Genomic DNA, 72089 nt, shown 5'->3' on the forward strand with positions numbered 1-72089 from the left:
TTCTACTCATAGTCATAACATTTGAAGAAAATATCCTATGCTCAATTTAAGGGATTCTTCTTCTATAGCAATACTTTTGGGTTCATTTTGATAAAGTACCATAATGACCATTAGCTAGGGTATCATTTTCTTTTAGTCCTTTCGTTGACTAGTTGGCATGATTACTAATTTGTTATGTCTATAAAGTTAATACAAAAACAAGGAATTATGCGTATCACAATTAGATCCCCTACTTGGACATTATGAAGGATATGACCAATTTTAAGCCACTTAAAGAGTCACCAATGTACGTGGCCCATGGCAAAGCACATTGCATACCATTATCGATAAGTCTACTATCGTGCATCTTAAATCTCCTAATTATAAATTGTATGACCAATTTTTAGCCCTCTTATGGATATGTTATCGTTCCAATATATACACACACAGGTGGACTACATCTTGAGTAGAAAAAAGCTATCCATTTGAGTAGACATACATCTCCATAAAGCTATCCATTTGAGTAGACATACATCTCCATAAAGCTATCCATTTGAGTATACATCTCTTTCTCTTTCTCTCCCTCTCTCTCCCTCTCCCTCTCTTTCTCTCTCATTTCCTCTCCCTCTCACAATATATCCTAACACTCTCCAAAATCAAAAGGGAGAGAGAGAGAGAGAATGCACTCTCCCTCCCTCTCCCTCTCCCTCTCCCTCTCTTTCTCTCCCTCTCTCATTTCCTCCCCCTCCCTCTCGCTCTCTCTCTCTTTCTCTTTCTCTTTCTCCCTCTTTCTCTCTCTCTTTCTCTCCCTCCCTCTCCCTTTCTCTCTTTCTCTCTCATTTCCTCTCTCTCTCACAATATATCCTAACACTCTCCAAAAGAAAAAGGGAGAGGGAGAGAGAGAATGCACTCTCCCTCCCTCTCCCTTTCCCTTTCCCTCTCTTTCTCTTTCTCTCCCTATCTCATTTCCTCCCCCTCCCTCTCCTTCTTCCTCTCTTTCTCTTTCTCTTTCTCTTTCTCTTCCTCTCTCTCCCTCTCCCTCTCTTTCTCTCTCATTTCCTCTCCTAAAAAAGCAAAAGAGAAAGTGATTTAAACCTTAAACAAGCAAAAGAAGGAGAGAGGGAGACTCACCGATGAGACGTGGCAAGTGTGGGATGGCTCCTCTTTGTGATGAAGGCTCCTCCTCTCCTTCGCGAACACCGACGGCGGCGGCGGCGGCAAGTTTTCTTCATCTCCTTCTCTCACGACGGTCACTCTCTCCCTCGCTCTCACTCTCAAAACACAAAACCCGAAAATGCAAAATAAAGCCCATTTTTTTTCCATGTGGACCATCACTATTTGCGTCGGTATTTGCATCGCAATTAGGTTCCAAGATTGAGACTTAGACTCATAAACACAATCTTGTGTATGTGGACAATGACACTGACACTTTACTAAAAAGAAAAGAGTACTATCATTGCATTAAGAAAAGGAAGCAAGTACAATGCTTTATAGGAAAGTAGGAAACTGCAGTAGGCACCATAGCGACGCCGCTACCCACCGTCGCTATAAGCTCAACTCCTTGTAGTGATTTTTTTAAGATTACACATTGGTTGGTTTGTGGTTAATTTATTTGAGCAGTATGTGTCATTATACCTTGAATTTGTATTATTATACATGGTATCAGGAAAAAATGAAGTCTCTTGGATGCATTGGAATTGGTTGCTAAAACTATTGACCAATGATAAGAGTGTGAGGATCCCTCAACTGTAGGGTAGTACAAATTTCTTTGGGAACTCTTACGCGAGGAAATAAAATTATCTCTTGGAACGCTTTATCTAAAGAGTGGAAAATGTTATGATTATATTTTATATTTGAAATGACACATATTGGGCCCATTCCTCGGGGTGTAGGAGAGCTGTAGGAGCCATAGCGTTGGCTCGAGGGATGCTCTATCTATATATGCAATGAGGTGTTGATCACCTATATGTGAGGTACACTTCATCTATTGGAGTTGGGATGGGAAAAATCATTGGACTACAAATCAATACAAATGCATGATTTATTTAGACTAGTATATAGCCTATAGATGCTCCTGGCCACAAGATGTAAGGGTGGTTTGTTGAACATAGGAGGCCTGACTACAGCCTTAAAGCCAATATCAAACCCGTTTTAGGTTCTGACAGGTGGTGCATTTTTTGGGAGCTGTTGATGAGTGGTTGTTTCCAAATCTTGGTTAACTCAGACCAATTATTCAATGTGTGCCAAAGAGCATTATAATAGATATGTTATTTCCTAATAGACACTGTCAAGCTGAGATTCAATGACCAAGAAAAAGCTAAAAGGGCTAGGCAACAAGCTGAGATCATTGGGAGGCATTCTCCTAACACTACAAGGATATGAGGCTATAGCGACACGCATTAGTGACGACAAATAGCAGTGTCGCTATTTGCGTCGCTATTAGCATAGCGACGCAAATAGCATAGCGACGCAAATAGCGATGGTACCCAAAGAAAAAAAAAACGGGCTAAAACCCGAGCGCATCATTTTTTGTGCATTCACAAAAGAGAGAGTGAGAGGGAGAGCGACCATCTTGCTGAGAGGGAGAGAAAGAGAGAAATAAAGCTTCTCACCGCCAGTGCCGCCACTGTCGTCACCGCCGCCGTTTGCGAAGAAGAGGAGGAGGTGTACGAAGGGCGAAGAGGATCCGCCAAACCCTTCTTCAAGTCTTTATGGTGAGTGCATTTTTTATTATTGCTTTACTTTTGTGTTTTCTCTCTCCTTTTTACTTCTTTTTGGTATAATTCATGTGTATTGAGAGAGAGAGAGAGGAAATGAGAGAGAAAAAGAGGGAGAGGGAGAGGAAATGAGAGGAAATGAGAGAGGGAGAGGGAGAGGGAGGAAATGGGAGAGGGAGAAGGAGAGGGAGGAAATGGGAGAGGGAGAGAAAATGAGAGAGGGAGAGGGAGAGAGAGAGGGGAAGGGAGAGGCAAAGATAGAGGAAATGAGAGAGGGAGAGGGAGAGAGAGAAAATGAGAGAGGGACATGGAGTTTTCTCTCTCTCTTTTACTTGTTTTTGGTATAATCCGTGTGTATTGGGAGAGGGATAGGAAATGAGAGAGGTAGAGGGAGAGGGGAAGGGAGAGAAAATGAGAGAGGGAGAGGGAGTTTTCTCTCTTTTTTACTTGTTTTTGGCATAATTTGTGTGTATTGAGAGAGGGAGAGGAAATGAGAGAAAGAGAGGGAGAGGAGAGGGAGGAGAGGGAGGGAGAGAGAAAGAGAGGGAGAGGGGGAGGGAGAGGGAGAGAAAATGAGAGAGGGAGAGGAGTTTTCTCTCTCTCTTTTACTTGTTTTTTGTATAATTCTGTGTACTAAGAGAGAGAGAGGAAATGAGAGAGAAAGAAAGGGAGAGGGAGAGGGAGGGAGAAGAAATGAAAGAGGAAGGAAATGGGAAAGGAAGAGGGAGGAAGAGGGAGAGGGAGGGAGAGAGAAAGAGAGGTGGAGGGAGAGGGAGAGGGGGGAAGAGAGGGAGAGGGAGAGGGAGGGAGAGGGAGAGGGGGGCGAGAAGAAAGAAAGAGAGGGAGAGGGAGAGGGAGACATTAAACATAATAGGGAAACGAGAGAGGGAGAGGGAGAGGGAGAGGAAGAGGGAAACATTAAAAGAGAGAAAGAGAGGGAGAGGAAGAGGAAAAGAGAGAAAAAACATTAAACATAATAGGGAAAGAGAGAAAGAGAGGGAGAGGGTGAGGGAGGGAGAAGAAATGAGAGAGGGAGAGGAAGAGAGCAAAAGGAAATGAGTGAGGAAGAGGAGAGAGAAAATGTGTTATACATAATAGGGAAAGAGAGAGGGAGGGAGAGGGTGATGGTGAGGGAAGAAGAAGAAATGAGAGAGGGAGAGAAAGAGAGCAAAAGGAAATGAGAGAAGGAGAGGAGAGAGAAAAAAATGAGAGAAGGAGAGGAGAGAGAAAACTAGAGAAAATATGTTAAACATAATAGGGAAAGAGAGAAAGAGAGGATGAGGGTGAGGTTGAGCGAGGGAGAGGAAATGAGAGAGGGACATTAGAGAGTAAAAAATGAGAGAGAGAGAGGAGAGAGAAAAAGAGAGAAAAATCATTAAACCTAATAGGGAAAGAGAGAAAGAGAGGGCGAGGGTGAGGGAGGGAGAGGAAAGGAGAGAGGAAGAGAAAGAGAGAAAAGGAAATGAGAGAGGGAGAGGAGAGAGAAGGGAGAGAAAAGAAAAAACGAGAGAAAAATCATTAAACCTAATAGGGAAAGAGAGAAAGAGAGGTTCAGGGTCAGGGAGGGAGAGGAAATGAGAGAGGAGAGAAAGAGAGAAAAGTAAATAAGACCTTACAGTAAGCTCATCCCAGGCTCATAGGGGCTAGGCCAATCCTCAACAAATCTAAGGGATATATGGCTAGAGAACCCTAGCACACTTGCGCCTCCTAGCATAATATCCTTCCTACAAAGATACCTCTCATAGATGGGGTTGTCCTAGCCTCCACCACGCTCAAACTATCCCCTTGGTGAAGGGATCTAGCCACTAACCTTGGGGGAGGTTTAGTGTGTAACCAAATATCCACCTATGAGGGAACAAGAACTTTTGTAGAAGTATACAACGAAGGCAATCAGCCTATCAGTTAGAAAAACATTCATTTTTCATAACGTTAATCCAAAAATAACTTTGGATATTCCATAAAAATCAATCTCTTTTTAAAAAGACAAATACAAAAAGCTAAAACAACATCATTCATATGCTTCACAAAAGAAGATGTGATCCACAATAACTTACCCTTGTTATGTTAAGTACAATAATAACTAGTACTAAAGATAAACAATTCCATCCCAAGTATATCATTGTACTTTATTTATCTTACATTATTTAAAGTTACTAGTCTTAGCAGTACATAAGGTGATGAGTAGCCTAGGTAGTAAAGGTTCTTTTCTACATAACTTCTAGATTGTCCCTTATGTTCATCACCACAAGATCTCTTAGGAAAATCAACTTTAACTATCAATTTTAATTAAAATATACAATATAATATCAATTGCAAGGAAGGATACTCTTTTATCATTAACCCTCTTTCATCCTTAGAATAGTCCTAGGAACAAATTTCTGCTCTAACAAGCATATATTTGAGCATAATAACTATTTTAAGGTTTCTTCCATGAGCAATAGTAGTATATATGCAACCATCAAGCTAGAGATCATGCGTTGGTATCTGTGGAGATCCCAATCTCATGCCCTCAGAGAGATTGTAGTGTGCAATAGTGCGGAGAGAAGGTGGGTGAGTTGTAAATGGTAAAGGGGAATTCTATTGATGATGGAGAGAAGATGAGGTAAAAAAGACAATTCTATTCTTAGTGAGTGCAACCTACCCATAGTATGGCATCCATGACCAGGATTGAAATCAATAAGACTTTGAAATCCTACCTCGAGTATTATAACTATTGTTTTGTGGTGGATTTTCTTGCCATAAGTCAATGTCAATTTGTGCTTGTGTTCTCCACGGTGTGTTGGCTATGGGTGTCAAATGCTCTAGTCAGATCTCTCTCTCTTTCTTCTCTCTCTTCTCTTAACCCTTCTCTCTTCCTCAATCTTCCCTCTTTCTCTCTTCCTATACTCTCCCTAAATCCTTCTCTCTCCCCCTATCTCTTTTCTCTCTCTATCTCTCTTTCTATTTCTACCTCTCTCACTTCTCTTCTCTTCTTCTCTAACTTTACTCTCTCCCTAACTCTTGTCCCTCTCTTCCTCTCTATATAAGTAGTCATAGTCGTGGTCGTGGTCATGGTCGTGGTCGTGGTCGTGGTCGTAGTCGTAGTCATAGTTGTGGTCATGGTCATCATGGTCATGGTCGTGGTCATGGTAGTCGTAGTTGTGGTCGTGGTTGTGGTCGTGGTCGTGGTCCTGGTTGTGGTCCTCATAGTCGTAGTCGTGGTCGTGGTCGTGGTCATGGTCATGGTTGTGGTCGTGGTCCTCATAGTCGTAGTTGTAGTCATGGTCGTGGTTGTGGTTGTAGTCGTAGTCGTATTCGTAGTCATGGTCATGGTTGTCGTAGTCGTAGTCGTAGTTATGGTCATGGTCGTGGTCTTGGTCCTGGTCCTGGTCATGGTTGTGGTCGTAGTCGTAGTCGTGGTTGTGGACTTCATCATAGTCATAGCCGTAATCATTAAAGAAAATCAGAGAAGCAGAGGAAGAGAAAAAAGAAGAAGGAACGAGAGAGAGGGAATAAACATACAGCATAATAAAGAAAGAGAAAAAGAGAGAGAGATGGAAGGAGAGAATAACAATTTAAGAATGAAAAAAAGAATGATAACAAAAACAAATTGTTGGTCGTAACATAGACAAAATGGAAAATGATGAAGGTCTTGTTGTTCAAGATCGCGGATGTATCTTAATTAGCATGTCCCATGTCCTTGCTCTCAATGCAAGTTGGCAATTAGATGAAAATGTCAATTGTCTATAGAACACGTACGACGCTTTGGCAAGTTTCAATCTGAGATCATTGATCATGCAATTGCAGATTTTCAGCAAATGGTAAGAAAAGTTAATATCAATCATGCATTGTAATTACAAAGCTAATTGAACACCATATACAAGAAGATTGGGTGTGGCTGGCAAATTTTCTATCCAGGGAGGTGACATCTCATCCTAAGGAGGAGTGCACCCTTTGCGGCCAATTAAAAGAGTTTGTCGGCATGCGATGGATGGAGTGCATGAGCCAATCCACCACTTGGAAGGCACTACCCAATCTATGCCGTCAATACTAGAGGAGACAGGTAGCCTTTCAGACCTATCTACAATCTTGGAGCCTGAGATGGAGGCAATGATCGATGCATTGATTCCCATGGATGTCAAGACTTCTGATCCACTTAGAGAGGAAGCATCCATACCATTATATGATGGGTACCGAGTATCTTGCCTAAAGACACTGCTTGCACTCCTAACTGTGCAAGAAAAATGCGGGTGGAGCGATGTGAGTGTGACCGAGTTGTTCAGGTACCTTATACATACGCTTCGTTGATTTCTTTTTGGCATTATTATTAAAAAACATTTGTGCTTTTTCAAGGTGTTTTATGATTTTTTTCAAGCTATTGAAATATCATATATTACCACCTACAAATACCATGCCTGAGTCTCGTGATGATGGACGACATGTTTTACGAAAGCTTGGCATGGACTACAACAGTGTCCATGCATGTATCAACGATTGCATACTATTTCAAGGAGAATACGAGACTATGGAGACATGTCCAAAGCGTGGTGCTCACAGGTATCGACAGGACTTGCAAGGGCAAACCATCCCTCAAAAAGTTCTCAGACACTTTCTTCTTATCCCCCGCATAAATCACATATTTCGTACGTCTAGCATGGCGAGCTTGACAATGTGGCATGCACATAATAGGTCCACAGATGAAGTTCAACAAATATCAGCAGATTCACACGTATGGAGCCAGTACATTGACTCTACCTTTCCAGGCTTTGCCCGAGAGCCAAGGAATATTTAACTCGGTCTTGCAATGGATGGCATGAACCCATTCGCTCAACTTCTTATAACAGTGTGTGGCCTATAGTCCTTGTCAACTATAATATCCCTCCATGGCTTTCTACGAAGAAATGACATCTCATCCTTAGCTTACTCATCCCTGGCTACTACAAAGTCAAAAATATAGATGTGTATCTTCGTCCATTAGTCGATGAGCTTAAGATTTTGCAAGATATGAGCAAGCGCAATGGTGGACGGTCCACCAATATTCAAGTCTTTCTCATGTGGACGATACATGCCTTTCCGGGATTTGGAGAGTGCTCAGGTAAATAGGCTTCCGTTCTCGTTGGTAATATCTATATTTTATCTTGTTCAAGTTTGTATTCTTTGGATAGAGGTGTTGGAATAGGTTTGGTTACCTCAGGTTATCATGCATGTCCATTGTGCGGGCTATAGTTAGACTCCCGAAGGTCATGAACCATGAAGAAGATGGTATATCAAGGACATGCCGCTTTCTTGCCAGAGGGTCATGAACTCAGGGAAGGTTTTCTTGGACGATCTCCAACACGTATGAATGCTGCAAGCTGGTATGAGCTGAAAATGGTCCACACAGAGTCACATCCAAACGGAATGCGACGGTTCTCAATTTTCTATGAGTTGCCATATTGGACCCACTTATAGATCAACCACTTGTTGGATCCCATGCATATTTTCAAGAATGTGGGCAGCTTGCTATGGGACCACATCACACGAAAGAGAGACACTATAGGGACACAAATGGATTTGAAGAAGGTAGGCAAGATGGAGGCACACCAAAGATCCAGAACACCACAGAAGAAGGTGGTCTTGAAAGCAGCTCCACATTCCCAAAATGGGAGAGGTTAGAAAGAGAAAGGTGTTTCCAAGAACAAGAATTACTAAGAGAAGAGCGAGAAAGACTTAACGAGAGTATAAAACATGTGGATTCTTCTGTGGCCAAGGCTATACAGAAGAATTTGGAGCTTTGTGCAAATGCATTGGCTCAGATGTGGCAAGACAGATTGGAGTTGAAAAATGTGTTGCATGAAGCTTCTATGGAGTTGGGTGCATTGAAGGAATTAGACCAACTACGGGAAAAGAATGCAATGCTGGAGCATTCTCAGGTCAAAATGTGTTCAGAATTAGAAATTCTCAAGTTGGACATGGATAGAATGTCAAAACAGTTAGAAGCTCTATCACAAGGTAATAGGTTTGTCAGTGTAGCAGCATCCACAGAAGTTGAAGTTTGTGAGGAGAAGCTTGATTTCAAAGCTTCCTTACACAAGGTGTATCTTCTTGGTGGCCATAATGGTGAAATGTGGCTGGATCATGTGGATGTTTACTGTCGAACTACACACGAGAGCTAAATAGTGTCTCGCCAATGTTGAATCCTCGTAATCTTGGCTCCAAGAGGAATAATTTCATTACCTCTACCATTGAATGGTTTGGTCACTGAAGGATTTGATTCAATTTGACTACAAAATGTGCCATTGATTCTTTTGGTATTTGTTTGAGCTCATGTATTTGTTGGAGTGCTATTTTCATTATGTTCTTGTACAAAAAAGTCTGTATAAGTAATCATCTAGTTGGGTGCCAATTCTATTTAACTTTTTACCTTCTTATTGTAGGAGCCAAGTTGCCACAATTCCACCCAACAACTTTCTTACTTTAAGGGATTCTCTCTTACCTAATCATTAATGATAAGTAGACACATTTTCGAAGTGGTCAATCCATGTTAATATATCTCTAGTTGGGAGTGCAAATAATGATTCAAGTTTAATCTTGTTATTCATATCTCATTGCATGTGACCCTAGTTGGTCGTGAAATTAATGAGAGACCGACTTGTTCATTTATTTATATCATTAGATTCGATATTGATGTTAGTATTGAATCTACTGGATAATATTTTATCATGTATTTAGGATACATTTTTGCATTTGTGAATGTTGGGGATACTAGAGTTTTGTTGAGAGGAATTAGGCACAGTCATGGCTATTTAAAAGAGTGCATTCTCCACTGAATACATAGGGACCACATATGTAGGAAAATGCAAGAGCACTACCAAAGAGAAAGAGAGAGAGAGAGAGCAGTTTCCTTCTTGCTACAATAGATTGTGAGAAGTGCCTTTCTTTATCTTGCACTACAACAAAAAGGCCTCTTAGATGCAATTTTAGACCCAATTTTTAAATTGAGAGAAAATCTTATAAGCATGTCTATAAGCCTGTTTATTTGTGCATCTACCATTTAGCATCTATAGTTGCATGTATGAGGAAATCCACATGCACCAATAGACACGCTTTAGACGTGCATATTATACACGCATGAATACAAGTGCATACGAAAACCAAAATTGTTATTTATTTAATTTCTTTTGTGTGTCTACAATCGCATCTACATGGAAAATTAGACGGGCACATAGACACGTTCATAGACGCGCTTTTAGATGCGGCAGTAGACACGAACGCAAAACCAAAAATCTCATTTAATTCCTTTTTATTAATTTTAATTATATAGCGCATGTATGGGCATGTGTATTCTGCATTTTAGACGCGAGTATAGATACGTGTTTTCTGCAATTTAGACGCGCAAATAGATGCGAAGCACAGAATTGGAAAAAAAAAAAGTAACCACATGCTCTCTCATTTTTTTTTTCCCCTCCCATACATCAAATTGTGCATTTGGGAAAAACACAATGGATCTCAAGGCACGAGAATTGAAAACAAAAATCCATATATTCATTATATATAAAATGCATTTACATGGAGAGTTTAAGTGCTTGCGACGTAAAGTGTGGCCGCAAGCAGTATGCTCAAAGATTGATAATAGATATACAAGGAAATAAGGCCATAGATGAGGTATGGTGCTCCTTTAGGAATTTGAAGAAGAAACATCTTCGCTAACACCACCATCGCTACTAGTGTCGCTATGCTCCACATCGGGGTTCGCTTACACACACAAAAGATCAAGGTTGCTTACGTACAATTGCAAAGAAAAAGTTATAATTAGCTATACTTTTAATAGGAAAGTAAGAAAAACATACCTCCTCTAGTTGTTGAATCCTCATAGCCCGATTGTATTGCTCCTCAGTGATGAGACCCTCCTCATAGAAGTGAAGCCATGTGGCTACGCAGTTATGGCCTCGATGGTAATCTACCTCTCTAGGAGTAGGTATCCAACCAACGATAGTAGTCTGCAAAAAAATTATGATATATACAAACAATTATGAGACACAATGTATTAGAACAAATTATATAAAGAATTGAAAAAAATATAAATATTAAAAAATTAGAAATCAAAATATACTTACAAACTCTGCCTCTCATGACTCTTTGCCACCTCATCCATAATATGATGATCCCATGGTTTTCATTTGGATGTGTCACGCCTCTGCGTGATGGCAACTCTTCACTTTCTCTGCTGCTTTTTTCTTAGCTTTCTTCCACTCTATGCGGTGGCACATAGGTGGTTGGCTATAGGCTCCATGCCCCTCCTCCTGTCTTCGTAATGACTCCTTGGCATGTGTCATGAGGTGGGATCTTTTGTTGTGAAGAAAATCCCTCACTTTTGTGCATCCCCAATCATCCGAGAATCACTAACCCTCAGGATTTGGGTACCTCCTATGGACTGCCCTCAACACCTCCTACCACAAGTTGCTTTTCTGATTCTTGAAGTAAAAGAAACAATCTTTATACATTGCATGTACGATGTTCCTCATGTACGCCATTACATCCCTTCCTTTATCATCATGGAAAATGCCACCAATATCTGTAACTCTATAGTACTAGCGTACTGCCTCCTCTACGTGATCTTCCGGTGAGGGTGATTGCTCACCACCTCCTAGGAAACCCCCATACAAGCCTCTTTCTCCCCCTCGACTCTCCCTCCTCCCTCTCTATCTACTACCCTATGCCTCGCTGGATGCACGTGCTTCTGCAAATGCACATGCGTCGGCTGACGCTTGTGCTTTAGTCGATACATGTACAGGCGCTGCACGTGGAGTACCTGCAATTGGAGGTTGGACATTTGGTGTTTGGGAAGCAGTGCCAGGCAAAGACATCATAGGCGTTCCAGACATGACGCTAAACACCTCATTTGCTGTGGGAGTGTAACGTGTCCCCTAGTATCATCCAGGGCACGTCTTAGCAATCCATCGGAAAGGATGTCTAGAAAGCTCCACCTGACATTCCCATGGAATGTTATGGGTTTTGCGATCTAGTTCTTCCCGCGTCTGCCACGTAGCGGAAGTATCCTGGCCGTTCCCACTTAGGATTGACCGGAATTAGGGTTTTCCTAATGGGTCACTAGCTAACAGCAACTAGCGTCAGACCTGAGCGAACTACTTTACGCAGAAACGCCAGGTCCGAAGCAGATTCACGCTACACTTGGTTCAAGGAGAAGGGGAAACGAGAGGGATGCAAAGCTGAACCTCTCTGCCATAAGGCATAGTCCCATTCTGTTCCCCTAAAACAACGTAAATCGAGTAAGACGTAACTCTAGGTCATCGTTCTCGTTATTCTTTTTGATGATGATGATCATTCCGCTGTCTTTTGAGATTTATGAGAAAAGTTCCCGGCTAACCGGGACCACCCAACCGTAGGACGGCCCCATGGTCCATCCTCCACACTTTCCTTGGTTTGGTTTAGTTATGTAATTATCTAACACATTAATTTGACATATAACAATCAACTTCTTTAATTAATCTTGTTAAGCACTGGTTCCTTCACGTAATCTTATCACGTGACATATAAAAACAATATCAAGCAAGTTCTTTTAACATCTCATCATTTTATCTTTGAATTACAAGGAGTTCCGCCCGTAGGCTTGTCCATAGTCTGCCCGGAGGCTAACAAGTAATCTCCAGGGATTACTATTCCAAGCTTTCGCCCATCAACTAGTATGCGGGCCTCGGGATCTAGTCCTTAGTCACATTAGCCTCTTGTGCAGGACCCGGAAGGCGAGGAATTTACGGCCAGAGCCCCCCCGGCACCCAAGCGTCCTCTTGCTCCAAGTAGAACTCAACGGAGAGACCTCTCGCGGCGGGTTCGGTCCAGGTTCCCGGTGCGGTCAACAACCCCCTTGGTTAGGGTCAGGCAGGCAGTCAGGGGTAACTGAAGCTGCCTCTCCCTTCAGGCCTTTAACCTGAAGTAGTAGGTACTTGTTTAATTTATAATTCATAATTCAAACAGAGCCCTAAAATCTCTAGCAAGCACAAACATTTCCATTAATCAACCCAGTTGTATGGCAAACTGCTAAAGCAGTGTTCTTTCCTTTTTGAGTGTATCAGCAGTCGTTTTCAAGATGTCTTGTAACTTGGCAAGATCCCTTATATTCGGATGTAGGGTATACCTAGCTTGGTTAACCCTAAGGTACCTTAGATATGCTGGTTTCTATTTTTCAACTTTCCTTATTTTGAAGGATATCCAAAAACTATGTCTTTTTGCAAGATAACTTGCGTAAGGATCTTCCGTCTTTAAAAAGGGTTTTTTCCTTTTCTCTTTGTGAATTGATCACAAAATGATTTCATACATGTTGTGCAAGTCTGGTGACGGAATAATCTGTTTAGATTCCTTAAGCTGACGTATGTCAGGCCTAGGGTTTCTTCATTTAAGAACCTTAGGGACGAACCCTAATTTCTTATCTTTATGAATTTATTGTCCTTGCGGTAAGGTAAGTAGTCCAGTGTTTTTTTAGGGTATGAATGTTTCTATGTTTAGATTGGTCCGGTTAGCTTTTGGAAAGATTGGTTTGGTCAACTTTTGGGAGGTAATCTTAATCGTCTTGTCACGGTTTTACTATCTTTGATTAACTTTCTCAGTCAATACAATTTAATTTGGCATATAGCATAATGCCATAATGATACAAAGATACTCCTTGGGACAAGGCCTAGCTAATGAATTGGTGAATACACACTTTATTAGTTCCAAGTCCTCAATTTGCAGGGGAAAAGTGCTAATAGAGTGTCATCTAGCAATTCCCCACTACATTTTCTTTCCAAATGAGTTCGTATATCTAATTTTTATACTTGTTAATTCCTAACATCTAACTTCCGTTTTTTAAAGATGAACTCATGTCAAATAACAACAGTTGCTAAGATGTGCAATTAGCAAAGATAACTCCCTAGTAATTTGAGCATCGAAAGAAGCCTTTCATGAATTTAGCCATTTTACTATGATTCGTTGCGAAAGGAATAAGACTAATGGTGCAATATATAATTTCTTCATTTTAGGACTATATTACTATAGTAAATGGATAGTTTTTGCCTATTATTCTATAATGCTTGATGCAATTTGAAGAAAGCCAATTGTCATTTATAAGCTAACTACTTCGTTAAAAATAACTTGAACAAATAAATATATTTCCTTAACAATTATTCTTTGCATGATTGACTAAAAACCCGAATTAACAAGAAGAAGAAAACTTGGCTTTGAGGTGAGATATCCACATGGATACCGGGAGATGACCCTCCCACAGCTACACCTTGGACTTTCTTCGGCGGCATCGTAGTTCGAACGTGAGATAGCCTTTTTCTTTTTCTTCTTGGAATTCCACCGTCTTCTCCTTCCTTTTCTTTTTCCTTTTCCCCACTCTTCCTCCTTCACTCCCTCTACTTCCCTCCCTCACTTTTATCTCACGGCTAATTCTTCCTTACGGGATACCATACAAAGCCGTGATGATGACTTCGATTTTTAGGACATGGGAGTGTGTGGACACTGGCTTGTTTGATAAGACTAAGAATACAAAGCTTAACTATGAGAGAACTTGCACAAAAAGATTTGAAAGTGAGTGAAGGGATTAACGCAAGAGAATGGAAGTCTGCAAGGTAGCCTAAGGACAAAGAAGGCCTATGGTTGTGACCTGAAAAATCTAAAGAGCTATGAGGAGGGGAAAGAGCAAGGGCTTAAGGGGGAAATTTAAACCCGGGGTAGGACTTTTAGGGGATTAAAATCCGGAGGGGAAAAGAACAAGGCTTAGGAGGGGATTATACCAGGAGGAGGGAAACAAGGCCTTACGGGGGGATTTAGAATCCCGGGAGGGGGGGGGAATAAGGGCTTAGGGGGGGATTTAGAATCCTGGGAGGGGGGGGGGATAAGGGCTTAGGGGGGGATTTAGAATCCCAAGAGGGGGGGGGAATAAGGGCTTAGGGGGGGATTTAGAATCCCGGGAGGGGAGGGGGGGGGGCGGAATAAGGGGCTTAGGGAGCCCACCTTGGAACCTTCCAAGGTGCTTCTGGAAGGCCACGTGGGGGGGGGGGGGGGGGGGAAACAGCTAATTCGGGGTCAAACGACGGACTGGACTACTGCAGTCGTTGGTGGTGTGATGGAGGGCGGACGGTCGGCGTGGCAGTGGCGAATCGTTTCCTTCCTTTAGCTCGAAGCTATGGCGGTGTTCGGATCTTCTCACGGCCTCCCCCCCAGCATTCTCCATCCTGAGGCCCCTCCCCTCCCCTTGTTTAAATAGTGGAGGGAGGGAGAATCTTCTCCTCCTGCGTGTCGACACGCATGCCCTCCCTCCCTCCACAAGCTCCACCAAGGAGCTTCAGAACTCCTTCTATTCCCCTCCCCCTCTAGCTCGTCAGTCGGCTGGAGGGATAAGGGGGGAAATAAATAATTTATAAAAAAAAATTCAAAAATCCCGATCCATTAATTCCCATGCGGACTTTTACAGGGAGAGTGGCCACGGTGTCTAGTCATCTCTCCCATGAAGTCTTTCTTACTAGGAAAACCTCCAAAAAAAGCATTGACTCCTCTGTTAAATAAGCCCAATGTATCATTCATGTGGTCCAAATCTGGGTCATTGCTAGATGAACCAGGATGCGTCATCTGCAAACAAAACATAAGAATAAGAAAAATTTGCTAAACTACAATATTGTGTAAATTGTACTATTATGTAACATATTCGTACAATTCCAAAAATAATTTTTTTAAAAAAATAGAGCTGGCACGTATATAATCGCATCTAAGATGCAGAATAGACGCGCTCTCAAACACTTCCCTGAAGTCAAACCTTCTTGTCAGAGCGCGTGTATATTCACGTCTGAGATGCACAATAGACGTGCTCTCAGACACATCCCAGAAGTCAAAGCTTCTATGCGAGTGCGTGTATATTCGTGTGTGATATGTAGAATAGAAGCGCTCTCAGACGCGTCTCTGAAGTCAAAGCTTCTGGGTAGAGCGCATGTATTCTTGCGTCTGAGATGCAGAATACACGTGCTTGGAGACGCGACTGCAGATGTGGTGATAGCAAACATAGCTGTGTGTTTATGTCTACGTCTACACTAAAATCTATACGCGCTGTTAAACGTGCTAAGTTGACTGCTCTCAATTCGACAACCTCTATTCATGATTTATTTGTGATATAAGAACCTCAATCATAGATCCTAAGATAGAGAGAGAGAGAGAGAGAGAGAGAGGACTCACCTTGGGTCTTTGGTGTGGGCGGTGGTGGCCCTGCTTCCTTCCCCTTCTTTCTCTCCTTGGTGAGTTGTTCTCCCTTGATGTGCTTGGTGCTTGTTGTCTCCTCTCTTTGCTTCTTGTTCCTCTTGTTCTCCTCTCTTTTGTTCTCTCTTTCTTCTTCTCCTTGGCTTTCTTCTTTCCCCTCTTGTCTCTTTGAAGTGAACGAATAGGTGAGTCATGAGGAGGTGAGTCATCAAGAGACTAGTGGAGGTAGACTACATGTCGGCTGAACTCGAGCTTCAGAATGCGCAAAAAATGTAGAAAATGTGCAATTTGAAAAGAAATGAATCAAGTATCTTTTGAATTTTGGCCTTTACGTCTATTTTTGCATGTATATGCATGTCTAAGTTTACGTAAACACGCTTATAGACGCGGATTTAGACGCGCAGATAGACGCAGATCTAGACGCGTAGTTAGACGCAGTTATATACACGCATTTAGAACGCTTGCATTTTTATGATGAGTTTTTATATTTAAGATAAGTTTTGATAGTAATTTATTATCATAAGTTTTTATGTATTTATGATAAGTTTTGTGTATTTAAAATTGAGATCTTAGAATAATTAATATGCCTTGAAGTTTTTATGTAAACATATGAATAACAAATTTGATGTTGTCATGAATTAGGTTTAATCATGTTGTCGTCATTACCTAGTGCGGTGCATGCTGATGAGTCAATGAGCACATCCTCAAGTGAGGATGAAACATTACGTCTTCATAATCGAGATGCATGGCTACGACAAAAAATTAAATGCATGTGTGATCGTTGTCGAGGGTGTATTTTTCGAGCACGTTGAGTTGCAATGTCACACCTCAGCATGTATATAGAATGGGACCGAGAAAAATCACTGGTATTCATTGTTTTTTAACAACAAGATTGCTAGTCTATGTTACTCAATATATATCAATGTACATGTAACTCCCTTTTGTGGTTGAGTAGGATGCAGTGCCACATCCTCAGATGCTCCCTCCCAGGCATCGAGAGGCTAGAAAATGTCGACGCGAGGAGGCAAAGTCTTCAATAAGAGTGGAGACTAACGACCATGATAGTAGCCCTCAAAAAATTTCCCATCAAGTTGTAGAGGATGAGATTTTTGACAACATGGTACACGATCTATTTTCACAACCGGTTTAGGGAGAAGGTCACTCTACGAAGCCAGATGACCCACTATACGTAGCATCACCTACTCCATTGTATGAAAGTTGTACGTACTTCGTTCTTCGTGTGTCCCTCGAGATACTTAACTTGCAAACAATTTATGGATGGAGTAATGTCAGTTTGAATGCGTTATTGAAGTAGGTATCAATTCAATTTGGTTTATGAATCATAATATTAATTGTTCTATTTTGAAATCAGACACAAATATATATTGGTGGTTTTTTAACTCACTTTAAAAATATATGTAGGTTATTATCACAAATGCTTCCAAAAGGAAACAAATTGCCAACTAAGAGAGAGCAAGCAAGACATTACTTGACATCTCTAGGAGACCTCAATTATGTCAAGATCCATGCATGTGTCAATGATTGTGTCTTATTTCGTGGGATTCATGAGTTCACACGAGAGTGTCCTGTTTGTGGCGAATCAAGATACGAAGTGAAGATGAAATCAATGGATTTGTCTCGTAAGGTTTTGCGATATTTTTTTATTGTTCCATGTATTCAACTTATGTTCAAGTGTAAGTCTATTGGAAAGCTCATGTCATGGCATGCTAGTCATCGTTCAAGTGATGGAAAATGGAGGATCCCTACAGACACACCGACATGGCAACATATAGACAATTTGTGGCCCGTTTTCAAAGAAGAGCCAAGAAATTTGAGATTTGGTTTAGGTATGGATCGAATCAATCTATTTGGCATCAAAAGCACATCATACAGTGTATGGCCAGTGGTATTGGTGAACTATAATATTCCTCCATCCATGGCAATTAAAAAGGGACATGCAATGTCATCCCTTGTGATTCTTGGAAAGCATAAGGTAAAAAACATGGACATTTACTTAGAGCCTTTGATTGAAGAGTTAGAAATGTTATGGGAAGGTATTGAGGTGCAAGATACAAGCGTATTTGCATCCTCTAGAGATTTCACGTTGAAGGCCATGTTGTTGTGGACCATGCATGACTTTCCAGGATATGGAGAGTGTTCAGGTACGTGTACATAACTCTATATTTAAAATTCAAGACTTGAATCAATTCCATGTTATTAATTCACTTGTTTGTTCAGGTTTAACCACATTAGGATATCATGCATGTCCTATTTGCAGTCCCTCTCTAGTTTTCTCTAGGCCGGCACATTTAAAGAAGGTTATCTATGACAATCATCTCATCGATTTCTTCCTAGTGACCATCCCAAATATGTTCTCCCTACTAATGAAATGACTCCACAATCTCTAACCATTCGAGATTCGAAGAAGAGATGGATTAATGCTAACAGCCACCCTCCACTCGGCATGAGAAGGTAAGAAGTATATTTCTCTCGATTGACTTTAAAGTATTTAGCATGATGAATTGTTTACATAATATATTGCTTGTTTGTTAGGTTCTCTATATTTTTTCGTCTTTCATATTGGACTGAACTCAAGATCAATCACTTGTTGGACCCCATGCACATATTCAAAAATGTTGTATCTACATTATGCGATCACTTGATAGGGACTCGTGATTCAGTCAATGTAAGGGAGGATTTACGTAACATTGGTCGCATGAGACAAGCCTGGCCACGCATCGGACCTAGAGGAAAGATTGAGCTACCCTATGCACCTTGAATGTTGTCAAAGAACGAGGAAAAAATAGTGAAGGAACAAATATGTAGCTTTCGAACACCCACAAGATGTATGAGATGTCTCAAGGGAGCCTTCATAACGAAAAAGAAAAGAGGTGTGGAGAAACTATCTGGTTTGAAGTCCCACGATTGGCAAAAAATGATTCAAATAAGGGTATCTCTAACCATGAATATAGTAATAAGTGGAGTAACTACGTGGAGACTTTGGGGTATGATGACTTTTTCCTCAACTAATCATTTGATCTATGAATATTATTTACATTCAGTTGATACTTCCTACTAGCATATCCCATTGTGTATCCAAAGATGTACGTGATATCATTTACAAGATGGGAGAGCTTGTGAGGTGTGTATACATTGTATTTTTTCATTATATATTGCATACATCATGTAGTGAATCTCTTTAAATTTCTACACAAAAATAAACAATTGTCAAATACATCCTGACAAGTATGTGAGCTCAAAGGAAATTGATCCAAACACATTGCAAGATGCTCGAGTATTATCTGTTGAGGTGGTTTTTTTGGTGGAGGAAATTTTTCCTCGCTCCATTTTGACTACTCAATTACATTTACTCATACATTTGATTGATGAGATCGCACTTTGTGGGGTAGTTCATGCAAGGTGGATGTTTTTTCTTGAGTGCTTCATGAAAACCTTGAAAGATTTTGTGAGGCAAAAAGCACGGCTTGAGGGAAGCATGGCTAAGGGTTGGTTAGTGCAATCATCCCTTGTTTATATATCTGAATATCTTGTTGAAGTGGACCCCTCTCAACCATGACTATGGAAAGACGATGAAGACTTGAGGATGACCTCTATAATGCCTCAAGGAAAAGGAATGATTAAAGTGCTAACAAAAGAAGAACTTTGTAAGTTAAATAGTTTTTGTGTGCTCAATAGTGATGTAATGAGCAAATGGGTGACACTATATAATGAAGCAAGGGCAAGAAGAAAAAGTGAAAGACAAGCATTTTGCACCAGATATAGACGTAATGTCTCATTTCCAAATCATCTAAATGCGCTCCTACATCCTATTGATATAGATTGGTTACATGAGGAAATGGAGAGAATGGAAAAAGAGGAGGAAATTAATATATCTCAAGAAGAGTGGGAATACGCACGAGGTTGCTTATCAAAGGTGAGTCATACTATCGATTAATTTGTTTCTAGTTATATTTTATATAATAAATTGACATGTTTGATCTTAATCTTTTACTACTAGTGCACATTATTCAATGCTATTTGGTGTGAGGGTAAATATCTTCAAGCTCAATGTATAGATGAAAAGAGAAATATCCAAGATTGTGGTATCCTTGCTCACTTTGAGGATGCCAATGGTACCATGGAAGGTTATTGTGGCTTGATCCAAGATATTCTGAAGCTTGACTTTAGACGATTCTTTATATATGTACTAGATGTGAAGTGGTTTAAAGAAGTGGTAACAAATGGTGAGCATTGCACAATTAGACATCATCCAAGTGGTTTTGTAATCATTGACTCTACAAAATTTCACCAAAACAAGAATGACACATTAGTACTACCTCAACAATGCGAGCAGGTATATATGTAAAAGGTAATTTTACAATATGTATACATGTGATACATATACACAATATAATAAGTATTTAAGTTTCTTGCTTTTGTTTTTCAAATACAGGTTGTGTATCATCCAATGGTAAACAATAATCGATGGTGGTATGTCATCCCTATATCTAATCGTTCAAAACCAATATATGGTAATATTACTGACATAGAGATAGCAGAAGATAATACAATAATTAATGATGATGTACATGATGACACCATAATGGATTATATGCGTGATATAGTACAAGATGAACCTCACGAATATGTTCAAGGAAACGCAAAAGAGGACAATAATATGGTTGATGATGATGAAGTTATTGAGAAATATAGCAACACATCTGATAGTGGGATAGACTTATTTGTTTCGTTACCTCTTGATAACATAGACCTAGAAGTAGATAGTTTAGCAAGGGCTGATCTCATTGAAGATGAGATGGATCATTCACTGTAACATACTTAATTCGCTTAATGATTCAATGTGTATTCTTAATTCTATGAAAAATATCATACGCACATGTGCATACTCAAGAATCAATAGTCAAGTTTAAAGCTAAATTGAATTTTCCATAATAAAAAGGAAGTATTTTTTATCATCTTCAAGTAGAGAAATTACAAGATACATGCAATGCTTGCTACTAATTGTATAATAAGGTTTGTGTCGCTTGTTGCTAATTACTTATATCAAGCTTGTCAACTAGAGGAACTGCTATTCATTAGAGAGTAATGCAAAAATAATTAATAACTCTGGTTTTTTTATTATATTAAGTCCAATTTCAGGTGATTAAATAATTATGTGTTTGAAACGTGTCTATATTCGCGTCTATCTGCGCGGATATATAGACGCAAAATTCGTGTCTATTTACATGCGCATATAGATGCAATGATAGATGTGCCTAACTTTGCACGTCTAACATGCGCGTCTATGCCTCGTTTCTATTGTGGTGTTGATTGCTTACAAAATGGAGACTAGGGTTTCTTCCATAGAGATGATGATCTACAGGGAAGATTTCTTGGATGAGACATTGCTACTTTCTAGGAGTTAAAATGACTCGCTCTTCTCCTTATGAGTCCAAGATTGCTTGCTTCTTCTTGTCTTGTTTTGATTTTCTTTTGCACCCTTTTCCCTCCTTATTTACAGTCTTTGTGGCCTTCCAAGACGGATCACTCTAGAGCGTGTGGTTAAACGTTATTATGCTTGCTTATTGTCCCTAATTTCAAATGTGTTTCTTTATATGAATGATATTGGAGTCAACAGTAGTTAAAATATAGTCATGTAATTTTCCACCCCATATTAATTTAAAAAACTCTCTTTTAAATTTTATCAAAATAATGGCAATTTTATAGTATGCCTCACAAATACAAAAGAAAATGAAAATTTTTTATTTGAATTTATTGACTTGAGTTCAAAAGGGTTAACGTGGCTTGCATATAAAAGATGAAGTCATCCATACTCATAGAAGAATAGTTTTTGGAAAAAGACATTAATATGTTAGTAAAGAAAAAGGAGATAATGACAATATCAAATATACAATTGTTTGAACTCTTTAGCTTTAAACAGAGCTTTATTAAATGCACATAAAGGATTGTAAAATCTAATAATTATAACTCCTTAATTTGAAACATCAAACATGTCTTTAATTAGTAAAAAACGTTGTCCAAAAGATTACTCTATAATGGATGTCATGGAATCACCTAGAAATGGAAACCACCCATATATATGCTAACAAACATAGTCTCCTAGAAAGGATAAGTATCCCTATCAAGTTTTCACTCAAGGAAGAACCATTCATAAAGCTTTGAGAAAGAACCATTTAAGCCTATCATTTACTTGAGAACATACCCCAATATCAAGTCAGAATCATCTAAAATTATCCCCATGACAATGTATGCACGGAAGACCATGTCAGGTCATCATCTCCTTTTCGAGGTGCTTTCAAGGAATACTATACAATTGCTATTAGCTTGTATTGAAAAATGGATTGTAAAGATTATATTTATGTATTTTGTCTATTTACACCACTTTGGGAGCTAAGAATAGCCCCAATATTTTAATATACATATGAGATGTTATTGTTATTTTTTATATTTTTGTGGTGTAACTTGGGTTACCTTTTCTCTTTCTTGGGCAAGATCAATCATTCACATGACATGGAATATTTTGAATACATGATAATGGGTGATTCTAAGATTAGTTGTCTTGTTATTAGGGAAAGCTAATCCTTAAAGATTCCACTTGGTTTGGTTCATTCAAATCCTTATCCATTTTGTTTAAGAGATTTTCTTTGAATGACCTTATCATAGGTAGTTCATTTCGAATGGGGATTAATATTGGTGAAACACAATCAACTAAGCTAGCACCTACAAACATGTTTCTTAGGTACAAAGAGTGTCTCTTAAAACCAAATCACAAAGTAGTTTAATTAACTAGATAATCATTTGGTATAGTTGAAGAAACTTACATCTATTTTATAACTAACATATGTATAAGGGCAACCCTTGTTGCTCTCTAGAGAGGCTACACTTGAAGAAGAAGAAGAGTCCCTTCAGCTCTCCTTGCTCCATCCACATAAGCTTCAAGAAGGGATTGTGCACCTCTGACAATGTAAGTATATATTCAATTTAGTTCAATATGAGGGCTGGACTAGTTCTTGAATAAATTTACAAGATTACTCTTACAAAAGAGGGGTTGTTATTGCAATTTGAAATAGATATCACAAGTTTGTTTTAAAAAAGGGGTCATCTTACTATTTGATAACCTTTAGATAGAGGATTTTGTAAATATTCCTTGAATGCATGTGATATTTGGAGTTTCTTATAGGTGCATTCCCTCCCTGTCCTTTCCTTCATCAAAGTTGTCAACCCTAGCCATCTAACCACCTATGCAAATTATGCAATTGTTGATATACTCTAGTAGTCAAATATCTTGCCTACATGGAATTTGTAATGAAATGCTAAAGCTCACTACAATGAGAGGAATAACATATAAATATACTGCATAAAAGATTAACATTCTTACTACTAATCCACGAAAACACAAATGATACTTAGATATAGCATCATCGAGCTTAGACTTGAGCATTTAATAGAGCTTTGCATTTTCAACCCAGATGAATGCACAAAGATTGTTTTAGAAAACTTCAAAATTCTAAAATTCACCAAAAGCCATGGGAGGTTTTACAGCCTCAATAAAGTTTCAGTAACAATAATCACTTGTAGGATTTGTCACACTTGTGGGGATATCTACTCCAACGACTCCAACTTTTGCTCAACCATCCGAAGGTGGCACTCCTATGGGTTCCAGTCTGAGAGATACCACCCCCATGGGTACACCAAATGTAGAGGGGTCTCCTAGATATACCCAAGAGCATAGTCACAGGTGGAAGAGGACACATCTTAGACATACCCCAGAGGGGTATAGATACCTTGTAGATGATAGAACATGAGCCATGATCATGAATGATGAGAGGAGGAGGTTGATGGCTCATATGAGAGAGTTGTGCCAACAATTTTTTCCACACAAGGTCTTGGAACTTTGGAAGAATATATTTTAGGGAAGCAAGGACTACATAGTAGCATCCTTGCATGAGGAGTTTCAAGTACCCACCATGGGTGATCGATTTTCCACGAGCTGGATGATGGATTGTATGCGCGTATATATGTCACATAGATGATTGGATACATGCAAGGTACTTAAGAGTGGCACCTCAAAGCCTGAGTGGCTAGACGTAGATGACTGGCATAGACTCAGGGAGGAGGCTAGAGATTCTCCAACACGAGGCAGCGAGGGCACAACTGGAGATAGGAGTGGTCCATCATGTTGGGAGTGGCAGCCACACGACTTATTTGGAGGACTTTGTAAGTTTTTCTTGCTTATTTTTTTACAATATCTCTTGTATTGACAATCGTGTTTCTAATAATTGTATTTTGTTTTCTTTGTAGCCTAGAGACTAGATATGTAGAGAGACATGGTCTCACTACATTCATCAATAGACTGTATGCACGCAACGGCTCAGTAAGCCACTCATCTTTCTTGTCCGTAGTTACTATTTTTATTAAAATGCATTATGTATGGAGGACTCATGTGTAGCTTTCTTTTTTTTGCAGAGTCCGTTCGATGCTCCTTTGTGTCAAGACGATCTTTCGGATGGCAAGGATCTAAAGCTCATGCTTAGAGTCATGGAGTGCATATCCTCTCCCTTTTTGGTCTTATGATTTATGTAGGCATTTTCTATGCACTATGTTATTATCATCATTTGTATCTTGCCACGATTCCAAGAGCTTTCATTTAGCGATCTTGTATTTATTTTATGTATTAGTCTTGTGGGTTCAAGTACATTTTTCCTTCATTTTGATGACCATTGTACACTTTATATGTAATCCATTTTTTGAATGTAAATTTCCTGGTCAGTACTTGATTTCAAAGTCATTTTCCTCCAACACTTCAATCCACCGATGTTGCCTCATATTGAGCTCGTTCTGGGTAAAGATCCATTTGAGACTCTTATGGTCAGTTACTAGAGTAAACTTGTTACCCAATAGGTAGTTTCTCCAAAGCTTTAGAGCATGGATAACAGCCAGCAATTCCGATCATGCGTAGCATAATTATTTTCATGACTCTTCAATTTCCTTGAAGAGTATGCTACTGGATGACCTTCCTGCATGAGTACACACGCCAAGGCGAGTATGCTAGCATCAGTTACTACCTCAAACTCTTTATTGAGGTCTGGAAGTTTTAGGATAGGTGGTGATACCAAACTTTGCTTCACTCTGTCGAAGCTATTTTGTTCAGGCGTTGACCATGCAATGGAGGTTTGCTCATAGCACAATTTTTTTTCTCTGTAACTGTCGCTATTAGCATCGCAAATTTATCTGCACATTTCACAAACTATTGCTATTGGCATCGCTAATATATAGCAATGCCAATAACGATGGTTCTATGGAGACGTTAATACCGATGTGTTTAGTAATAATGGGGGAAATGTTTCTGGTGAACATTTTTGTCACTTTGAATGTCCGTATGAGGCATGTATCTTGTAGTGAAAGATGTTGGAGTCAAACACAATGCTCTCATTATCAATGGCTCACATCTTGGTAGAGTAACTCTTTACCATAAAAACTTGTACATAACAATTCTACACGTAATAAAAATTATTTTAAAAATTAAAAAAAAACTCTATGCACACCACACTATTAGTACCCCTACATATCTCAGAAGCATTGCAATATTTTCCTTATAGGGAGAAAGCAAGTAGAAGCAACCAACTATTGACAACACAAACTAGTAAGTGATGTGAAACAACAATTCTCAAAATTTTCTTGGAGTCCCTGTTGAACTCAATTGTATATGATCCCAAGTTTTATTAAGTGAATACAGAAAAATAGGTGACAAATGTCATTTTTCAACCTTTCTAGCCCTTAAAAAATCTACTATCCCTTTTCTAAGGTGAAAAGCCCCACTCTATGGCATTTTCGTGTTATTCCTAAAAAAAGAGAAAAAAAGAAAAGAAAATAAATAAAAAATGCATACATACTCACTATAACCAGGGGTCCTCAAATTCAATATGCTTAGTGGCCTTAGTTTGCTACTACCTTTGTCCTTAGTCCCATAGTCCTTTTGTTCATTTTCCCACACATAATCAATGCATATCAAGGGCAAGATATACCGAAGAATCATGCCTTAGACCTATCAACTTGAATCCCTTGCACATTTCCTTTATTAGACCACATTAATCCTACATAAAGCAAGGTGAAAAAAGTGATTAAAGAAGAGACCATTCAACCACTAAAGACCCTTATCCTTACATCATTCAACTACAATGCAACTTATCCAACTAATAATCATGTCTTCAGAAACTTTGTCAAGTGCAATTTTAGTTAGCCACCACAATGCTTCTCTCATCTTTATAGTAATGATAGAGCTACAAGAAACCAAAACAACTATCTTCTAACTAAGTAATACCTAGGTATTCAGGTGCACTCATGTAATATTTGCACCAAATGTTATGCATAATTTGGGTCCTCAAAGTGCAATACAACACTATAGATTCTCTTGGAGTACGGTGACCCATCTCCCAAACCAACAAAATATGTTCATGTGCACGATACCAAGATTAGAACTACCCCTTAGGGAGAGAATCCATGAAAGGATTTTGAATTGCATGTATTGAAGACTCCAAAAATTAAAGCACCATCAACCTCTCTTTAAGTTTTTCCATTCTTCTATCTTGTGACTCACCATGGGCACTTACCAAGATCATCCCAAAATAACCCCTCCAACTTTAGCAACTAGGACACCTAGCAACACTCCAACAATCACTTACCTTACAAATAGAAGCTTCTCTGCCAACATTTTGAAGAAATCCTCTTAGCTTAGGCCCCTAGCATCCAAATGTTAATTAAAGAAGTAAATGGGATGCAATGTGCAAGCAAGCACGAGATAGAGCCTAAATTTTAAAAAATATTCTTTGAATTATTAAGTACCAAAATATGTGAATGAAGCACATACACATTGAAATTGACAATGGTTGTAACAATTGTGTGATAGAGTCTAAAATTTTAAAAATATTCTTTGAATTATTAAGTACCAAAATATGTGAATGAAGCACATACACATTGAAATTGACAATGGTTGTAACAGTTGTGTTTATTAATTAGGCAAATCTTCAAGGCACGATTGTGTGCAAGTTGTAATGATAGCATGGGCTCTTGTGGAAAAACCACAAAGCTTCTAGTTTGTTCTCACCACCATATGAAAAGCATGCAATGAGAGATGATTGATCCTTAAGACCATGAAATGGGCTAGATGTCCAAAAGGGATGGGGAAACCCTAACCCGAGATATCATGTATAAAAATATTGAGAATGAGTAGAAGAAGCTATTCATGTGTGTGCAAACTTTGTGCAATTGCATTCCTACTTTCATTGTGAGGGAGTGAGTGAGGGTGAGAGTGGGAGATTGAGAGCAAGAGAGTGAGGGTGCAAAGTGCATTCTTCATGGAATTGAAGGAATGTCATGCCACTCACTACAAACAAATTCTTGCATTCATGTGAAGGAGACTATGTGAGAGGTATTCGTTGATTCTTGCACATCGAAGCTCTTAAAGGAATAAAAACATTTCCAAACAACCCACTACATTGAGCTCATGTATCACAACTATAAGGACTAAGTAATCAAGCTTTCATTGCAAGAATTGATAGTAGCATTTGTTTATTTACTATTGAGGTTAGCCATTAGAACAAGATAACCTTGTTCATGTCCATGGTAATGCTCGATGCGCAATCAATAGTTATTGAGAGAAATAATAAAGAGAGGTAGATTTTGATCATGTGAAGGTTTTAAGGCTAAAACTTAGCTTTTATAGGCCTTCAACCAGTACAAATAGCTATTGAAGAAATATATTTGGTTTCTAAGTCCCAAAGAGTTCTTTGTTTATCCCAAAAGGTACTCAAAAATTGGGTAAAGAGTTGGCCAAAAGTCATCCATAAATGGAATATAACTTAAAGGGGGAGAAAATTTACTCACTTAGCACGCTTTCATGGTTAGTCAAATATATAGGAAGAGCATGAAAATACTTCTACAAAGGGTTAATAGATGTCAACAGAGAAGTGGATTATAGGAGATTACACTATAGCATATTAGGCATTTTTAGTGCTAGCTAGGTATAGATAAGGTTCAATAGACAAAGGTGGACTAAATAAAAATAATATAAGAGCTTACTAGGAACAAGATTGGTTATGGTTGTTGTCAATTACCCTATAAAGGTGCATCCAAAAAGCAAAAGTGGATTAGGAAACAAGATAGTAAGAAAAAAAACCAACACAATATTAGTGAGTTTGATAATCTTCCAGTTCCCATTTTTTGAATACTGAAAAGGTGGCACCCAGATAACATACCCATAAGTTTCTCAAAACCATGTCACTTCAACATATACATGTTATAACGACGTTTATAAGGATGTTTTCTTTATATATGAAAAATATCCCAGCGTCGCTACAAAACTATCGCTATTTGTCTCGCTATTTTCGTCGCTAATTTTGTCAATATTAGCATCGCTATTTAGCGACGCTAATATGGATGAAAATTAGCAAAAATAGCGACGCTAATACCGATAAAATTAGCGACGAAAATAGTGATAGTTACAGAGGAATTTCCAATGCTAATACCGACGATTGTAGAATTATTTTGCGACGGTAATATCGACGGTTGCAGAAAAAAAAATTTGTGGCAGAGCTGTAGATGCAGCCCTGCCACAGTTAGAGCCACACAGGGCTAAGAGACAATTCCTGCTATCAAAGAAGTTAGAAAATCAATCCCAAATAATGACAAGACTTTGCAAACAAGTACTTTCATGACATTAATTAACACAAATGTGCACTGCATTGATAAAGAAAATAATAGAACTTAAATTCAGAAGTGCTACTGCGACAAAGCAGATATGTATATACCTATACATCAATATGTGGTGAATAACATGGAGATATGTATATGGAGTCATGCTATAACATAGAAGTCCAAATCATATACATTTAGCTATTACATATGGAGGATAGAGGCCATAAGGCCTTACATAATACAAGATGGGGAGTAATCCTATGTAGCCTAATCTGCTCTCTACGACTCATCCGCATCAGAAAAATCCTCTCGCTGTAGTGGCATACCGAAGGGAGCCTGCAACAGCAAATACATATATAATTGTGAGTACCAAATACAAATTGACATATAATGACAGATTTCTCAAATTAGGAATGATATTTATTACTACTTACCGGTCCTCAACGAGCATAGAGCTTCTCCAATCAGGGCACTCAAGCCATGCTTCTCCCCGTATGTCACCTCTAGTGTAGTCGGGTCGCGATTCGTAAAACCTTGCTGTGGCACACAAACATTGAAAAACAATGTACTTAAGATTCATGTTCGAAATACATACATCAACATGGATGTCATTAAATTAGAGTACTCTACCCTATTAATACTTACGAAATTTACCAGGAATGTTGCGTGGCTGCCGTACCAAGGTGATGCACCGATCCTGCGTCCAAGCGTGCCTTTGCTACATCCTTGTGCTGCTTCCACTTGTCTGGAGTGGATATCGCCTCATCCTAGAGATTACTCCAGTCCTATGTATCCAACCACTCTGGCTTCGATTTGCCTTGCTTGACTACTTCGCGTGCATCAGACCGACTATGCGACTGATAGTCACGCATACGCGTCATCATCCACCCTCTTGAAAATCTATCATTGCTAGAGGGCTGAGGGAAATCTCGATAAATAGCTTGACCAACTTAAGGTATTACATTTACTTGATTCTTTTGAGATTTTTTTGAAGTTAGGTAAGTTAATTGGTATTGATGAAGAAGTATACTTTGCTTCATTTCCAATGATGCTCCCCATACATTGGGAAGGGATTATGCATACACTCTAATTAGTTGTCTAAAGTAGATAAACTTCTCTTTAGCAAGTGATTTGGTAAAGATATCTACTACGTACTCTTTGGTCTTCACATGCAACAAGTCAATCTGCCCTGCAAGTACCATTTCTCTGATGAAATGGTAACGAGCCTCGATATGTTTGGATCTAGCATAATAGACAAAATCTCTAGCTAACATCACACTAATGAGATTATCACAATGCAATGTGACTTTTCTGCCGAACTATATCCCCAAGTCATTCAGCAATTTCATCAACCAAACTGCTTCACATGCCACTAACACTGCAACCATGTATTCCACTTTTGTGCTAGACAAAGCAATAGTAGGCGGTTTCTTACTACTCTAATTGATCATACTGTTTCCCAAACCAAATGCATAACCACAAGTTGACCTCTTGTCATAAGCACAACCAACCCAATCAGTATCAGTGTAACCTGTCAACTCAAGGGATTTTCCATACTCATAAAATAGCCCATAATCCATAGTACTCTTCTTGTACTGCATAATCCTCCTCACTCCATCTAGATGTGACTTACAAGGCTTCTACATGAATTGATTGATCAACCCCACTACATAACTAAAGTTAGTACGAGTGATAGTAAGGTAGATCAAGCTGCCCACCATCTATCTATACATAGTTGCATTCTTTATTTCTGTCCCAACATCAATTTCCATCTTGACATTTTGATCCAAGGGTGTCTCCATAGCTTTACACTCCGTCATGTCATACTTATGCAACATATCATGAGCATATTGTTTTTGCAACAACCATATAGCGTGAGGTGTTGTAGGTATAGCTTCAATCCCAAGAAAATACTTGAGTTCTCCAAGATCTTTAACTTTAAATTCAACCTATAGCAATGATTTAATTTTAGCAATCCCTTAATCATCATCTCCAGTGATGATAAGATCATCTACATAAAGCACTAGAAGAACATAACCATGATCTATCTTCTTCATGAATAGATTGTGATCTGCATGAGTTATCTAAAATCCATGGTGCTATAAATAAATGTTTATCTGATCATTCCGTACTCTCAGTGTGTATTTCATCCTACATAAAGATTTTTTTAAGTTTACACACATATGTCAAAAAATTATGATGAATATAGCCTTCAAGCTGTTCCATATACACTTCTTCAAGAAAATCACCATTCAAAAAAGTATTTTTAACATCCATCTACCATAATTTTGAGCCCTTAGAGGCTATCAATGCAATAATTATTCTCTTTGTTGCCATCTTGGAAACTCAATTGAAAGTCTCTTCATAATCTAAGCCATACTGCTATGCATATTCCTTTGCAACCAGCTTGGCTTTATACCATTTTAGTCAACCATTTGACTTGCATTTTACTTTCTAGACCCATTTGCAGCCAATGGATACTTTACCTTCATGTAACTTGACCAAATCCCATGTTTCATTTTCAGCTAGTGTTTCATACTCTTCATCCATGGCAGCACACCAATTCTCATCTACAACTGCATCATCAAACTTGTAAGTTCTTTGAAACATGTTACTCTAGTCATGTAAGCATAATGACAGGCTAAATATTCACTATATGTCAACCTGTCAACAAGTTTTTGGACTCTCTCAAACCTTCTTAACTACAACTTACTCTAAGCTTGCCTCTCATGAGGCTATGCCTTACACCAGGTGTCACAACTGAAGGTATTCCCAACTCACTGTCCAAACTCTAACTACAAGGTGACTCATATCCTACTATAAGCAGATCACTCACATCATCAAACATTTTTCCCTTTCCTTTATACAATCTCCCCCTTAGTGGCATATCTATGTCAGTGGATGTGGGAGTACAATTACATAATCATCCTGTCTAAGAATTACATAATCATCCTGTCACAACTGAAGGTATTCCCAACTCACTGTCCAAACTCTCACTACAAGGTGACTCATATCCTACTATAAGCAGATCACTCACATCATCAAACATTTTTCCCTTTCCTTTATACAATCTCCCCCTTAGTGGCATATCTATGTCAGTGGATGTGGGAGTACAATTACATAATCATCCTGTCTAAGAATTAGCTGTAGATGAAGCACAACTTATAGGACCACTTATACAAGTACTCACTGAAAAAGAATTTTTACTATTAGTAGTGATGGCTGATCCATCAGAAACCATTATAGTAGGATTACCATACCATGAAGCTAGCACGTCAAAAACTACATCTCTACCAATCAAGGTCTTATGAGTAGATGATACATAACATTTGTAAGCCATCATGTATTGTGCATAACCTAGAAAAACACTATTGATAGCTTTTGGATCCAATTTCTTCCTCTTTTCATTAGGAACATGCACATAAACAGTGTAGCCAAACACCTTAAGATGCCTAATATCACGCTTGTGCCCATACAGATTCTCATAGGGAGTTACATCATGAATCTCATCTATAGGAGTTCTATTCAGCACCCATAAACAGTAATAACCACTGCTTCAACCCAATAAGCATTTGGAAAACTCTTTTCATTAAGCATTTTCCTTGTGGATTCCATAAGCACAAGATTTTTCCTCTCTGCTACACCATTCTGATGTGGTGTATAACTGCAAGTAAGCTCTCTTTTTATACCATATTTGGCAAGATACCTCTCAAAATCTCTGGATACATATTCTCCGCCTCCATGTAGACTTAAACCTGAGATATAGTTTCCTACTTATTTTTCAACATGCTTTTTGAAGTCTTTATAAGTATCAAACACCTTGTCGTTGTGTTTCATAATGTATAGCCATGTGTATCTGCTAAAATCATCAATGAAAGAGACATAATATTGAGAACCACTGAAAGAAGCATTATGAGACAAACCCATACATCCAAGTGTACTAACTACAATGGATGAGAACTATTCTTGACATGTCTCATAAAAGGAAACCTTACTTGTTTGCCAAACTGACAAGCAGAGCATACATGTCCAAGATCATTGTATTTGAACTTAGATAACCCAAGTACAACCTCTTTTTGCTGCATAGATTTCAACTTTTAAACATTTACATAGCCAATACATTTATGCAAAATTTCAACATCCCATACAACTCCATCATCATGGGAAAACGTGGCTATGTTTAATTTTGAAAATAGATGCATCCAACATAAATATTCAGCCATCCCTTTTGCCTTTCACAATCAATTTGTAGCCATTACCATATTTCTCTATAAAGCATCCATCCTTATGGAATCTGACTTGCAGATTTTACTCTGCCATCCCTGTCCGACCAAAAAAATATTTTTAGTAATTACTAGTACATGAAGCACATCATGTAGACTCTTTTTCTTGTTGCCACACATAACCAATGGGACCACACTTGTATGTTGAATACCATGTTGGGTAAATTCCCTAGTGCATATCCATGAGAACCTGCAATCAACTCATTAAGCCATTCTCTGTGGGGTATCATATGATTAGAGGCCCCTGAATCTATATACCATTTCTCATATTTGCCTTGCTTAGGCACATTCTTTGATATAGGCTACATAGTAAACAACCTGTCTACCTAATCATCTTGAGTACCATTGGAAGATATATAATTTCCATGTTTTTTACCTTTTTCTTTCATGTTTGCTTGCTTCTTATGACAATCTTTGGCAATATGCCCATATCTGCCACAATAATGACAGTCTTTGTCCTTGTTAGACTGCTCATTTCACTACTAGGATCCACCACCTTTGTCTCTAGGTGATCTCCCCATGCCTCTAAAGTTGCCAGGTAGCTTGTATATTTGAGCTATTCCATGCATTCTTCTATTGTTGTCCATAGGTATTTTGTGTGTCTCCTCAACCTCGAAAAGAACCATGTCCTCTACCACCTTTGCCACGTTGGCTAGAGTAGACAGTAGTGTCTCTACCTTGAGATGAACTAAAACATGTGTGAAGGTGAAGCTTTACTTCTTTATGTAGCAATAATACAAGCAATTTATCCCAATCAGGGGATTGTGCTCTTACAGAAATAGAAATATCAAATGCCTTGTACTCCTTGCCAAGCCCATTCAATGTCACTGTAATCATAGCATCCTCTGAAACACTAGACCCAATAGTAACTAGCTCGTTGGCTATGGTATTTATCTCTGTCATGTATGCTTGAATGGTCTTGTCATTTCTAGATATATTATTAAATTGGTGCTTAATTTGTATCTTCCTTGCATGCATGACATTACCATAATTTTTCATGAGTGTATCCCAAGCATCTTTCGGGAAACCACAATTGGTAATCTATATAGCCATTAAATTAGAAATTCACAAAGAGAACTAATGTAGTAATTTGCTAGCTCTTTTCGACACTATCGTTGAGCTCTTTGCTGATCTTGTGTTTGATTCTGTTCAAGTAATTCAGATTTAACTTCAGCTCACATGCATAGATCCCATTATTCTGTGCCAATCTAAAAATTTTGCATCTTCAACTTCCATAATGTGAAGTTCTTTTTATCAAGCTTATCACTAATATTTTGGGTGATGTTATTAGTGCCCATAGTATTTTCCATATTGCAACAAACAATTTTTAATCAATGCATGACTTCCTCATGAACAAAATCCTTGCTAAAATCACATTATTTCATCCCACAAACATGTTAGATACATCCACAATCAAGTGGCACAACATGTAGATACATCAACTAGTGCATAGAGCATGTAATTCTGTGTACATTAAATCTTACTGACAGCAAAAAAACATACAGTCTGCAATCAGCAACCACTAAATGACCAGCAACCTTTTCTTAATAAAAATATAGATATTTATGTGTCAAACATGCCTCAAAACATCCTAGACATTTGCCACTATATGTGAGAGTCCATACATGACCTTTTGGGCACACTATAGTACATGTACAATAAGTACAATTGCCAAACTGATAACATTCAGCCAATATGTAGCCAAATAAAGGGCAATCCAAGCTCAAAAGCTTCCCGAAACATAGCACACATATACCAATGCATGTAGAGACCAATACATGATCATATCAATATTCATACATGCCCTGTCTTCAAAAACCAATGTCATATAACTCCTGTATTGTTCATGTACATCCAATAATCATGTAAATGTAGTTAATTTTTCAGCTCCAAAAGTTAACATTCAATGCTATTTTCAATTCATACAACATACATATGTCCATAATCATGGTCCATAGATACTATCCAATGTCATAGATTGCTTCAAGAAGTAATAGATATTTACTATCCACAGCTATGGAAAGATTTTCAGCATGTTAAAAAATTCCAAATTTGAACATTTGACACTCCAAAAACATGCTCAAATACATGAGAATAAGGGCATATACATTGCTAGGATGAAAGCCACCAATGCCCTGAAACCACGTGCTATTTAGTGTAGTAAATAGTCAGTCCGCACAGATCTGTGCTAAATATCTCAAAATATGTGAAGAATTTGAAAAAACGTGATTTGCAAATTTGTAGACCACATCAAAACGGTAAAAAATCATGGGATGTTTCTCATAAATCCATTTCTATAGTAAGATATGCCTTCTGTAAAAAAATGGGCTAGAAACACAGTCTCCTTTGATGATGTCTTTTTAGATCTGATGTCTTCAATGTCAAATGGACACTCACATGTGCTCAATGAAGCCTTATGAAGCTCCCAAACAAGCCACAACAAGCTCTTGCAAATTCACAAAACATAAACCCTAATGCATACCTTGGCAAATGAGGTATATTGTTTTGGCTAGAGAGGATCTTACTAATCATGTTGAGGGCAGGCCTTTGAGAACGAAGACCACTAGTGCAGTGTGTAAGTTCTTATTGGAAGAAATTTTCTGCAGGTATGGCTGTGTGGGTAAGATCACTGCAGATCGTGGTGAATTGGATGCAGATGAAGCTAGGGAGTTTTTCTCTCAACTACGAATCAAGTTGTCTCTAACCACAGCATACAATCCAGAGGGAAATGGGAAGAGTGAAAGAGGGCATCCGCCGATAGTGAAAGCATTAGCCAAAGCATGCAGAGGACGGATTGGAGAATGGCCGAGACTTCTACCATTTTCTTTGTGGGCTGATCGTACGACTCACAGTGTTACCACAAGATATATGCCTGCAAAGTTGATGTATGGTCAGAAACCGGTTATGCCAACTGAGACTTGTGCTTTGACTTGGTCAGTTTTACCTTGGCAGGAGGATTTGACGAGAGAGGAGCTCTTAGCTCTTCGGATTCGGCAATTGGAGAGAAGACCAGAGGATATTCAGTTAGCTATTGACAGGTTGAAGGTTGCTAGACTAAGAAATAAGGACAGATTTGACAGCAGGCATCGCTTGCGGCCTAGAGCAATAGAAGATGGAGACTAGGTATTAGTCTTTGATAGCAGCCTTGAAAATCAGTATGCAGCACTTCGGAAGATGGTGAAAAGATGGTTTGGGCTATACATAGTCAGACATGTTTTTGACAATGCAACATATGAGTTGACAGAATTGGATGGGACAGTTCTTAGAGTGCCTATTGCAAGAAAAAGAATTAAGATTTTCAAGAAAAGAGATGATGAGGATTATGCATTGGAAGAATTTGCAAGAGAAGAGCAACGAGAAGAAACTCTAATAGAAGAGACAAATGATATGATAGATAATCTTGTTGATATACCGAAAATGCACAATGAAGAGATTGATCTATTTGTGGATCTTGATGATAATGATCATGGGTAGCTGGCCCATCTGGAGGATGCACAGGATTAGAGGGGGTGGATGTCGTGCTGCTGCGCATCCGAGGTGTGAAATCCACCCAAAAGTTGTGTGTGTGGGATTTGATACTTTGTACATACTTAGTCGTTATGTTTACATCTTTATTCTGCGTGGTAATATAGTAAAGAGGGGCTAGAAAAGGATACTGTTGTTGGCAGTGCATTGGTTGGTATGTATGCCATGTGTGGTTTATTTGCGGAAGCACAGAAAATGTTTGACAAGCATCGACTTTGTAGCGTAATCTCGTGGAATGCTGCATTATCTTGGCTTGAAGGTGACAAGGGGTTTTGTTTGCTTGTATTGTGATGATCAAGGAAAAGAATTCCAAAGTTTGGAGGCAGTTTGAAAGCATATGATATGAAAGAGCCATTGTAAGGTACGATACGAAGATGAGGGCTTGTATGCTTTTCTAAGGGCCGATTTTCTAGAGCCAATGCTGGGATGACTATTTTCAAATGGGCTTTTTGGGGGGAAGAGGCTTAATTGAGAAGAAGGGAGGAAGAAAGCTACGAATTTCAAGCAGGGAAGGAAATCAGAGAGAGGAATAGAGGAGCTGGACAGAAGGGGGAAAAAAAAAACACAAAGGAAGGATTTTCGTCAATCGATGATGAGCTATGGGGACCAAAAGGGGGGAAAATTGAAGACGATTAATCAGAGGTAAATCTCTGCAACTTCAAAGGGGAGTTTCGGACAGGAAGAACAGGGGAAGGTAATCTTGATCGAGGAGAAAACTGATGCTGTGATAGAGGAGGAGAAGAGGGCTGTCGACAGTGCTGGGGTCATCACTTGTACCATGGACTGATTGATACTGCAAAACAAGATGATCCTTCGATTATTGGTCCACAAAAACCCTTTTTGATTCGTATGATATGCAATAAACAACTTACAGAAAATGCAGATGACAGAGATGTTTGTCATATTGAATTTGACCTTAAAAGTTCTAGCTTGAATAATACCTCTGGAGAGACCTCTCTGATGGCACAAATGATAAAATTCAGGCGGTCATAGAAGCTGGTGTTTGCCTGAGGCTTGTTGCATTGCTTTTGCATCCATCTCCATGGGTCCTCATCCCTACGTTACGAACAGTGGGCAATATTGTCACAGGGGGTGATGCACAGAAACAGTATCTTCTCAACCACAATGTACTTCCCTGCCATCTAAATTTGCTCACTTACAACCACAAAAGAAGCATAAAAAAGGAAGCATGTTGGACCATATCAAATATAACTACTGGGAATAAAGAGCAAATTCAGGCCGTTATTGATGCAAACATCATCCCTCCTCTTGTATCATTGCTTGGTACAACAGAATTTGAGATTAAAAAAAGAGGCAGCTTGGGCTATATCAAATGCTACATCGGGTGGTACACACGAACATATAAAGTACCTCATAAGCCAAGGTTGCATCAAGCCGTTGTGTGATCTATTGACCTATTCGGATCCTCGAATTGTGACGGTGTGTTTGGAAGGATTAGAAAACATATTGAGGGTTGGGGAAGTCGAGAAGGACCTTGGTAATACAGGTGGCATCAATTTGTATGCTCAGTATATTGATGAAGCAGAAGGCATTGAAAAGATTGAGACTTTACAGACCCATGACAATTTTGACATTTATGAGAAGGCAGTGAAGCTCCTGGAAACATAGTGGCTGGATGAGGAGGAAGATGAGAACGTTGCTTCTGATAAATTGCTGCTGCTTTCCGGAGAGTTAATGAGTTATGATTAGCTCTAGCTTTTTCTAACACTGTTTGACCCCATTCCTGCTCAATTAGCAGCAGTCTGTGCAAGTCTTGTCTTAGAAGGCATCGAATTTCGCAGTGATACAATAGTGAGTGACATCTACAAACCATCAAATGAAGTGCAACAATCAATTGGTGTATTGAGGGAAACACAACAATGGCTACTGTTTGAAGGCTCTAAGCCCCTACTGTAATTGCAGTATACTATCCAGAAGACCACATGTTAAGAAGTTATGTCACATGCTTGCAAGTAGTTTATGGAAACAGGACTTTACCATGGCTCCTTGATACATCTCTTTAAACTAGATGTGAACATCCCATTAGTTCCCTTCACCATCTTCAACCATTTCTGTAGCATGGCCAGCTATAACAGCTATAATCAGAAGCTTGATTATGGTTACAAAGTCATCATTTTCAAGAGTCAAATTGTCATGATTTGAAGAGCTATTCTCAGTTTTCATACTGCTCATGAGAGGGTGGAACAGATTTGTCAACTGTTGCAATCACATATAGATGATGCAAAGCAGGCAAAAACTGTTGTCAATTGTGTGCATTTGAAATCTTGCTTCTCAAAAGCTTGGACTCTAATAAGAGCTTGTATACATGGCATGGGTCAATTGCATAGATCACATGTGGTTTGTTATGATGTTTCTCTATGCTTAGAGATAACTTGGCAGTAATACAATTGTTACTTGGCATCATATTTGTCTTGATTATTTGCTTCAATTGATCTTCTATCTTGGAATTTCTCAAGAACCTCTGTGGTTGTGACTTTGCTTTTGAAAACCCTTTGACATCTTTGGTGAACCCGACGTGAAAGCGTCGCAAAAAATTCAGGATGGGAGATACTTCAGCATCCATTTCATCCTCTTCTACGATTCTTGCTGCGTCCTCTACTTCAGCTCCATCATTGATTGCTGCTTCAAGTACTTCAACGGATGATCTAAAGCAGATTTTGCAGAATATGTCTATGTATATGCAGCTTCAAAATCAGCAGACACAATTGTATATGCAGTAGCAGTAGCAATTGCATCAACAACAGTTGTCTTAGCAAAGGCAACTATATTCGGAGCAGGAAAATGCAATCAGCGCGACTAAGGCAATTGAAACAGTTGAGAATGAGAACAAGCTATTTTATGGCCATAATGTTTCAGCATATTTGAAGACATATGAGATCAAGATGGGGTTTTTTGGAGTTCCAACTGGACTTATGAGTAAGTATTTCCTTAGTCTTGTCACACCCGCCTTGAGGGCAAAAGTGACTGATCTTTTTATTCAAAATTTGCATTGGCAAGATTTTAAGAAGGCCTTGAAAGAAGAGTATTTCCTTGAGGACTTTGGGATGGCTACACGGCAGTCATTCCGAGAGTGGGTCTACATGCCAAACAAAGGTCTAGCTGCTTCAGAGTTGATATGAGAATTTGAAGAGAGGTATAGTCAGCTTGATGCCATTGAACAAAGAGCATTGGATGTTGAGAAAGTTGAGCTTTTCTTGCAAGCTGCAGATCCTGCTCTTCAGGAAGAATTAGGAGAGCTTCTTGAGGATCGCACGACGCCTATGGGTCTTAAAATGGATTGGCAAGATGCCCAGGATGCAGTTTCGAATTTGACCAAGAGGAGGATATGGAAGACCCACCTACAGAATGGTTCTATGACACCGACACCGTCTTCTGCTCCTATGCCTACGTCTATCCCTGTTATTTCTTCTCTTCCTCAGCCAGTTTCTTGGCATATGCTAGTGCTTATTGTTTCTACTCCTCCTATTCCTCCTGCTCCAAGACTGATGCCGGCTCCTTCTACTCCAAAACCATCCGTTCCATCACTGCCTTCCTCTCTTGATGATATAATCAAAGGCATAACGGATTTGACACTAGAGTCAGTTAAAGCAGAATTGGTGGGAAAATTGAAAGAGCAGTTTGCTTCGACTGCGCCTACTATTTCTTCTAGTGCTCCTACTGCACCTAGGAGTGCTCCTAGTGCACCTAGGAGAGATCGAAGATGTATTTGGTGTGATAGTATGGACCATCAACATTGCAGGGATTGTGAATCTTTTCAAGATGCAAGGAGGAAGAATTTGGTATTTTGGGGACAAGATGGTAAGATTTGGTTGACTGAAACAGGAGCTCCGCTTGCTACCAACTTTGGGAAGGGCGGAATGAAGAAGTTAGTGGATGACATGGCTGCGCGTACTTCTTATGTGGCAGCTAGAGGAGATGCTTCTGCATATGGATTCCAGATTGAGAAGGGATCAAAGAATCAGTCAGTATTATGGACTTATGCTATGGAGACGGCAAACAAGGGAAAAATTCAGCAAATTGTTTTGACTAGTGCTGGCTCTAGCATCAGATCTGAGACAGGTTGGGATTCGCCTATTGACAGGTATACTATTTATGCCTACTTGGCTAAGTCTCAGGGAGCAGATGTACTTGTTGAGGAGAAGCGTAAGAGGGATGAAGAAAATCCAAGTGTAGCTAAAAAGACTAGAGGGGGTGAGTTTGTTACTCCACCTACTGCAGGACCATCTTTGAGACCAGGGCCAGAACGACAGATGGAAGATGCTCAAAAGAAAGAAAAGAGGCAAAGCCTAGAGAGAGAAAGCAGCCAGGGTTTAGATTGATGTCTGATATTGAGACATCTACGCACATGAAGAAAATCTTTAATGACAAGATACTTGGCAGTGAGGTGACTTTTACTATTTCTGAGGTTTTGGGCATCTCGAAAAGAGAGTTTCAAGATCAGTTCCAAGAGGTGCTGAAGAGGAAAAGACATGCAGTGCCTACTACTGATACAAAGGGAGTTTTGATTAGGGAGTTGGATGAGGATGAGGATGAGGTTATGGTTTAGAATGCTTTTGTTTTTCCACAGATAGAGAAGAGGGTTCAGCCTATGCATTATGCTGAAACTGATGAGCCTGTCTTGATACCGCGTAGTCACTTTTCACGGAGTCATTGGGCTAGGGCAACTACAGAGGTAAAAATTGGAGAGAATCAGGTGCCTTATGTTGCTTTGGTGGATCATGGTTCAGAGATTAATCTCATAGTTCGTGGAGTTTATGAAAGTAATAGATGGCCTATGGATGTAGAGCATGGGTGGCATATGAGAGCCGCCAACAACACTGCAGGTGATTTGTATGCTGCTTGTCCCAGTGTCAGGGTTTCTATTGGAGATGTAGAGGAGGATTTCCATTTCTTTGTGTAGGATTCATGCTCTTATCCCATAATTCTTGGACATCCATTTATCACAGAGATGCGCATGGAAACAAAAGTAATGGATGATGGATCTGCTTATGCACGGATTTGCAGTAAAGATGGCATGAGAGCAGTTCAGTTTATGACTGTGTGTGTGAACCAGGTTAGAAACAGGGATACTCTTAGAGATGCACCTTTGCCCACTGTGAGGGATTCGGGTTTTCATTAGGTACCGCTTTTTCGCGAGACGACAGTGGTACAGAGCAGAGGAGATTGGAGTTCTCGCCTCTTGGTAGCAGTGTTTTCTCCTCCAGTTTTGTTGGAATTTCAGCAAACAGTTCGATGAGTTATCAAAAGACTTCTAAGTTGCCTAGAGCTGCCAGGCATTACGTATGCAGGAAGGAGAAAATTTTGAAAAATTCAAGAATTTTAGAGGATGATGAGCACATAGATGGGATATATGATAGTATGATTTGTGCCTATACGATGACAGAGATGAAAAATATGCTAAAAACTGGTATGCAGAGTTGTCACAGTAATGTATTAGTGCAGTCCCTGGACATGTTTCATGAAATTGCAGATTTTGTGTCACAAATAGAGTCAGAGGCTGAGGTGACTCAGCAAAAAGTATTGAGCGCTGAAGAAATTCAGCAAACAGATTTTCCAGCTGATTATGATCACCTTACAGAGACATAGAGGGCTGAAAACTTTCAGCCAACAGAGTTTACTGTTGAAATATTTTAGCATCCAGAGTTTAGGGCTGTTCCTATGCAGTCCATAGAGCAGAGGGTTGAGGATATTCAGCCCACTGGAGTTCAGAATTGCTGATTTACAACAAGATTTGAGTAATGCAGAAGAGCATAATGAAGCCAGGGTTGACACGAAATACAAAACTGTGGATAAGAAGGTGAAGCCGGTAGCTGTACCTCTTCCACCTGACAGTGATCAGCAAATAGAGAGGGCTGCCAAACAGCCAATTTTGAGGAATCTGGAGCATATAGGCCATAAATTTTCAGCAGAGACTCTTGCTGAATTGAAAATTGGAAATGGTGATTCCTTGCTACCCACAGAGAAGCAATGCTTTCAGGAGATGCTTGAGCAACATGGAAGGGGGTTTTCTTTTTTCGTGCATGAGATTGGATGTGTGAATCCAGATATTATTGCTCCTATGGTGATCTTTACTATTCCTCATATTCCATGGAACCTCCGACCTATTCTAGTGCCTAAGGCACACCTGCCAAAGCTGATTGACTTGTTGAATGAGAAAATCAGGATGGGAATCCTAGAGCCTTCATCTGCACCATATTCAAATAGGTGGTTTACGATTCCAAAGAAGAATGGTACTCTCCGATTTATACAGGATATGCAGCCAGTAAACAGAGTTACTATGAGGAATGTTGATATAGGTCTAGTTGTGGATGAGTTTACAGAAGCATTTGCTGGACGTGCCATCTATTCTTTAGGTGATTTGTATTCGGGATATGATCATTTCAGCTGGCTTTGGAAAGCAGGGACATAACCACTATGAGAACTCCTATTGGGCTTGTCAAGATGTGTACCTTGCCTCAAGGTGCCACTACTTTTGTTGCGCATATGATGAATGCCATGCATAAGGTCCTTTGTGATTACATACCTTAGCTTACCATGCCTTTCTTGGATGATGTGTCCATTAAGGGGTGTGCAGAAGAAGAGAAGAATGAGAGTCTAAATGAGCAGGGATGCATATACTTTGTGGCTGATCATATTTCAGCTTGTGAGAAGATTTTGGCCAGGTTAGAAGAAGTGAACTTGACACTATCAGGGCAAAAATCTGTTTTTGGAGTAAATGAGGAAACCCTTACCTGAGAAGGTGGATGCTATAGGCAAGATTACATAGTATTGTTCTACCACTTCAAAGGTACGGAGATTCATTGGTGCTTGTGTGTTTTATATGATTTGGATACCCCATTTTGCACACATAGCAGATTGTTTATATCAGCTGCTTCGAAAGGGGCAGAAATTCTATTGGGATGAGAGCCACACTAGAGCCATGCAAAAATTAAAGAAGTTATTACAGATTGCGGAAGGCCTATTGTATTGACAGTTGAGACTAGTCCAATTGGCATAGGTTGGGCTGTGGGTCAAGATGATGCAGATGGAAACAGGTATGCTATTCGGTTTGGGGCGAAAGTCCTAAACAACACAACATTAGTGAGTTTGGGAATCTCCCAATTCCCATTTTTTGAATACTAAAAGCTGGCAACTGGATAACATGCCCATAAGTTTCTCAAAACCATATGATGTGACCTATCATTGGAAAGAGCTTGAAAAATGGAATCTATTGAGCTATAGAGCGCTCGATTTGGAGTTATAGTATTCAAGTTATGACAAATTCAAAGATTTGACCATGTGTCCCAAACTTATGGGAAATTCCCATATTCCCCAATATGGTGTTAAACAAGAGACAGAGGAGATATCCGCAAATCAAGAGGGAGTTATTGGGGATTGTTACGGCTCTCAAATGTGACAAGGAGTACTTTATTGGAGCCTCAGTTGTGGTAGAGACAAATTGCTTGCCATTGATAGGTATGATTACGAGTTGCTCTACTCTGGATATAACTATGCTGAGATGGATTGCATACATCAAGTCATTAAATCCAGAATTTAAACACATAGTAGGAAAGGATAATCCAGTGGTAGATATGCTTTCTAGAGCCAAATATGATGATGAGGAGACACTACTTGTAGAAGAAGATGATGCAGAAATTTCAGCCACTATGGTTGATCATGTTTTCCATGTCTATGATATTGTGGTTTTCATATAAGAACTCTATGTTGGAGATTGGTTCGCAGATTGGCAAGTACCTTAGTACACTAAGTAAAAGAGATGAATGGAAAGATGAAGAGTTCAAGAATATCAGAAAAAAAAGCCTATGGTTATTTTCTCAAGGACGGATTTCTTTGGAAGCATCCGAAGAAAAGAGGTGGATTACCTTTGCGGGTTGTCTGCGATAGAGAGACACAGTTATAGGTGATGAGGGAGTTTCATGAGAGTCCTTGGGCTGGTCATAGAGGAGTGTGGGCTACTTATGAGAAAATCAAGGAGAAATATTGGTGGAAAGGCATGTATAGAGATGTTTCTCACTTTGTAGAGACTTGCAGAGATTGCCAGATGTATTCGGTAGTGCGTCATCGAGATGAGCTTCATCCGACCTATCCGCTATGCATTCATTATAAGTGGGTAGTTGACTTGGTTACTATGCCTATGGGTCTATGGCAGATGAGGTATATTGTTTTGGCTAGAGAGGATCTTACTAATCATGTTGAGGGCAGGCCTTTGAGAACGAAGACCACTAGTGCAGTGTGTAAGTTCTTATTGGAAGAAATTTTTTGCAGGTATGGTTGTGTGGGTAAGATCACTACAGATCGCAGTGAATTGGATGCAGATGAAGCTAGGGAGTTTTTCTCTTAACTAGGAATCAAGTTGACTCTAACCACAGCATACAATCCATAGGGAAATGGGAAGAGTGCAAGAGGGCATCCGCCGATAGTAAAAGCATTAGCCAAAGCATGCAGAGGATGGATTGGAGAATGGCTGAGACTTCTACCATTTGCTTTGTGGGTTGATCATACAACTCACAGTGTTACCACAGGATATATGCCTGTAGAGTTGATGTATGGTCAGAAACCGGTTATGTCGACTAAGACTTGTGCTTTGACTTGGTCAGTTTTACCTTGGCACGAGGATTTGACAAGAGAGGAGCTCTTAGCTCTTTGGATTCGGCAGTTGGAGAGAAGACCAGAGGATATTCAGTTAGCTATTGACAGGTTGAAGGTTGCTAGACTAAGAAATAAGGACAGATTTGACAGCAGGCATCGCTTGCGGCCTAGAGCAATAGAAGACGGAGACTGGGTATTAGTCTTTGATAGCAACCTTGAAAATCAGTATAGAGCACTTCGGAAGATGGTGAAAAGATGGTTTGGGCCATACATAGTCAGACATGTTTTTGACAATGCAACATATGAGTTGATAGAATTGGATGGGACAGTGCTTAGAGTGCCTATTGCAGGAAAAAGAATTAAGATTTTCAAGAAAAGAGATGATGAGGATTATGCATTTGAAGAATTTGCAAGAGAAGAGCAACGAGAAGAAACTCCAATAGAAGAGACATATGATATGACAGATAATCTTGTTGATATATCGGAAATGCACAATGAAGAGATTGATCTGTTTATGGATCTTGATGATAATGATCATGGGTAGTTGGCCCATCCGGAGGATGCGCAGGATTAGAGGGGGTGGATGTCGTGCTGTTGCGCATCCGAGGTGTGAAATCCACCCAAAAGTTGTGTGTGTGGGATTTGATACTTTGTACATACTTAGTTGTTATGTTTGCATCTTTATTCTGCGTGGTAATATAGTAAAGAGGGGCTAGAAAGGGATACTATTGTTGGCTGTGCATTGGTTGGTATGTATGCCATGTGTGGTTTATTTGCGGAAGCACAGAAAGTGTTTGACAAGCATCGACTTTGTAGCGTAATCTCGTGGAATGCTGCATTATCTTGGCTTGAAGGTGACAAGGGGTTTTGTTTGCTTGTATTGTGATGATCAAGGAAAAGAATTCCAAAGTTTGGAGGCAGTTTGAAAGCATATAATATGAAAGAGCCATTGTAAGCTACGATATGAAGATAAGGGCTTGTATACTTTTCTAAGGGCCGCTTTTCTAGAGCCAATGATGGGATGACTATTTTCAAATGGGCTTTTTGGGGGGAAGAGGCTTAATTGAGAAGAAGGGAGGGAGAAAGCTACAAATTTCAAGCAGGGAAGGAAATCAGAGAGAGGAACAGAGGAGCTGGACGGAAGGGAAAAAAACAAAACAAACAAAGGAAGGATTTTCGTCAATCGATGATGAGCTATGGAGACCAAAAGGGGGGAAAATTGAAGACGATTAATCAAAGGGAAATCTCTGCAACTTCAAAGGGGAGTTCAGGACAAGAAGAATAGGGGAAGGTAATCTTGATCAAGGGGAAAACTGATGCTGTGATAGAGGAGGAGAAGAGGGCCGTCGACAGTGCTGGGGTCATCACTTGTACCATGGACTGATTGATACTGCAAAACGAGATGATCCTTCGATTATTGGTCCACAAAAACCCTTTTTGGTTCGTATGATATGCAATAAACAACTTACAGAAAATGCAGATGACAGAGATGTTCGTCATATCGAATTTGACCTTAAAAGTTCTAGCTTGAATAATACCTCTGGAGAGACCTCTCTGATGGCACAAATGATAAAATTCAGGCGGTTATAGAAGCTGGTGTTTGCCCGAGGCTTGTTGCATTGCTTCTGCATCCATCTCCATCGGTCCTCATCCCTGCATTACGAACAGTGGGCAATATTGTCACAGGGGATGATGCATAGACACAATATCTTCTCAACCACAATGTACTTCCCTGCCATCTAAATTTGCTCACTTACAACCACAAAAGAAGCATAAAAAAGGAAGCATGTTGGACCATATCAAATATAACTACTGGGAACAATGAGCAATTCAGGCCGTTATTGATGCAAACATCATTCCTCCTCTTGTATCATTGCTTGGTACAACAGAATTTGAGATTAAAAAAAGAGGCAGCTTGGGCTATATCAAATGCTACATCGGGTGGTACACATAAATAGATAAAGTACCTTATAAGCCAAGGTTGCATCAAGCCATTGTGTGATCTATTGACCTGTTCAGATCCTCGAATTGTGACGGTGTGTTTGGAAGGATTAGAAAACATATTGAGGGTTGGGGAAGCTGAGAAGGACCTTGGTAATACATGTGGCATCAATTTGTATGCTCAGTATATTGATGAAGCAGAAGGCGTTGAAAAGATTGAGACTTTACAAACCCATGACAATTCTAACATTTATGAGAAGGCAATGAAGCTCTTGGAAACATACTGGCTGGATGAGGAGGAAGATGAGAACGTTGCTTCTGATAAATTGCTGCTGCTTTCTGGAGAGTTAATGAGTTATGATTAGCTCTAGCTTTTTCAAACACTGTTTGACCTCAGTCTTGCTCAATTAGCAGCAGTCTGTGCAAGTCTTGTCTCAGAAGGCATCAAATCTCGTAGTGATACAATAGTGAGTGACATCTACAAACCATCAAATGAAGTGTAACAATCAATTGGTGTATTGAGGGAAACACAACAATGGCTACTGTTTGAAGGCTCTAAGCCCTTACTGTAACTGCACTATACTATCCAGAAGACCACATGTTAAGAAGTTATGTCACATGCTTGCAAGTAGTTTATGGAAACAGGACTTTACCATGGCTCCTTGATACATCTCTTTAAACTAGATGTGAACATTCCATTAGTTCCCTTCACCATCTTCAACCATTTGTGCAGCATGGCCAGCTATAACAGTTATAATCAGAAGCTTGATTATGTTTACAAAGTCATCATTTTCAAGAGTCAAATTGTCATGATTTGAAGAGCTATTCTCAGTTTTCATACTGCTCATGAGAGGGTGGAACAAATTTGTCAACTATTGCAATCACATATAGATGATGCAAAGCAGGCAAAAACTGTTGTCAATTGTGTGCATTTGAAATCTTGCTTCTCATAAGCTTGGACTCTAATAAGAGCTTGTATACATGGCATGGGTCAATTGCATAGATCACATGTGGTTTGTTATGATGTTTCTCTATGCTCAGAGATAACTTGGCAGTAATACAATTGTTACTTGGCATCATATTTGTCTTGATTATTTGCTTCAATTGATCTTCTATCTTGGAATTTCTCAAGAACCTCTGTGGTTGCGACTTTGCTTTCGAAAACCCTTCGACACCGTAGGAAATTGCTAGGGTTGCATGAAGAAGATTTAACTCTAGGCAAGTGGCCTAAAAACTTAAATCAACGAAAGAGTGTGTAAGTTCAGCGTATGACAAATTCATTCGGAAAAGAAAGTAGAAAAAGGCTGCATGTTTTGAAGCATGAATCTTGTTTGCATGTTATAGGATGATCAATTAGAATTAGGCTATAACTAAAACTATGTTTTGACCTTAAAAATCGAAAAGTTAGGGTTTTTAAATCAACTTATACATAGACAATGAATGATGTTCAAGACCATACAAGTTAAATTGGTTTAAACCTAAACACCTAAAATCGCGGAGTACTTGTTTAGAAAGGGTTAATTCAATGCAACGTATCCCAAAGAATTGACTAGGGTTAGCACGTTGAAGACATTTACCTAAGCGCACATATTGCTAAAACTGAAACTCCTATACCCTAAATACTTTCCCACATTCACGAAATGTAGGGACAATAGGACATACTTGTGAGAAAAGATCGAGGGTTTTTTTCCTAAGAATCTCTCGCTAAAAAGATGAAACTCAAAACCCTAGGACCGATAATGTCGGCCTAATGCAATCAGGACTGATTGTTATATCTAATCATGACAGTGTGATTAGAAGACACCATTGACGGATAGAATAGTCCCATAGTTTGATGCAACACTTGTGCAACAAGTTGCAGAGTCGCATAATCTTTTGATTGGATCACAAGAGAATGGCCAATTCCTCGGAATGAGATTGGCAGATTCTTACGCAAGTTATCTTGCAAGAAGATGAATAATTGTCCTAATATATTACCTTTCTTGGGTAAAGATAATTGCTTGGAAGCAAAAGACCAATCAATAAATTGGAATAACATATGAACTTAAGGTATTGATCAAGTCGAGTTAATAGGGTACGGCCCTAACCTAGAATATAAGGGATCTTGCCAAGTCGAAATTAATCGCGGATCGAGTGCTGGAGGCATTCGGAAAGAAGGATTCGCTCCTTAGCAGTTGGCCAAAAATAACGATCAATGGAAATGATTGTGCTTGTAACAACATAAGTTAACAAGGCGAGTATTTTCCTTAGGAAAGGCTTCTATCTTTTGAAAAAAGAAGCATATCATTTTTTCGGTATAAGCCAAGGTTCATAATTCACTCTATTATGTTAGCAAGGTGAGTGAATTCAAATACCCTAGTCTTCTAATGGTAACATATACAATTCAATAATTTCACTTTAACTAATAATAGTAGGATTTTCTCTATCAAAGAGGGTACTTTTACTCAATGAATTTAATGACCTACTTCTAACTACTTAATTCACTTTTTCTATATCTACATGATTCATAAATACTCAAAAAAATATTTTAAACACAATTACTTAATTCCTAATTCCTAATAGAAATTATTGTGGATTTGTGTAATGGACCTTTCAAAATTGGAAATCAACTTATTTTATGCACTTTGCTTATATGCAACCACAATAAGAGTTTAATTTAATACATTTATGCAACTACAGTAAGACTTAAATTTAATGCATTTGTGCAACTACAATAAGAGTTTAATTTAATGCATTGTGATATTGTGGAGTTTATTCTACCTTTCAAAATTTATAATTTGGAGTAATAGTTTCCTACTTTACTCTATCATTCCCTTTCTTGTTAAAATTTTAACTTCTCTAATTTTCTAGTTATAAAAATTTTATTTAAAAATTTAAAAGAATATTCAAGAAGCCTATGAAAGAAACATGGGATTTTGTTGCATGAGATAGTGTTGTGTCTATGTTTGTGGTTGCATTTCTTAACTCTTGCCATCTCTACTCCTAAGTATTGTCTCTTTGGGGCCATTGTGAATAAGAAGTCATCCTATGCTAGTCGTGTGATGTCTTGAATAGATATGATTGGAAACATTGAGTCAAGATGGAGATCTTATGGAGATGAATTGAATATTTGTGAGTGGAGTTTGGTCAAAGGTAATAGTTTTGAATTGATAGTTTTGATCTTGTTCTTTGCAACTCTCATCTTCTCTTTCCTTAGTATTCTCACTCTTCCTCTTCTCTCTTCCTTCTTCTCCTACTCTCTCCCCTCTATTATCCTTCCCTTCCTCCTCTCCCTATCTCTTGGTATGAGAAAAAAATTGGAAGAGCATGTTTAATGTATACACACACCTCCACACATCATGCTAGCTATGAACAAAATTTTGGAAGAGAATGTTTAATGTATACACATGCCACCACATTATGCTTTCTTATCTTGAGGAAGGCGGGGCCACTTTTGTAGTGGAATTCAAACTTGTAATTATCTGTGACGCCATGTTGGAGATAGACCTTCTGCATCTTGATCTCCACGTGATGTTATGTAATTATCCATGATGTCATGTCATATTGGAACTCCTCCTTTTTATCAAATCCTTTCACACCTACATTTAAAAAACAAGAAAGTGCATTGCGAGTAAGATACAAACTCCACAGGACCATGGTCGTAATCAAACTCCTCCTCGTGATCAGATCCTTTCACACCTACATTCATAAAAACAAGAAAGTGCATTACTTTGAATCACGTACTTGGAGTAGGATACAAACTTCAAAAAATATTTAGGGTTATCCAAGCTGCCATCCAACTAATTTTCCCCATGGTCTTTGCCTTTGCACCCCTCTGTAGTGTTGGGTGGCCTTGGGAGTGGTGTTAGAGCTTGAAAGATAATCACACAAGCAAACAAGTTGTAAGGAAACTTGATCCATGTAGAAGAAACTCATGCATATCTAAATGCCATACTGATGGAAACCTTGATTGTCCAAATGCAAGGCTAGACCCAAGTATGTTAGAACCTCCTGCTCCTCCTGATCTTGATCCCGATTGATTTTATGACAATCACTGATGCAGATTAATAAGAGTTGATGGACATAGAAATAGTATAATCATTGACCATCTGCATGCACAGGCATCATAGTATATGCAAATGATGTCACTAATCTTGGTAAGTACATCATTCTCAAACAGCTAATCTTTTTGACTTATGTCAGCATGATCATTCTCTCCCATTAATATGTACTCGAAGTTTGCCAACTTAGCTACTTCGACTTCTTCTATGTGCTCGTCTTCTTCTTCATGTTTAGAAGGAAAAATGGTGGGTATGTCCACTATGGCCACGAGAGAGAAGGATGGCACAGCTAGTTAGAAGCAGAGTTGTCATACGGCCTCTTGCCTTCCATGATTTGGGGGCATTTGATGTAGATTTCTCCAGGTTTGTTGTGAGGAATCAAGATACCAGTCTTGGGACAAATTTCACAACTGCATTCCACACAATTGTTCCATAGGACCCTAATTTAACAGGAAATGGATGCTTTGCAAATGCAAGTGTGGAATGGCTAGCACAGGCCTTGCCTCAGTCGTCCCATAGCCCTGCACAGTGTATCACTCCTCTATTGCTATATCATCACCCCTCTAACTTGAGGGTTGTAAACTCTATTGTTGTGTCATCACCCCTCTAACTTGAGCTAAGATCACAAAAAAATGAAGCACTTGACCTTAGTTGCACAAAGCCTTTGCATGTGTTTTGGGATTCTATCCATGATAATGAAAAATCACAATGTGATCCATTCTATGTCATGAGTGCAACTGATCAAAAGACTAAAATTCAATCTCCTTTCAATGAACACACATTTTACATTGTCCCTTCAACTCGGATACGTGCCATTTCTTATGCCACATTATCAAAGTGAGGTAGATTATTGCATCTCTTGCCTTGCAGTAATATTTTGTTCTCTCAAGCTTATAAGCCCTCTTGCCTTTCATGATTTGGGGGCCTTTGATGTAGATTTCTCCACGTTTGTTCTAAGGGAGCGAGATACCAGTCTCGGGATCGACTATTTTCACAACCACATTCTACAAAAATGTTCCACAACACGACCTTGCTTTAACAAGAAATGGATGCTTTGCAAATGCAGATGAAATGGCTAGCATAGGCCCTACCTGAGTCACCCCATAGCCCTACACAGTGTAATAATAGTAAGGAAATTCAGGCATTGATCATATTAAGTCAAGCAAGAAGGGTTGTAAACTCTATTGTTGTGTCATTACCCCTCTAACTTGGGCTAAGATCACAAAAAAATGAAGCACTTGACCTCAGTTGCACAAAGCCTCTGCATGTGTTTTGGGATTCTATCCATGACAATACAAAATCACAATGTAATCCATTCTATGTCATGAGTGCAACTGATCAAAAGACTATTATCGAAGTGAGGTAGATTAGTGCATCTCTTGCCTCGGAATCATATTTTGTTCTCTCATCCTATATCTCTAAGCAGACTTGCTTAGAACAACTTATCAATGTATGAATGATATATATAGATAAGCTACAAGGCAAGCTCCAACTATGTCTACCAACAATATCTTCAAATGAATTTTCACATGAATCTAGGCTCTTCATCATTCAAGAGAAAGATTAGCACTGACAAGCAAGGTAGCTCATAGAGTCTTATATAGATACCCCTCTTTTGCACATCATTATGATTACCTCAACCCCATTCACATCCTACAAGATGGGCAAGGTATGCATGAAGAATATGTTTCTTCATAGACAGCAGGAAAAGGTATCAAAATTGTTCCTATTAAGTACATGACTGCCCAATCATTGCATGGGGGACTATGGCCTTGAATGCATCTTCAAGATCTTTACCAAGGGGGGCAGCCCCTGACATGAGCATTCTGATGCTGGAGAGGTCATATTTTTCCACCAACGGGTGCTTGGATAGTGCCAGCACTATGGGAGGAACCAAGGGAGCCACAATCACCTTATGCTTCTGGGTTACCTACAACAAGGTGCCTATCTCAAACTTGGGGATGATGGCAATGGAGGCCCCCACCCTCAAAGAGCACAGCATTACAAAATTGAGGGAGTAAATGTGAAACATGGGCAACAAACAGGGAATGACATCATCAGACTTGAAGATGTAGAGCTGGTTGGGATTCTCTCCATCCACCTGTTGGGCCACACTAGAAACCAGCCCCTTGTGGGTGATCAATTTGCCATCAATATCTCACAATCACGACCTTATGTTAGATGGGGAGAACTCTAATGAGCACATCCATTGCAGTCCTGTGGATGCTACATTGCCACCACTGCAACTAGAGCCTCAGAAGAGCATCTCTGTAGAAGCCTTGCAATGCTATGATCACAAGCACATTCATAATTTGGAGCTGGGGGTTGCCACAAAGCCACATGTATAGACTAATGCTACCTGCAATAATCTAAAATTGTGAGAGTTGGTTTGTCCATTCATGGCTCAGCAACAACTGATGTAGCTGCTAATGGCAAAGTTACTTCCCAAGTATTCATAAACATCCAACCTCCTCCTACATGCACAGTTAATGTTAGCCGAAAGACATTTGAAATAAAGACAATCAACCTATGCTGCAGAGCCCCCTTCAACTCTGAATTGTCCCAATTAATGTAGTTGCGTTGATGTGCAAAGGAGGAGCTTCCAACGTCGCTTCCCTTGCACACGATTGCTCTAAAAATCCAACTACCAGCCTGATTCTCAAAAATGTGACCTGCAAAGCCAAGGCCAGAGAGGTGCTTGCCATAGCAGGCCCTAGTGGAGTTGGAAAGTCAACCTTGCTTGAGCTTCTGGCTTGCATGATCAAGCCCACTAGCCCCCTGGTGAACCGAAAACCCATGGTTGAATCCTCCTTCTGCCGCGTCTCCAGCTACATACCCCAACATGATGCCCTCTTCTTGCTTCTCACTGTTTGAGAAACCCTTCTCTTTAGTGCCAAACTGAAGTTGCCTCCTACCATGTCTACACAAGAAAAAAAAAGAGGGTCTCTTCACTCATCCAGAGCTTGGGTTGAAGCATGTGGCTGATACAAGAGTTGGGAATGAAACCATAAGATGCTTTTCTAGAGGAGAGAGAAGAAGGGTCTCTATAGGTGTGGATGCAATACATGACCCCTATGTACTCTTATTGGATGAACCCACATCTAGATTAGATAGTGCATCAATTCTCAATGTGGTGGAGATGCTGCATTCCATGGCTAAAACACGGTCAAGAATAATCATTTTAACTATCCACCAATTAGCATATAGGATCATACAGCAAATAAGCTCCTTTCTATTGCTAGAAAAGGGTTGTGTGATTCACCATAGGTCATTGAAAATGCTGTAGCTGCGGTTGATTGAAGCAGGGCATAAGATCCCAACTAAAGTGAATGTGTTGGAGTATGCCATTGATGAGATATCATATGGCACAGATTTTCATTTACTAAAAGGAGAAGATGATGATGGATCCATGTTAGCAAAGGATGGACTAAGCCTACATAAAATGAGAAGTATTGAAAAGGTGATTGGGTCCCTAATATATGAGAATAATGCCAAGGGGAACATGGATCAAGTGTTTGGATCTCCATGTACTACTATAGTGGAGATGCAAATTCAAGAGAGTGGCAATGTGGTAATGATGCAAATTGCTAACAAATCATGTGTTGCCACTTCAGTTGTTGCCAATGTTGGAGGGGATTCTAAGATTCATGACAAGCCTAGATTTACTAATCACAACGCTCATGAGGTGATTACCTTATCCCAAACATTCATCATGAACATTTTCAAGACACACGAGCTCTTCACAATGCGCACAACCCAAGCAATTGTGGCAAGGCTTCCACTAGGGAGCTAGCATGATGCACTTGATGAGGCTTATAACAGTAAGTGCTCCTTCATTTGTGATTAGAACCTGATGAATAGGTCATCCCCATCACAAAAATCCATTGACAGATCATGCAAATTAGCTGCTTTTCAAGTTGAAGTTGCTGGTAGATGGAGATTGTTGCTGGTAAACCCCATCACTTGTCTCGCAGGGAGGAGGAGGAGGATAGTCTGTTAGAGTTGCATGCAGTAGACTCTACATGTAGCTAGTGATCTCAGTGTCCTTCCACTAAAATCGTACCCATGGGGTCCACCTTTAATCTTGCTAGAAAATCACATCCAGTATTCTTATTACCATATTAGTTACTATGCTCTATACGAGAAATATTACATATTGAAAGAAAGAAAATGATTGAAGGTTTCCAATGGAGATGTTATTGGTCCAATGGAGATTGACTTATATGTATGAAGTATGTACTACAAAAGGCTTTTTATGTACTACAAAAGGCTTTTTATTAGTATGTCAATCTTCACATGAGAGCTTGATGTAGTGGCACAACCTCTCTCGTTTGATTTTCTTGACAAACATTACATACTAGTGGAAGACCCTTTTAATATCAGAAAATCTCCACATAAATTTTTTATCTCATGATCACAAGAATCCAAACTTGGTCTAGTATATTAGATTGCAAACATAAATATCAAACTTGGTATTTTTAAATCTTAAGTACAAAGATGGTGTATCAGTGTTGCAACTATAATAGTTTTTAAAAAGTTTATAATATTGTGGAGATAAGAGAAATAATGTATAAATTACTCAAATTTGATGAAATGCGTCAAAAAAAATATAAAGATATTAGCCGAGGTAGTTGTCTCATTCTATGCATCAAGAAAATTTTGGTTAGATAACTAGTAGTAGTTAATGACTAATCTTTATTACCTTATGTGATGGGAATGTTTGGCATCCAGAGATGTGCCTAGAACAAAAAAGAAACTTACTTAGATATTGTTCTAGCATTTATTTATTATCATTAAGACTTAATACAAAATCATACCCATAGTGCGAGGCTCTCTTCTCTTGCAACCTTCATTCTCATAGTGTAAGGCTTTCATCTCCCTCAAGAACCCTCTTTTCTTGTTGCTCTTGAGATCAAGGCTAGGCCAACGAGAAGAACAAACAAGTATAGACTATGATATTAACTACAAAGTATGGTTTTAAATGTAGCTCTATTGCTAAACTAGTATAGACTATGATATTAACTACGCAACTAAAATATGTTATTAATGTAAATTATGTTATGTGCCATTTTTTTGTAGTCTTGGAGTTTTAATTGTGGAGCTCATAATTTCATCAACCTTGAATTGAAGATTGAAGATATTGAAGTAAGGGATGTCTTCTTCTACAAGCACATTAAGAAAATGTATATGTAACTATACATGTGCACATTGTACTGAAGGTTGGTAATTAGTGAATCATCGTACTTATTTTAGACACACTAAAAATGACATGCTTGGGATTATGCATTCTTCTCTAGAAAGATCACATCCTGGTGAACCAAGCAACTCAAATGTGCAAGGAGATCATCTTGAGAACTAAAGGCACGAAGAATCATCTCCAATGCATGATGAAACTAACATAGATTATTTAAATAGACAATGTATGTGGTGTGATTGCCTTGCATATTGTAATGGTGGGAGGAGTGTTGGTCCACAAACTTTTCTTAGGAACTAGGAGTTGAAGGCCAAATATGATGCACTAAGTATGCAAATTTGTCTTACTCCTTCTAATGAAAGGCAACATGAACAAGGCAATGATCAAACTATCAATACTTCTATAAGTCCCCCCTTCAGTCATGACAACAACTCAATTAACCATGCCGAGTCTCATCAAATAGATCCTTCTATAGAAAATCACATATCTATTACTGGACCATCATTGTATCAACAAACTATACAAAAAATAATTGAGCCTGAAGATCTTTGGGATGAGAACCAAATATCAATTAGTGCACAAGAGAAGATGCTCCAATTATTATTTGGAGAGATGGGCAATCCAAGGGCTAGGAGTCAAAGAGTTGAAGAGTGTAAGCCAAGTTTAAGTAAGCTATTAGTGCAGCTACTTGATACATGGGATAGAAACCTTGATGGAATGAGAGTCCCGACATCTTGGGGAGCAATTTGACTCTATGTATCATGGTCTTGGCATGGTCCAACCTGAGCGCTATAGGTTTTTCATGGAAAGTAAAAACAATGATTATGAAATTGAAATTCTTACACCTAGTAAAGAAGATTCTTATGCCAAAGATGTAGTCTTGTGTTCTTGCAAACAAAATATGTGAAAAATAATACTAAAGAGTGATTGTATTGAATGTTGTGAAAAGTGTAAAAAATGTAATAAACCAAGGAGAGAAGTGTTAGCTATTGATTATTTACCTCTAAAGAAAAAATTAGAGCTTTTAGTGCGATCCAAGACACTTTGTCATGATTTTCTAAGCATGTGGCATCATAAAACAAGATGGTTAGAGAAAGATATCCATATGCAACCAGAATTCATAAACGTGTTGTCAAAGAATTTTCTATTCATGGAATAAATCATGGAGTTTTTATGTTTGCAGAAGAACTTCATTAGGATTCACATGAGAAACTTTCATACATAACTCTGTCATTATTTCCCAACATTTGACTTAGATATCATTTAATCTCATAAGTTCCTTTGTAACTTGACATGTAATTTTCAATTTGTATCATGTAAATTGACAAAAATTAAGTCTATGGGGACCCTCAACTTGATCAATAGGAGGTAATTGACAATCTACAGGTTATGTCACATTGGTTTATGAGGAGTTTTTGCTTGGAAATCAAGAAGAGTGCCAAAAAGTCCACTTGGTTTGTATGGGACCTGAAATAATGGACTTGTGTGACTTGTAAGTGACTTGTAAGTGACCTATATGGTCAACTTTTGCGTGGAAGCTGAAGAGAAGAGCCGCCCGCATTTTTTGGCACAATTTTCGGGCCTGCATACCTGTGGCAGATGGAGGGAGAGCTGAAGGCTATGGTGCATGCTCGAAAGCATGCAAACACTGAGCAAACTAAAGCTAAAGAGGAGATACAAACAAAGAAGGTGAGAGTACTTTTTGCCCATCCATTTGGTATGACGGAAATGAGTGGTATGAAAGTTCATAAAAGGGGAAAACCAAAGGTAAAGTATTCAGCCTACTCTTATGTACGTCTTCTTCCATTCTCTTACCGTATTCATGGTCCATTGAAGCCCCTCTTGTGCCCAAGTACTTGAGTGACTTTGGGACAAGTAAATGGGAGATTTTTCGAGGTGTATGGGGCCATTTTGGACTACTAAAACTTGTCATAAATAGGGCAACCCACTGCTCTCGTCTTCTTGAAGGGAAATCAAGTGAACTATGTGGTTGCAAGCGATGGTATTGACCTCTAAACATCAAGGCTTCATTTGAGAGTCATTAGAGTGGCTTATTCTTGAAATTATGTGCATTTTTGGAGCTTGTTTATGGGCTGAAAATTATTGTTATAAAATAGGATTGAAGTGAATTAAAAGCTTTGTCAGTGCATTTCAAGAGTATTTGGTCTATGTCTTGGAAGTAGTGGAGTCGACCACTCAATTACTTGTATCTTGGAGTTGTTGTTCATTGGCATTCATGAAATTGAAACCGTTTGGGCTTGCATTTGAAATATGCATTTGGATTAAATCTGAGATAAAATCTCAATATGTATTGGTCTATTAACCTCATATGCATTTGATATAATGGAGTCAAAGTCTTTAATTCCATTCATGTATGCTAAGTATATGAAAAAGCTTGAGGTCTTCTTATCCAACTGAATTATCTCTAAAACCCAAGACTTATCAAACCCCATTCTTTTCTCCCTCTCCTAACCTTGAATCCCTCACTCCTCTTCTGCTCTAAACCCCGGTGGTAGACCTTTGACCCCCAACACGACGATATCGTTTTGGGATGGAACAAAGTGTCGTGAGTATCAAGATTTTTGGAATCCTAATGTTGAGTATGAGATGGTTGCAACAACCCTACATGTGGGAAAGTATATACAACTTTTCAAAGGTCTTGTTTTTCAATAGTTCTAGAACAAGATTTTGACTAAGAGATGCAAGAGTATAATTTTGTTTGTAAAAAATGTTGTTCTTTTACATTGGGATGGCTTCCAAGCCTCTCGTACCACTCAAAAGGAATGTGGTTTGGTTGAAAATTAAGGTCCTTAATGGTGGGAAGGGTTCCATATTAGGCATTATTCTTGTTTTATTCATAGCTTTTAGTTGCTCCAAATTTATTCTTAATACTCCTAATGTATTTTAAACTTTTTTAAGACCACTTATTAGTGAGCTACAAGATCTTTACATAAATGGTATGCAAGTGTCATACAACTACCCTATAGAAAATATTTTTGAAAATCCAATGGGACAATCAAATTTTTGTATTGTTAGATCGATGCTAATGATGGTTACAAGGCATCATCTTGCACAATGCAAAATAGGATCCTTCAAAGATGGTGGGCAATTCTTTTGTCATAGAGACAAATCCCAAGCTACTCTTGATACTAGTAATTCCTCATTCCAAGGACGTTACCTTAATGATAATAGTCAATATCAAGCAAGATATCCTCCAGCTCAACGGTCCATAGCTGAAATGATTGATGCCTTATCAAGTTCAAAGAGGTCATCCACACAAGCCAAAAAGGATAGAAAACTAAAGCTTGTAGGATTAGCTGGAGAGTCTATTCTATGGAAACTCTATGATTTATATGGTTTTAACTTGTCAATAGACTTGGTATATGATGCGATGCATGTGTTGACTCCAAATATATTTCAAAAATACATACGAGTACTCATGAGAGCCATGCCCAATGAAAAGAAAAAGATGATATATTTTTGTTGTGAAAAAGCTTATAAGCTCTCTCCACCCTCTATTTGACATGATGGGTGGCCTCCACACGGGGGATTCACTAGTAGTAATAACGAGACATCACCTGCGTGCAAGAAATATATGAAAATACGCCTTATCTACCCCCTATTATGGGACCTTACCTTATAAAATGTACCTTCCTTCCCTTAAATAATCCCCCTCCCTTACACTCACATGGTACCATACAGTAAACCCTAGTGGACCCCCCGCGGTGGCCTCGTAATCCAAGTAAGTATTGTGAAAGATTTAAGGCCAAAGAGAACCAAAAGTTCATCCAATGGTGCTTACCATATATTTTAGGTATAGTTGATGAGATACCAAAGTCAATTTTTGACCTACGTTTGTTGCTCATAGATATTGCACATGCCTTCTATAGTTATAGTCGATGTATTGGTTGGTCAAAACAATGTTTAGGTGTTGTACGTTTTTTTTTTTTGCTTGGAGAGTTCAAAAGGAAGAAGCCTTTGGTGCTACTTCTTCTCCCTTAGAACGTGTTGTAGGAAATGGAGAACTACTAGATGACATATTGAGACATGGATCACATGATGTCTATTGGTGTTGTGACTTTGAGCGAATGGTAGCATTATATATAGCGGTAAAGACTAATAATCACTTTAATGAAATATCTTATGTAAATTATTATAAGAGGACATTCTTCGTTTCAATATTTAAGTTATTAGAAATGGAAGTAGATGGGGTTTTTCCACGTGAAAGAATTCCTATCCAAGTACATGCATGTCTTGTTTTACCTTATGGTTATGCTTTCATTGATTACTAGACACCGTGATGTTAATCATTTCATGAGAATGGCATTGTGGACATTGTGGAGGTTTCTTCAATTGAGAAGGAAAATTTTTGAAGGAGATGATTCCCAATATCCTTGTAACATAATGATGTGTGAAAAATGCATTTAGTCACAAAAAAGAGAAGAGATCATAGGCCACTTTCATCAGAAGAACAAAAATCAAGGTGAAAAAAATGTGAACATTGTCATGGTTGAAGTGCAATCCTAATAGAAGTACATTGAGAATTGATATTGATGAAGATATTTGGAGGGATTGCAACTTGTGTAGCATGGTAATGTCAAACTTTGAAGTTACAAAGAGAAGAAGAGTAACATTATCAATTGGAGAGTCTATAGATGTTCCGATAGTGTGGAGATCATGTGATGTAACTTGACTACTTTAGAGAGAGAGAGTGTGTGTGTGTTGCATTCTTGAAGATCCAAATGGGTGCTAGTAACATTGGTCATTATGGACATCATTATTTGATCGCCACCCCATTGTGTATATCATAATGCTTTATCTATGGGTGTTTGTATATTACGATGGTATCTTGTGGATATAGCTCATGTTGTGTCTCATGTATAGGTACTTTGACCTTTGTGTATGTGTGTGTGTGTGTATGTGTGCATGTGTGATTATTGTTATTTCTTTTTATAAAGAATGAGAACATTTCTTTGTTGAAGAAGATTAATGTATGGATATAATCTCTTGTTTGAGGAATACTAGCATATAAATTTTTAAATTTGATTTTATCTTGTATCTTGTTTGATTTTAACTTGTCTCATGGTTTGTATAGTTGTATATTGTATTGTTATATTGTATTTTTCTTTAAAACTCAAAATGCCCATTAAAATCATTCAAAGAGAGAGAAAAAGAGAGTGTAATCATTGTTGTATTCTTTTTATATGATTGAATGATTATTTATTGGTTGAATATTAACATATTTTTTTAATCTAATTTTAGCTTGTCTTATGGCCTCCCAAGTCAACAAACTCTAGATTCAATGATGCAAACTATCATCACTCTAAAAAAAACAATTGAGGAATTGAAATCAAAGAATAATAGTTCTGAACAAATAGTGAGCATGAGAAAACCAATTTCAATACAAAGTAAAAGAGTCCCGTTTCCACCTCAAAAGCAAATCAAGAGTATACAAATAAGGGATGTATCTCTGATGAAGACTTCTACATATGACCAAATTTTCAAACCACCTAAAAGGATTAGTTGAGAAGACCAAGATAAGCGTGGAAAACCATTTTTACTAAAATACTATCCAGATACACAAAAGGTTAGGTATTGTGCTAATCACAGAAATGTGTATAATTGGGTCAAGAGAGTCATGAGATTGGCAAGGATTTGTAGTTTCAGAATAATAAAGATGACAAACATAGAATTTTAGAGATGATAGATCAAAACTATGATCAAAATTTTACCCCTTGAGTTTCCTATTGCTACTTACCTTTGGGAAAATGAGGATGTATATTTGTACTATCTTTGTGTTGCTCAAAATCTAAGAAAGAAACTCAAGAGGAAAAGATAATATTTGGTGGATATATCTTTGGTAAGCATATTTATTTATCAATTTTTTCTCAGCATAGATTATATACATATGAAATTGGTATTGATTGGCACAACTATGTTTTTTTAATTGAAGAATCATAGCTTTGAGCAAGTAGATATGTAACAAAAACCGATAAGATTTGCAATTTTCATCTCAAGTGTTATTTTTTCTATTGTATACTTTTTATTATAATCATTTCACTTTAAGTTTCTTAGATATATTTACCTTTCATTATATTTTCTCTTGAATTTTATGATACAAGTGATGAGGTGTATTATCCACAACTTATGGTGGAAGATCAATGTATCTTTTTTTAGAATAGTACAACACATATATGTACATCATTCACTCATTTAAATATTTTAATACTTGAAAATTTTAGTTTTTGATATTGACTTCAATTTTCTTTCTTGTACTAGTTGGAATCACATAATGATGGTCCGTCTCTTGTTTCAATTTTTGCTTACGAAAAATGTCAAAAAAATAATGAAAGAGTTAGTATAACTTGGTTTGTAGTCTTTTTCCATTTGATTGTCTCTAACACTTTACCTATGTTTCAGGACTATTTAAACTCAGATCATAGTTTTATGGAGCTACTACAAGGAATTCCATTTGTATGAGGAATATATACCTATATTCTTAATTTTTTTATACTTTTAAATTAATAGATATTCCATTTTTGAGTTTTACTTTTCTTGTATTATAGGGTTCATGTAGTAGTGAACACTCTCTTACACAAGATACGATCCAAGATCTTGAGGAGATTGAAGTAGCACAAAAAAGTCTTTATGTATGAAAGGTATGCTTAGCCATCTCTTGATCTTTTATTTTAATATATGCAATTAATAAATTATATCTATTTACAAACTTATTGTGATAAGATGAACAAGAAAATGTAGCAAAGCAGCAACAACAAAAGGAGAGTAAGGGAAAAAATAAGAAATGATCTAAGGTACTTGTTTGCATTTATTTTTACTAAATGTGGCATAATTTAATTTTATTAACTTTATTTTCATGTCTATACTATAGGTTCTTAACCATGTTGAGCCATCAAAAAGTGTGGATCCTTTAGGTATAGAATTGCCATCAAGAACTTCATCGGTAACTCAATGTTATTAAATATTAAGACAATAGAGTAGTTAATTAACTTATGATGTAGTAGCACACTAATCTATGTTATATTTTTAAAATGCAGATTGTTAATGCCTTTGAAGAGGAAGACCAAGAAACCATCCTCCTCAAATATTTGGTTATCCAATCCATTAATGAGCTATATGCATCATTAAAGTCTACATATTGTGTTATTAAGAGAGATCCTACTTTTTTAGGAGGCTACAATGAGCAAACATTGCTAGCCATGAGAAAGTCTCTTGTGGAATGGTTACTCTATAGAGAGAAAATGCACATCACAAAAAATCACAATAAACCTTTGAGTATTGATAATATATGTATCTTGAATTGACCTCTTTATTGATGAAGATATCTTTTAATTGTTTTTATTATTTTAATTTATATTTTTTTCCATGATAGTAATTCTTAAAACTATCTACATGATTGCAACTAGTTTTCTTATATATAAAAAATACTATATCATTAGTTCTAACTAGTTTTTTAATATAGTAAAGCTTCACTATATGGATAACTAGAGAATTTTGAACTTCCTATATAGGAATATTTTACTATATCACTAACTTGTAAAGTGGGTTGGAACCACTTTCATACAATACAAATGCAAGAGGCTGAACTAGTTTTTTTGTAAGTTACTTGCTAATTAAGCTTAAAAGAGCTAATCTTCTTGAAGCTCAATGAGGGTGGGGGGAGACTTGCCAATTTTTGGATGACTCCTCAATTTATCAAAAAATGGATTTTTACAATTGTTAGAACCATTCTCCTACATTCTAGGGCTAAGATGCTATGATTCTTTACTCCTAATTTCTTTAGACCATGCATAATTTGATGCATCGAATGAAAATATCAGATTTCAGTCTCTCTCTTCTTTCTCTCTCACTATAAATGTGGTTCATATGGGTTGAGAGAATGAGGAGAAATGCGTGTCAGTTCATTTGACGAGATTCAAGAGATGGATCAAGGAAGTGTAGAGGAGGCTTCAACAGCTATAAAAGAGTGGCATCGACTTCTTATTTTAGAAATACAATGTGTGCATATGCGGATTATAACATAAGCATCTTTTATTGAATTTGTATGATTAATCTTTCATTCTTGTGATTAAAAATGAGTAAAAATGGTTGAATATTCTCGAATATGTCAATAATTTCTAGTAACTTAGGTAATGGTAATCAAAATCCTAAAACTAATTGCAATGTAAAACTTAATAGAAAAACGATGATTTCATGGATTTTTATAGTTGAAATGGAGTTTTTATGGAGTTATATAGAATATAATACTGAATCACAATCCACATAAGCTTCATGAATTAGAAAACAAAAAAACTAGTAATTAATATTAAAATAAATGATTAAAAATCATGAAAAAAATCAAATGAAATTTTAGTTTAAGGGTGAAAATTTTACAAAAAAGTAGAAAAAATATTCTTGAGTGTATAATGGATATAGAGAATAAGTTTAGCCTTATTCTACATACATTTGTATGTTAAAATGGTCGTTTAGAGAGTGTTTCTATGGGAAAAAAATATCATGAAATCTAGGAAACACCCTATATAATAAATGAACACATAATGAAGCAAAAATTCCAAGAATTTTATATAGAAATATAAGTGCTATGCATTCAAGTGAAGCATAAAGTCCTCGAGTGGTTTCATATGTAAGATGGTACACCTATTGGCTCTCCTTTACCGTTTCATGTGAAGGTTAGTCATGTCAATTGTTCAAAGTCAGATGAGTACAGGGCCAAGATGGCCAAGATCACACTTGCATTGTTAGAGGAGTTTCAGTACACAATGTGAGAATGGACTCTTAATTAGAGGTAGCAATAGTAGAACTAGTGTCTATTTCACCAAGTGATGATAACACAATATTAGTGAGTTTAGGTATCTTCCAATTCCCATTTTTTGAATACTAAAAAGGTGGCACTTGGATAACATGCCCATAAGTTTCTCATAACCATATGATATAACCTATCATTGGAAAGTGCTTGAAAAATGGAATCTATTGAGCTATAGAGCGCTCGATTTGGAGATATAGTGTTCAAGTTATGATAAATCCAAAGATTTGACCACGTGTCCTAAACTTATGGGAAATTCCCATAAACTCTAATATGGTTTTTGATGGTGTATTGGAAGATTGACTTATCTTATGGCCTTGGGAGGCACTTGACAAGTCATATTGAGCCACAGGACTGATAGTCCCAATGAAGTCAATCCCCTATTTCTCGAATGGTTGTCTTGCAATTATGAGACTGGGTTTGTTTAATATTTTTAAAGAAATAATAGCACAGATTACTCCAATGTTATTCGTAAGCAACAAAATAATACATTAGAAAGGGAATCATTGAAAGAATTCACTACAAGATATAGGCCTTATACCGAAGTTTAAAGCGACGAAAATACAAACAACAAAATTTTCCCCCGTCGTCGCAAAAAGCATCGTTATTAACAACGCCATAGAAACGTCGCTATCAGTGCTGATAGCAACGCCAATAGCGACACTATTAGCAAAATTTTGCGATGTGCATAGCGACGACAATAGCGACACGAGCAGTAAAATTTGCGACGCTAATAGCGACGGTAAGATGAATAAAAAAAATTTTGTGGGCAGGGCACTGTGTGCTGTATGAGAGCCATACAAAATAGTTTCTGGACTACTGTATACAAAGCGCTTGCAAACAAAAAGAATGTATACTGAAATCATAAAACTGATACATGAAATAAATACATGATCGCATAAAAAGCGATTGGTACAATCATGACAGGATATCACTAATACATAGAAAATGTCTACATAGATCAGGCGACTAAAAAATAAATGTGTGTGAGCTCCAAGGATCCAAGGGTGAGCTACAAATCCTTGTCCCCCGAAAGCTCATCCCGTCGCAAAGGAGCATTGAACGGACTCTATTGAAAAAGAAACAACACATCAATCCACCATACAATAATGCATTCAAATATCTCATGGTAACTACGGACAAGAAAGATGAGTGACTTACAGGGCCGCTGCGTCTATACAATCAATTGATCAATGCATTGAGACCGTGCCTCTCTACATATGGAGTCTCAAGGCCTATCAGATCGCGATTTGTAATGGAGTGCTGCAAAGAAAACAAAATGCTAATTATTAGAAACATGATTGTCAATAAAAAGAATATTTCAAAAAAACAAACAAGAAAAACAAAAGAAAAACTTACAAAGTCCTCCAAATATGTCATGTGGCCCGCCACTCCCAAGATGATGGACCAGTCCGGCCTTGAGTCGTGCCCTCGCCGCCTCGTGCTGCTGACTTCAACGTCCTGGAGAATCTGTAGCCTCCTCCCTTAGTCGGCGCCAGTCGTCTACATCTAACCACTCGGGCTTTGCAGCCCTACTCTTGATTGCCTTGCGTGCGTCGGATCGTCTGTGTGACATATATGCACCCATGCAATCCATCATCCAGCCCGTAGAGAATCTATCTGCTGCGGCTCGTACCGGAAACTCCTCGTGCAAGGATGCTACTATGTAGTCCTTGCTCCCCTCTGGTATGTTCTTCCAATGATCCAGGACGTTATGCCGAAAAACTTGTTGGCACAACTCTCTCATGTGAGCCATCACCCTCCTCCCCTCATCATTCATGATGATGGCTCTTGACCTACTATCGACTAGATATCCATAACCCCCTAGGAGTTTGCCTAAGATGGGTCCTCTCCCATCTGCATCCATGCTCGTGGGCATATCCAGGAGACCCCTCTACATCCGATGTACTGATGGGGGTAACACCCAAAGGGGTGGCACCCAAAGGGGTGCCACCTTGCTGATGGCTACGCAAAAGCTGGAGTAACTGGAGTAGACATCCCCACATGTGTGACAAATCCTAGAGGTGACGCAGCTCCAGTTGAACGATGAGACGGAGACACCACATCCGTGTCTCCACATCAGCATCTCCCTAATCCTGATGCACTCCCTCCCTCTGGCCCAAGTCGTGAGCATTGAGATCGTCTGCTCGAAGCCAAAGCATTCGATCGCGCTAAAGCAGATCTAGCAAAGTGCCCTGACGAAGAATGAGGCAGCTCCTGGTCTGCCATCTCTCTGAATCTCATGAGCTGGTCTCGAGACATGCGTGCGAAGATGTCCTGTAACTCCTCATCGCTCATCCCTCGACTCATCTTGAAAATGTCACCTGCACATATAAAAAATGATGTTAGAATATTCATTTGAAATCATACAAAGCACAGTAATATAAATAATTTTAAAAAAATATCTCTTAAAATGCATATCTTATGTAACTTTATAAGAGATTGGTCAACGAATTGAGTAAGTGGATGCTCCAAGTATGAAGTATCCTATGGTCCCATGTTAATCTCTTGACATAACTCTGCATACACTGGAAGGTTGATAGACATGTCATCACAAAAGAATGAGTCCACCTCGTTTTCAAAAAATTCTTGGACTCCTGTATTTCCATCATTGTTAGCCGATGCTGGCTCCAAGCTTTCGACGGCCTCCACTCCTTGCAATATCGACCCCTCTATTTGCATATTATCTTCATCTATGCTCGGAACATCGCTTTGATCATATACTCTCGCACTTCGGGGAGTTGAAGGTATAACATACCACCATCGAGGTTGTCGGGGGTTTGGATAGAAGATTACCTGTTCACAAATACGTATAAGAGAGTTCAAACCATTGTGACATAAATCATGTTGTAATACAATTAGCAAGCAAATGACTCCATGTACCTATTCACAATGGGCCGGTAACACAAATGTGTCGCGCAAATCCGTCCATTTTTTTCTGGAATCTATTTCGAGAAATCCAGATAGACCTCGTCGAACTATTGCTCCAGCTCCTCCAAGTACCACTTTGAACCACTCCACATCAAATAGTATCATGGAGAAGCTAAGGTAATCCACCGTAATAATACTTTGCAAGTTCCCAAAATACTCCATCTCATCCACAACCGTGTTTGGATCCGTTACTCGTCACCAGCTCTCTTGCTCGAACCTTGCTATGACACCATAGTCCATTGTGGAGCGCATTTTGTCAATACGCTCCACACGAAAATGCCGTCCACGTGACCACGCTGCACTATATATTTTGTATTGTATATTGAAACACTCAAATTAGATGTCACATATAAAATTTAGATACGATAGATTCTAAACCCCTCATCGCCTTTGGACTACATCCCCTCGAGAGTACCCACTCCTCCATTGAGACCTCTGTCCCTTCGCAAGATGCTGCGGTCCATGCAACCATCGTGTTGACATAAACCGTGGCATCTTCTCCATACCTTCAGGATATCGAATCGGTCGATGATGCGTACTACGTCGGAATTTAGCTCGTGCTTCCTCTCGATCTTGCCTTGCAATCTGGTACTTGGCGAGCCACATCTCCATGGAGGCATGGTGCAACTTACAAAAGCGATTCACCTTCTCTTCCATTGAGGCATCCATTCTTTTTTCTACCCCATTTCCAACCACCACATCTCCAGTCAGTCTATCATCGTTCTTCAGCGTCCATAGCATTTCATTGTCTGGTTCCATTGTTGGTAGCCATTGTGAAATATGCATTAATGCCTCTCACACCAACCAACCTTCGGCCATGCTACCTTTTGGCCGAGCTCATTGTCGCACAAAGTTTTTCAGGGTTTTCATGAAGCGCTCCAGGAAGAACATCCATTGCGAATGGACAGGTCCAGCAATCTCCACTTCGTCCACAAGATGCACATGAAGGTGGATTTGTATCGTGAGCATGCTAGTGGGCAGGTATTTCTCAAAGAGACAAACCATCTCCACTGCTCCCCGCCTCAAGGATTCAATAGAAGATGTCTTAATCTCTTTCTGTGAGATCCATTGCACCAAAGTTGACAAGTTGTAAATGGCCCTGCGAATTTCTGGAGTAAGGCATCCTGCGATCGCGATCAGTAGGACAAACTGCCACAAATGAGAAAGCATTATGAATAATGGCTACTTTCCAAATTGCAAAATGCCCATGCTAATTACAATCCATTCGTAGCACAAACGTGACATATCTTATGCTAATCATGGGATTTTAGCCCCGACAATTGGTCATCTTTAGAAAATGTGAACCTGAGAGAACGCATCATACCCGTCGGAGTGCGGATAGACTTGCTTACTTGCTTCACAATGACTCTTCTTTAGTGGACAAAACCCAAGGAGCGTGAGGAAGCTGCACGTGACCATGAGCACTCAACTGCGGCCAAAGCACCTCCATCTTACCTACCTCCTTCAAATCCATTCGTGCCCCTATAGTGTCTCTCTTTCCTATGATGTGGTCCCATAGCAAGCTGCCCACATTCTTGAAAATATGCATGGGATCCAACAAGTGGTTGACCTGTAAGTGGGTCCAATATGGCAACTCGTAGAAAACTGAGAACTGTCGCATTCCATTTGGATGTGATTCTGCGTGGACCATTTTCAGCTCATACTAGCTTGCGGTGTCCATACGTGTTGGAGGTCGTTCAAGGAAACCTTTCCTGAGTTCATGATCCTCCAGCAAGAAAGTGGCATGTCCTTGATATACCATCTTCTTCATGGTTCATGATCTTCGGGAGTCTAACTGTGGCCCGCACAATGGACATGCATGATAACCTGAGGTAACCAGACCTGTTCCAACACTACAACCTAGTGGATACTTGATTGAATGAGATAAAATATAGATATTACCAGCGAGAACGGATGCCTACTCACTTGAGCACTCTCCGAATCCTAGAAAGTCATGCATCGTCCACATGAGAATGGCTCAAAAATTGGCTAATGGTCGACCATCGCGCCTGCTCATATCTTGCACAGTGACCCCCTCCTCCCACAAAATCTTAAGCTCATCGACTAATGGATGAAGATACACGTCCATATTTTTTATTTTGTAGCGGCCTAGGATGAGCAAGCTAAGGATGAGATGCCCTTTCTTCGTAGAAAGCCATGGAGGGATGTTGTAGTTGACAAGGAGTATAGGCCACACACTGTAAGAAGTTGAGCGCAGACCGAATGGGTTCATGCCATCCATTGCGAGACCGAGCCGAAGATTCCTTGGCTCTCGTGCAAAGCTTGGGAAGGTAGAGTTAATTTGGCTCCATGCACGCAAATTCGCCGATATTCATTGAACTCCATCCGTGGACCTATTCTGCACATACCACGTTGTCAAGCTCGCCATGTCGAACGTATGAAACATGTGGTTTATGCGGGGGATGAGGGAAAAGTGTCAGAGAACTTTTTGAGGGATGGTTTTCCCTTGCAAGTCCTGTTGATACCTGTGAGGACCACACTTTGGACATGTCTCCATAGTCTCGTATTCTCCTCGAAACAGTATGCAATTGTTGATACATGCATGGATGCTATTGTAGTCCATGCCAAGCTTCTGTAAAACATGTCGTGCATCATCACGAGACTCAGGCATGGTATTTACAGGTGGTAATATATGATATTTTAATAACCTGAAAAAAATCATAAAACACCTTGAAAAAGAACAAATGTTTGTAATAATAGTGTCAAAAAAAAAATTTCAATGAAGCCTATGTGCAAGGTACTTGAATAACTCGGTCACACTCGTATTGTTCCACCCGTTTTTTGCTTGCACACTTAAGAGTGCAAGCATTGTCTTCAACCGAGATACTCGGCACCCATCATATAATGGTATGGATGCTTCCTCTCTAAGAAGATCAGAAGTCTCGACATCCATGGGAATCAATGCATCGATCATTGCCTCCATCTCAGGCTCCAAGATTGTAGGTAGGTCTGGAAGGTTGTCTGTCTCCTCTGGCATTGACGGTATACATTGGCCTTGCGAATGGTGGATTGGCTCTTGCACTCCATCCATCGCACACCCACGAACTCTTCTAATTGGCCGCAAAGGGTGCACTCCCCCTTGGGACGAGACATCACCTCCCTAGATAGAAAATTTGCACAAAATTTGCCAGCAAGACCCAATCTTATTGTATATGGTTTTCAATTAGCTTGCGAGTACAATGCATGATTGATATTAACTTCAAATTACCGTTTGTTGAAAATCCACAATCGCGTGATCAATGATCTCAGATTGAAACTTGCCAAATCGTCGTACGTGTTCTATAGACAATTGGTGTTTTCGTCTAATTGCCAACTTGCATTGAGAGCAAGGACATGGGACACGCTGATTAAGATATGCCTCGTGATCTTGAACAAAAAGACCTTCGTTTTCCATCTTATCTACATTACAACAAACAATTTAATGACTTGTAATACAATTTGGAAAAACGAGGCTCAAATGGATAGCTCCTCCATGTATGTCAAGTTGCAAGTTGACCATAAGCTCTTGCTTGAGAGGTTTTAGCCTCTGGAAGAGATTGAGAAGCAAATTTTGTAAAACATTGAGGTTGATATTGATGCATCCATGGTGTTGAAATCTAAACTTCAAGATATAAGAAATGCTTTACTGATTGATATAAAGAATGCATGGGACATAGTAGTTGAGAGATTTATTGATGTTATATCTCAGCCATATACCATACTCAAGGATTTGTTTATCTTGGTAGATAATTATTAATTATTGTAAAAAAAAAAGCATTAGTTCATAAGGTTCATGAGTTGAAGACTAAATGTTTGGACTTGACTAAAAGATTGGATAATGCCTTAGATGCTAAAAGGAAAAGTGATGAATATGTTACTTCATCATTGCAACAAAAAGATTGGTGACAAGGATACTATGATTAATGAAGTTCTTCACGAGGTGAATATAGAGTTGAAGGGGATAGAACACGATTCTTCTTTGGGATTTAGTGGTAATCAGTCAATTATTGAGGTGACTTCTTGTATGGCCATTATACCTTATATACCTAGCTACGGTCTCTAGGTTATGTACTTTGAATATCTTAGAGCGGCTCTACTAGGATTACTTATACAACTGCACTAGAGGGC

General features: G+C 38.8%; 1 pseudogene; it reads left to right on the forward strand.

The window, feature by feature from the left end:
* The first annotated feature begins 7740 nt into the window (after positions 1–7740).
* Positions 7741–47340, forward strand: LOC148016182 (importin subunit alpha-1b-like; annotated as a pseudogene).
* Positions 47341–72089: the final 24749 nt, after the last annotated feature.

The sequence above is a fragment of the Lygodium microphyllum genome, chromosome 23, assembly GCF_053477565.2.
Source record: "Lygodium microphyllum isolate KBCC chromosome 23, Lygodium_microphyllum_v1.1.10, whole genome shotgun sequence".
NCBI classification, from domain to species: Eukaryota; Viridiplantae; Streptophyta; class Polypodiopsida; order Schizaeales; family Lygodiaceae; genus Lygodium; species Lygodium microphyllum.